Here is a 72,089-nt window from a genome sequence, read left to right on the forward strand (position 1 = left end):
GAATTGCATGAAGGAATGTTTTCTGTTTTTGACAATACACAATACTCTACATAATTCCTTTAAACCTTTATTGTTATTGCTTACGAACACATAGTGGAAACACAAGAAAAGTTGTCCATGATCTTTGGAAGATATCTAATGTTTTCATGTATTAAGGTGCTTTGGTTGCTAACGTCTTTAAGCACCATTCACAATTATTAGTTTTTGTCACTGAAATAAAAAAAAAATCAGTGTAATTGACAATTTAAATGATGATGATATCTATGCTATCAATATAATGTATTAACATGTTTCAGGGCTTATGTTCTCTGGGTGCAGGATCAGAGTCTACGCTAAAACAAAAGTTATAAAACACATGGAAAATATCCTTCCTGACCGACGTGTCATTGTGGTGGTGATGCATTTGTCAGTTTCATCTTCCTTAAGGTCGCGCAACTTGTCAATTCTTATCCTGCACTAGATATGATTTTTATAGATCAAGAGAACTTCATCCCTTTAGTTAAGGTCGTTCAAGGAGTATAATTAGGAAGCCTTAATGAACACCTGAAAATACCAGAACATTGCCCGCCTACTAACCCACCTACCTGCCCGCCCACTAACCCACCCATCTGCCTGTCTGCCCACCCACTAACCCATCTGCCTGTCTGCCCACCCACTAACCCATTTGCCTGCTCATCCACTAACCCACCTACCTGCCCACCCACTAACCCACCCACCTACCTGCCCACCCACTAACCCATCTGCCTGTCTGCCCACCCACTGACCCATCTGCCTGTCTGGCCACCCATTAACCCATCTGCTTCCCCACTTACCCACCTATCTGCTCGCCCACTACCCACCCCTGCCCACCCACTAACCCACCTACCTACCTGCCACTAACCCATCTGCCCTGCCTACACCCATCTGCCTGTCTGCCTACCCATCTGCCTGTCTGCCCACCCACTAACCCATCTGCCTGTCTGCCCACCCACTGACCCATCTGCCTGTCTGCCCACCCACACCCATCTGCCTGTCTGCCCACCCACTGCCCATCTGCCTGTCTGGCCCATCTGCCTGTCTCTGCCTGTCTGCCCACTGACCCATCTGTCTGCCCACCCACTGACCCATCTGCCTGTCTGCCCACCCACTAACCCATCTGCCTGTCTGCCCACCCACTAACCCATCTGCCTGTCTGCCCACCCACTAACCCATCTGCCTGTCTGCCTACCCACTAACCCATCTGCCTGTCTGCCCACCCACTAACCCATCTGCCTGTCTGCCCACCCACCAACCCATCTGCTCCCCCCCACTTACCCACCTATCTGCTCGCCCACTAACCCACCTACCTGTCCGCCCACTAACCCACCTACCTGGCCAAACACTAACCCATCTGCTTGCACACACTCCTGTCTAACCCACACCTGCCTGCCCAATTAACCATCTTCCCGCCCACTTCCCTATTCGTCTGCCCACAAAACTACCCACTCACTGACCTGCCATACACCCACTCATCCATCCATGCATCCATCCAACTTCTTACCTGCCCATACACCCACCTACACATCCATCTATCTACCATACCTAACGACCTGCTCACCCACTAACCAAATAGGAATAGCAATCAATCTAGATTATCTACGCTATTTTAAAAATCATATTGGGATCAAGTAACAATAGTTCTTAGCTTCTCAAGTTGAAAAGTACAAAATATATAATCATTATCATCCAAAAAACACTCAAATTAATTTTGATTACCTATCGGACCTTTAATGGTACAAAGGAATATACTACGGCAATATTTTCTTTACAGTCTGAAATTAGTTCTTGCCTCAGAAAAAAACATTAATCATTACTGTGTATGTCTAGTACCAAACACTGAAACTATTATAGACTGTAACAAGAAACCTTAGATCAATTGATTCAGTTTTAGCGAGCAATACGGATGGGTTTCCCTGAGAAGACAGCGGGGTTGAAGAGCAGGTCAACGACGCAGCCATTCCCGTTACACACTGGAAGGATAATTATAAATTAATATACGCTGCTGTTATGCACATACATAAACATACGTGTATACTGTATTATGGTTGTCCAGTCTCTAACATTTTTTTTTTTTTTTACCGAAAACTTTTTTTAAGATTATCTTGAAAATTAAAAAGTGAACATTCTGAAAGGACACTCGACGTATTGACTTCTTCAACGGGAATCATCTTTCATATGCACGACCAGATTTAAAGCCACACCTGCAGTATATACGTATTCAAATGTAATATTTTGACATCCATAAGTGTTGTCAGGAGAAGTGACAAGGTATTGGAGAACATCTGATATCGCTAATAAGAACTCTAGGAGCAAATACTGAACATCTGAGAAAAATATAAATTCATGTATCTTACGAGTATCTCATTCTCTTGGGCAGTTTTTAATACCCTCAAAATAAAGTTGATTTAATAATGATCATATCAGTCACCCAAGAATAACATTTGTCGAACATTATTTTGAGCTTAACCGAAAATTAAGTTTGTTTCCTTGTGGGATTCCTATCTGTTTTATCTATTGATTTTACCCTTTGTCATTCATTCCAATCATGATATCTAGCGTACAGGTGTTTGCGTGAATTTACAAAAGTCTTTAGTACAGTACTGCCTATATTGTAATCTGTTACCTTGGAACCTGTAATAGTTGACGCAAGTTATCATCAATCTATTAAACTCTTGAAAAAGCAAATATTTTGTTATCTTTAATGTGTATTGTTTTGATCTGAGCAAAACAATGTTATTTAGCAGACATCAAATGCTGAGATCTGACCGAAAGAATTTAAACAATCTGAGTGTAGCTGGTGTTAAATAATGTCTTAACCAGGCAATAGTAAGCTAATGTTTGAGGAAACCAAAGTTCTTCTTTATAATCAGAATACAGAAAGACTCCTGTGAAACATATATGTCTCATTGTTCCAAATATTTATAGAAACTAAAGGTTTAAAAAATGTAATGACGACATTAAATACGCAACATCTTCACCAACGGTACCTGCTACATAGTCTGAGGTCTACGTACCCGACATCGTCATATTATATTGAGAAAATACCTTAATAAACTTAACAAATATTCAGCAATATCTTTCTCCAAAAAAATAACAATATTAGTCATTGGTCCGAATTTTGGTAATGGAGTTTGTATTTTGGGTTAGCGCGGCATAACCTTCCTACGTAAGGAAAATTATGTAGTCACCCAAAAAAGTCCTGTCGCGAAGTATGAACCCCGAGATTCAGACTCTTGAATCCGAAGCATTTATGGACAGAATAATGTATCAGTGTCTACTGCTTCGGGTTCACGAGTCTGAATTTATTTTTTTTTTTATTGGGCACTCCCCTACATCTTTGTGTAAGGTGAAGCGCAGAAGCGTTTACAGTGCCCAACAGGGAAGCATGCTAAGTTCATGCTTGCCTTTTGTCTCATGAGTTAAGGGCATAGAAGCCTGAAGAGTCAAGGGCGTAGAAGCCTGAAGAGTCAGTGGTTTATGTCATCAAGTTATTGGAAGCTCCAACAACTTGTCCCTGAATACGAATTCGCAACTTTCGACTTACAACAGGTACCTACTTTACTGCTAGGTGAACAGGGACTAATGGGGGCTAGGAAGTATGTCCAAACAACTTCCACCGGCCCGGGAATCGAACCCGTGACATCTCGCTTGCGAAGGCAAGAGCGGTGCCACTCTACCACCAGCACCCCCACGAGTCTGAATCGTGGTTCGCGACAGGACTTTTTTGGGTGACTGTACATTATTTTTATACAATACATTATGTTTTCTTTAGCCCTTGAGTCACGGCACCATAACTTAATAAAGTTCTCGTCCTAAAAGGTAGTAAGTTTCACTTCCAATTCCTCATAGAGAGCAAACGAATCTGTAATAGAAAGTGATGTCACAGATGAACCTTAGTTTACAAAATCATTAAAACACCACCTGACAGCTGCACAAGCTCATATGGTAGGTCTTTACTTCTGAGATCTAAACCCTTCGAGACAAGAATGTAACTGACCGTGCCCAGTGTTAACCTGAAAAGGGGTCACATAAAATCACCCACATAAAAGGTCAACCCGGAAGCATTACCTAACACAATTTAACACTCCACGGCTTTGTCAAACTATCTATCTGTCAAGGGCTGTTTATTGTTACAATATCCATTCTGTGAAATCCATATAATGTGCATGAAAATGTGTATGCTAACCATGGTTTAAATAAATACATTATTTTTGTCAAAGATGGTTATAATATATGTATAGCCTACGGCCCTACGCACTCACCAAGACACTTGCAGTTTCAAATGACAGGTTAATCTTGTGTGCGTGCAACTCTTCAGACTGACACCGGTTCACTTGCCCTCATGTCTCGCGAGGTTAAGTTCTCATAAGTAAAAAAAAAAAAAAAGAACTCCTACATGGGGAATATGAAGAAAGACTTACTTTTTTCCAGAACGAGAACTTTATGGAGTTATGGCACTGTGACTCCAGGCATAAAGGAACCGCGTGATGTGTATGGAGTTGTAGGATAATTATTTAAGAAAGGAAAGTTATACCAAGCCAACCGAAAACACAGATTACTGTACATTAAAAAAAATTCTTCGTGACCATAATATTTTTTTTGTTAGATCTATATGCTACTTATTGAGTCATAATTTATAACTGCTACATATCAGAGTAGTGATAAGAAACAATTATTCAATCTATGGACAAAAAAAAAGTTTATCAGCTGATCTGTTCTGGTGTAAGTATAGACAAATGATAAGTACTGTACATTGAGTGAATCCACCCTAAAAGTATTCTCAGCAGCCAAAGAAAATTCACATACTGTACACTGTTAGCCTTAAGATTCGTAAGGTAAGGTTAAGGTTGCAACTACGAATGTACGAGCGGACGGTGCAGGTGATTCAGTTCTGGACTTCCTTGCACAGCTCTTTGTAGCTGCCCTTGCAAGGCCTAGTGAGGAAATCAAAACAGCCGGACTACATTAGGACATTCTCAGTAAATGACGGATTTAGCTGTAGCCTTCCGTTTGCATGAAACATCTTTTCGCGAGCTCTAATTGAAAGAAATTTCCACAGGTATGTTGATTTAGCAATAAAAGAGCAACATATGCCCTATGCCCGCCGTTAAACGCTCCCGTTCGTTGGAGACGGCGGCAAAAGGTGACAGTGATGCTGACGACTTTCATCTTGAAGATAAGTCTCAGAAGCAGAAACCTCAGAAGTCAGGGTCTCCAGCAGGGGCTACGGCTCCCTCCCCCACCCCGTCTGGGGCTGTAGAGTTGTGACTCACCTCCTTCTGTCCCCAAGTGAGCTGACATGTGGCTCAATGACCGACCCTCCGCCGACGATGAACATAGGGGATTATTCTCGTTGTCTCCCTGCCCCGTCGCACCTTCTTCGTCTCGCCGTTCCTCGGGACTTGCCTCTGAGCACACGGACGACCTGGTTCTTCCGTCACTGCTCTCCACTTCAGGACTTATCACTTCGCCTCCGCTGAGGTCCTACAGCCGTAATAGTCACCACACAAATGGACGAGACGGGACGCTTTCTCCCTCAAGTGGGTTTTCCTGCTCCCCAGGGGGAGGTGATGCTGAAGTTCACCACCATCACCCCAGAAACTCGTCGTACCAAAGTAATGGTTCGCCATGTACCCTGGGAGATCCCTATCGACGATCTTCGCCCTCCAGGCTCCGTTGTGGGTCGTTTGACCTGTGCCCGTGTGGGCTAATTCCCGTAAAAAAAAAAACACACAGGTACACCAAGTTGGTTCTATGGAAACAATCACTCTCCGTCTGGATCGCCACTCCAAGCAAATCAACCTTCTCTCTGCCCAACTAGACTCGTTTGTGAAAACAATTGCGACACTGCAGAGGCAACAACAACTCATTCTGGACACCCTGACCCAACAGGGGCGCCCTTTGCAAGCCCTGGTGACCCGCATCCTTCCTTCTCCCGAGATGGAGGATCCATCTCTCGCTCTCCCACTCCTCCCTCTCCACTCAACAGAATTTGGTACCTCCTCTGGAGCCCTGTCTAGCCCCACCGACTCATCTCACACCGGAGGCCGTTCCCTCCTCTTCTTACAATGGAACATCCAGGGACTTAGACCTCGCCGGACAGACCTCGCCCAGTTTGTGCTCTCCCATCAAGTAGATGTTGCTCTACTTCAGGAAACCATCACAGACGATGTTACTCCACTCCGCCTCTCTGTCTATACTGTTTACACCCTGCCTCGGTACCGTGGGCAGGCTCGTGGCCTCCTCACCCTTGTGCGTAACACCATTCCATCTGTTCGTCTCCCTTCACCTGACTCACATGGACCCCCGTCTGAATTACTTTCTGTCTCCCTTACTCTTGGTGACCGGACCCTTCGTGTAGTCAATGTTCATTTCAAGAGTGATTCTCTGGACCCCCAGGTTCTTCACGACCTCCATGATGGGGTTCCCACTATTGTTCTTGGCGACTTTAATGCCCGCCATCCCACTCTTACTCCGGATCATCCCACGCCATGTACCCTTAACGGATCACATCTCTCACAGTTTCTTAATGGGGATGATGACGTTCGCTTTCTTTGTCCTGACGACCCTACTCGCTTCCCCCATAGTTTCCTTGATGTTGGCTTACTATCGAACGGTCATACCTCCTTTCATCCTGCCGTCTACACCGAGCCTGCTCTGTATAGTGACCATCTTGCCGTTACTACCCATCTCAGGCTCTCCTTCTCTGCCCCGACATCAGCTCCTTATCGATCCCCTCGCCTTCGTCTCACACAAGATGCTGTTCCTTCCTTTACCCAATACCTTTCTACCTGGGCGGATTCCTATGTTGTCCCTCAGTCCCTTGACTCTTACAGCTCTGATTTTGTTGATGCCGTGTATGACTCTGTCAATCGCGCTGCCTCTCCACGCCCTCTCCGTCACCCCAGAAGTGCCACCAACTACTGGTATCGTATCCCTGCCATGAGACATTTCCGGCAGGTAACCCGTGATTGCCACTCTGCCATACGGAGGTCTCGCTCTCCAGAGGACTGGGAAGACTTCAAAAACTGGTGCTCCTTTGCAACTCAGGAGCGTCGTCGGATTCGTGAGGCGGACTGGCTATCCTTCACGGGGTCTCTATCGTTCCAGTCGTCACCCTCCTATGTCTGGAATCTGATTAATGCTATACGGGGTACTCGACGGAGGCCTCCTCCCCACCCCTACCCCGCCTTCGTTGCCTGCTCTTTAATGGAGGACTGGGCACGAGCTTCATCCCCTGTGGCAATCTCCAGATCCAATGCAGGAGGCAGTGCAGGCTCGCATCGATGCGTCTGAGCCTGTTGTTCGTGCTGCTCTTACCTCCCCTGCCCCCACTGATCATCCCATCACACAGTTCGAGCTTGACAGTGCTCGTCGCTCTGGAAAAGACACCTCTCCTGGGGATGATCAGGTAAACTACTCTGTCCTCAACGCCTGTACTAATATTCCTAACGGCCCCTTGCTCGCTCTCTGCAATATGTCTTATGAACTTGGGGTTCTCCCGTCCAACTGGAAAAATGCCACTATTATCCCCATCCCTAAGCCGGGAGATCCTGGGAAATATCGACCCATTAGACTTACCTCCTGTGTTTGCAAGATGGTGGAGAGGATACTCCATCGTCGCCTTCTTCACACCATAGGCGGCTTACACAACTCCCTTAATGGTTTCATACAACATCGCGGCACAGCACACCCCATTGCTTCCTTTTATTGCAATCAGACTGCCTACGTCTCCGTCTTCCTTGATATCAAGGGAGCCTTTGATACGGCTCAGTCTGCCCTTATTTTAGCTGAACTTGTTCGGTTAGGGGTTAAAGGGAGACTTCTTCAATGGATCGCCTCTTACGTCACTGGACGTCAGGCCCGGGTTCGCGTTCAAGGCTCTATGTCTCCTGTTCAAGAAATGAACCTCTGCACCCCTCAAGGTGGAGTCCTGAGTCCCACCTTGTTTAACACTCTCATGCACTCCATTGCATCTCTCCCGTGGCCGACAGAAGTTGTCCACTCAGGATATGCCGACGATGTCCTCCTCCAAGCCCCTGACTACCTCAGCATGCAGGAAGCCCTTGATCTGGTCTCCAGAGAGTGTGATTCACTTGGTTTCCTTCTTTCAACTGCGAAAACAAAAGCCATGTGGCACGGTCGTGTTGTACCTCCACCCCTTCTCTTATCAGGAACGCCCTTGGACTGGGTTAATGAGACAAAATACCTGGGTGTGTATGTAACTCGCACACGTTGTCTGATCCCTGAAGTCCGCTATCTTCGAGACATATGCTTTCGGCGTCTCGCTCCCCTCTCTACCATGTGCAGGGGTTCCCTTGGTGTCACCATCCCTGTACTTCTCACCAGGTACAAGTCCTTTGTCCGTTCCTGTGTCGACTACGCCGCCCCTGCCCACGTCAACATTAGTGGGACTGCTGTCAACCGTCTCGAAGTTATCCAGAGGAAAGCTGCTCGTATCATCCTTGGGGCTCCTCAGTGGACACGCTCTACTTCTCTATATACCGAACTTGGTCTTTCCCCCTTACAGGATCGTGTCCAGGAGTTTTACCTAAAACTACCGTTTCCATTCTACGGGATTTTCGTGGCAACTATGTCCAAGCCAACTTGGCTCCTGCTGTCCGAGGCCGACCTCCATCTAGAAGACAGTGGCGAGGGTCACTCATCCGAGCCCTTCAGGAACACGACGTCCTGCCTGATATTGTTGTCACCCCTGCTGTTGGTTCATCTCCTTCTCCCCGGCTGGATTTTCAACCTGAAGTGATTACCCTCGGTGGACCGCTCCCAAACTCCCACGTGAACCCTGTTATTCTCTGCAAATACCACCTCTCCAGGAAGGCCCACTGGTCCCCAGGTACGGTCGTCCTCTACACTGATGGTTCTGTTGACCCCGCTACAGGTTGGGCCGGGGCTGTTGTCTACATCTCCCGTCCTGATGCCCCTGAGCCTATCAAACTTTCTCTCAGAGTTTCTGACGGGGCATCCTCCACTCAGGCTGAACTGATAGCCCTCCTTGCTGCCCTTCTCGCTGAGGAAGAAGCAGATGCCCCTTGCTTGTCTGCTGCGATTCCAGGTCTGCTTTCGACGGGATCGCATTTGGATCAGGGGAAAATCAGGACCTCATCCTCCGAATACGAGGGTTAACATCAACACTTCAGCATACAGGCCGTCCTGTTACATTCCTATGGATACCAAGTCATGTCGGTATCTTGGGGAATGAGGCAGCAGATGGCCTTGCCAAGACTGGCTGTAACAAGGTCACACCTGACTACATTGTTCCTCAAACACTTTTACAGCTTAAGACCCAAATTCGCCGCAAACAGAGAGAAGCTCGGGAAGCAGCCATACCCCTGGACTCCCCGCCCACCTGGTACGATGTCCTCCATAAACTCCCTGACCTCTCGTATGTCTATGGGAAAGGGTGGCGGAAGAGGCACGTGATTGCTGCCCGTGTCATCATTGGGTATGACTTTGCTTGGAAGATTGGTAATCCCGCTTCCTCTGAGCATCGCGCTTGTGCATTATGCAGAAGACCCGACAACCGCACCCTTGTCCACTACCTCCTAAGATGTCCCCACACACAACGCTTCCGTGACGCCTGCTGGACCACCACTCCACGACCCCATGACGGAGACACGATGATCCTCCTCATACTGGCCAGATATTATGTAAATAATATTGATGTGTTGAAGGAATATCCTTCCTTCTTTAGGCTTTAGTAAGCACCTTTATAATATTTATATATATTTGCGACATTTGCCAGATACTCTTGGTGTTATTGTACAGGGGTACCTAGTGACAGCACCAGGATCCCTCTTCCTCTATCATGGAATAAGATATTGAAAATGAAATTATACAGTATTTTTATGATCTGCATGATAGTTATCGCTAATCGGCATTTATCCCTTTTCAGTGTAATATATACTGTATATATATATATATATATATATATATATATATATATATATATATATATATATATATATATATATATATATATATATATATATATATATATAGATAGATAGATAGATAGATATAAGCACACACCACTAATGTCTTACCTGTATGTGCATGTGCAGGAGGTTTGGGAGGTACACCGATATCACTACACTCCCCCTTAGCATGATCGCACCCTGTCAATGGAAATTCAATCATTCATAGTGAAAATACCCTATACTCCTTTGTTTCATTGACTCTGGGTTTTCTTGTTCCCATGTGCACCACCTTGCCATTGATATATATTATCATTATTAACAGTAGTAGTAGAAGAAGATTAATTAACAGCTCACCTTCAGTCATGGTTTCGACAAATATTCGTTGCTCCGTCATCTCCTGCACTGTATTGAGCCACTTATCCATCTCCGGCTCCGGGTTCTGCTCTCCATTCTTAATCATACACAGGTCGAAGGTACAAGCGTCTGTGGGTGATGATAAGGAAGTTTTAAAGAGTAAGTGGTGCGATAAAGTTGCACCAGAGATGGCGGAGAGCCATCAGTGCAGTTATTAGTGGAGTACCACAAAGAGTTATCCTTGGACCCAACTTGTTCCTGATCTATATTAAGGACATCGATGGAAATATATCAAGCCACACGAGTATATTTATGAAGGTGGCAAGGCAAGACGATGTCGCAATCATGCAAAATATCTGCACAAGCTGTTCAAGTGGTTGCAATAGTGGCAAAAACTGTTTAAAGACGATGTCGCAATCATGCAAAATATCTGCACAAGCTGTTCAAGTGGTTGCAATAGTGGCAAAAACTGTTTAACTTTACAAAAATTTAAGACTGCACGTGGGATACAACAACCCTAAAGAAAGCTATTCTCTGAAAAGCACTTTTCTGATAATGTTAATAAAGAAAAAGATATCGGTATCGTGATAAACCATTCACTGAAGGCTACGCAACAAGCAGTAAAAACAGTTAACGAAAATCTAGGAATTATAGGACAAATACAAGAAATTTCTCCTCCAAATTTATAAGCATCTCGTACGTCCTTGTATGGATGACTGTATACAGGCATGAAAACCTTACTTCCTGAAAGACTTAATACTACAAGTTTTACTACTACTACTACTTTGCTGTCACCTCTCTGAGGTGACTAGTGAGGCCGATACAGGACCGGCAGGATCGTTCATAGATGTTACACATGTGGAGAGCTACATCTAGTGCGAGAGGGGCGGCGGCAGTGTACACTAAAGTCACCACAGCCATGGAAAACAACACCCCCAAAACACACACGGCTGGAACCAAGAAACAATAACTCTTTTCAGAAACCTAAAGGAAGAGCTGAACGAAATATGTAAACAATCACACAACGACAAATGGAACCAGCTAATCACAAACACAGAGGCCGACTATCACAATCCAAAACTCTTCTGGAGTAAAATAAAAAACCTAATGGGCACTAACTCCATAGGTAACAGCCATCTTATAGATGACAACGGGGTAAAAGCTACAGAACCTGTAGACAAAGAAATGATTTTCAGAAGTTTCTGGAGTAACATATATAAAATCACAGAAGACGAAACAGAAACTATTATAGAGTAACAGAACAGATGGTAACAACACACCTTATAGTAAACACACAGAAATGGCAACCACCAAGAACAATAGACCTCAACATACTAAACAGGGCAGACACATTAATCACGCCACAAAAGACTTAACAAACCTAATAACCAGTTTTAAAAATAAAGCACCTGGACTAAGTCAGATAAACAAAACCGTCCTTCAAAACTTACCCACAACATTGATAAAACAACTATCACAGATCTTTAACGCCTCACTAGCAACAGGACACTTCCCCACGAGATTCAAAACAGCCAAAATCAGATTCGTATCCAAACCCTATTAGAAACACCAGGCAAAATACTAGAAAAAATAGTCATCAACAAACTCAGAAACTATCGAGAACAGGAAAACAAATATAACTCCAGACAACATGGAATCCCAAAGAACAGAGGCACAAACACGGCTATTGCACTAATTTACGAAACAATAGCTAACGCCCTCAGCAATAAAAACCAGTGCAATGTCGTTCTCAGAGATGTATCAAAAGCTTTCGATAAAGTGTGCCACGAAGGCCTCAAATATAAAATAATTCAACTTGACATGCCAAAAAACATGACTACCCTTCTCTGCAACTTCTTAGACAACAGACAAGCCAAACTCATTATAGACAACTACACTGGATAAACCTTCAACATACACAGTGGAGTACCACAGGGCAGCAACATTTCACCCACACTGTAAACAATATACACAGCAGACATACCAGACCCAAGACAGTCGGACTACATAGCACACGCAGACGATATCACGCAAATAATACAATATCCGGGAAGCTCTAAACAAATGATGGCTATAAGAACAGGAAGAGAAACTGAAGCAATTAACAACTATAAGAGAAAATGGAAAATCCAAACCAACATCCAAAAACTAAATATTATATACATTGCAAAAATAATTCCATACCCAATCATAATCAGCAATCAACAGATACCATATGCAGAAAGTGGAAAACACTGGGACTCAAAATTACACATAAACGGTATACACCAACACATCAGGGAAAGATTGACAAAGCCCAAGTCACAACTAACAAAACTCCGTCGCTTCAGAAAACAAAACACCAAAACACAACTACATCTATACGAATCACTCGTCAGACCACACCTTGACTACCCACCAATTCCACTTAACACAATAACTAAAACAAGCAAACATAAGCTGCAAGCAGTCCAAAATACAGCACTAAGAAGAGCAGCAAGACATAGGCCGCCATACAGACAAAAAAATACCAGACATACACATCGAACATAACATAGACACAATTAACATAAGAACACACAAACAAGCAAAAGCGGCATGGGACACACTACACCGAACACAAGACCCTATTTTACAGGAACAAGTACAGACAAACAACAATATATCACACAGCTGGTGGCCAAGAAGCATCAACATTAACACAATCAGCCCGGAACCATTATACGCGAGAGAATAACACGACTCATATAACCGAAAAGATGGGGACTATCCTGCCAGCTCACACAAGGACCTGGTGGGACCCCCTAATCACAAAAGATGAGGAACATCCCTTCAGTAACACAAGAACCTGAAAGGACCCTCCAACAAACACTAAAACAGCACATTCACTTGGGATCACACTTTACACTAGCTTAGCTTAGCTTATCTACCCTCCCTTGCCCCTGGTGGAATGCTGGACGTCCGCCACTGGTTCAGCCACAAACCAGCCTCCGCAAGGTGGAAAGCCCACCTGCTATCATTCTTCTTCTGTACTTCCCGCTTCTTAACTTTGCCTTGCCTTTAATCTTCTTCTCCTCAGAGCCACGGCTCTCTTATCTCGGTGTTCTGACTGACTGACTGACTGACTGGCAGTGTCTTTCCGACGTTGGCGCTTGTCTACCTTGGATTGCAGTCAGGCTAACTCGAAAATATTGACACCTTTTCATACGGTGCTCCTCCAAGCGTTACGGTGTGCAGTAATCGTTTCCAAGGTGAAGGGATCGATTTGGCACTTTTTCAGGTAGGTCTCAAGACAATCCTTATATCTTTGCATTGCCCGCCAGTGTTACGTTTACTGTTCATTAGGTGATTGTAAAGTAGCTCCTTTGGTAGTCTTCTGTCGTCCATGTGGGCAACATGACCAGTCAAAAGTAGTTGTTCATGGATAATGGTAATCTCGATGCTCCTACAGTTGGTACCAGCGAGAATACTGTTATTTGTTCTCTTGTCTTCCCAGCGAAATCGGAGGATGGAATGTAGACTACGTAGGTGAAAGTTTTCAAGTGCCTTGGGGTGCCTCCTGTATGTGACCCAGGTCTCGCTGCCATATATAGCACGGTAGGGAAGACCACTGCTTGATATACATGCAACTTTGTAGATAATTTCATCTCCCTACAGCTTTAGACACGGGTACGAAGTCTGCCAAAGGCTTGAGAGACGCATCTGATCCGAAGCTGAATCTCCTCATCGATGTCCGCGGTAGTGGACAGGTGGGAGCCGAGATACGGAAAGTGGGTAACATTAGGGAGGATAGTACTGTTAAGCTGGATGGATGGTGGAGGTGTATCTGAACCAGGGGCAGGATGAAAGAGAATCTGAGTCTTACGTACATTTACCTCAAGGCCGAAGTGTGCATACACATCTGCTTAGGTGTTCAGGATCTTCTGTAGGTTCGCGTTCAGTGTGAGCAACAAGGTCGTCTGCATGCTGAAGTTCAATAATGGAAGATGCCTACACCTTTGTTCCTGCCTAATGTCGTCTTATGTTGAAAAGACCCTTCATCCTGTAGTCGATGTCTACCCCGCCAGCTGAATTGGCACTGGCACAAATAAGGAAGGCAGCCAAGAAAATGGCAAAGAGAGTTGGTGTCAGCACACATCCTTGTTTTACCCCCATTTGGAAGGGGAAGAACTCAGATTGGGTGCCATTCATGCCATTCATGCCATCGAGGAGTTGCCTCAAAATGGCGATGAATTTTTGTTGGCAGCCAAAATGACTGTGGGTCCGCCAGAGGGCTTCCCTGTTGACCGAGTCGAAGGCCCTGGTTAGATCGATGAAGACCATGTACAGGTCAGGCCGCTGTTCTCTGCACTTTTCCTGTATCTGGCGGGCAGCAAAGATCATGTCAGTGGTGCCACTTGATGTCTGAAGCCACATTGAGATTCTGGGAAGAAGTGTTTCGCCTCGGGCGATAATCTTCCCGGCTACAGACAGCAGCAAGATCCCACGGTATTTACCAGTTTGACCAATCTCCCTTGTTCTTATAAATATTGACACTGGAAATATCTTTAAGAGCTTGGGGATTTCCTCCTTTTCCCACATTTTCTCTTTGGAGAGAGTGGAGAGGGCTGGTAAGCAGAGGTCGTCCTGCTTTATGCACCTCGACTGGGACTCCATCAGACACTGAGGCTTTGATACTTTTCATCTGTTTGATGGCAGTAGTTACCTCATCCAGGGATGGAAGATAGCTGAGACGGATCAGCTCTGGATGCTGAGGGACCTGCTGGGTAGTCAGGACATCAACATCAGTGTTTCTGTTGAACAGCAAATGGTAGTGCTCTTTCCAGCAATGCCTTCTTCGTCTTTAATTAGGGAGATACCGTCAGATGACCGGAGGGGGCCTGCGCCATGGGTGATTGGTCCATAAATTGTTTTAAATTCGTGCATCTTTTGTTGATCTGGAGGTTTTTTGTTTCACATGCCCTATTTTGGTATGACTGAGGGTTGTTCTGCCAGTCAGATAAAGCAGCACGTTTATCATCGATGAGGACATTGATTTCCGGATCATTTTCATCAAACCAGTCCTGGTGCATTCTTTCGATCTGGCCTAGGGCCTTCTGCAGATTTTTATCATGACAGTGTCGAGAATACCCCATTCGGCACTGGGATTTGGGTTGTTTGTTGTCGGGTTGTTTATTAGCCTATGTTCAAACTGCTCTCTGAAAGCATGTGCTACCGCTGGATCTCCAGACGCTTAGTGTTAAAACCTCTTCTGGAGGTTTGTTGCCTTCGCCGTTTTGGGGCGACGTGAAGTGAGAGCTTGGCTCTGACGAGCCGATGATCAGTGTCGCAGTGGTCTGAGGCATGCATGTCTCGGGTGATGAGGACATCTCGGCGATCTCTTTCTCTGACAATGATGTAGTCAATGAGATGCCAGTGTTTGGATCATGGGTGTTGCCACGAACCCTTGAACTGGTCGGCCTTTCCCTAACAAGGTATTGGTGATAGTGAGGTTGTGTGAAGCACACTTGCTGAGGAGGAGTAGACCGTTGGGATTACACTTCCTAGTTCATTTCTCTCTATGATTCCCTGCCAAATGTTAGCACCTCTGCCTACTCTGTCATTGAAGTCACTTAGGAGCACAACCTTTTCTCCTCTGGGGATAGAGGTTAGCACTCTGTAAGTCGGCGTAAAAGGCCTCCTTGATGTCATCCTCTGCATCCAGTGTTGGGGCGTATGCACTGAATAAAAAGGCATGACGTAAGTGTTTCAGTGGAACTCTGGGCGTCATGAGGCGCTCGTTGATCCCAATAGGCATTTCAGTTAGCCTGTGTAGGAGGCGTTGGCGGATAGCAAAGCCAACTCCACAAATGCGAGTTTTCTCCACAGCAGACTTACCCTTCCAGAAGAAGGTATAGCCAGACCTCCGTTCTGTGAGTCGACCCTCGTCTGGGAGCCGGGACTCACTAATGTCTGCTATGCCGATGTTATACCTAGCCAGTTCTTTTCCTACAGGGGCGGATCTTCTTTCAGGATGCTTATTTGTGCCAGTATCTAAAAGGAACCTGACATTCCATGCAGCAAAAATATGAGGTTGATTAATTTGTTTTTGTTTTGATCTGTGATTATGATCGTGTTTTCGACGACAACAGCAAAATGACGCCAACTAAGTGGAATGACACACAACCCACACTACACAAGTGGGTTTCATAGCACTTGGTACATGAATGGGTGCAGCTTGTGGGATTATCTCACCACAGCTCCAAAGTAGCACATAGTCATAAATGTTCGTCTATATAAAAGAACCTCTCTGGCCGGGCTCAAGCAAATACCACATTAATGCTGGTTAGGTACCGTTAGAGCTTTATTGTTGATGTACAATATTTGAATTGCCAACGTGTTTTAACTCATAGGCATTAAAACATTTATTATAGGTACTTTGTGAGGCCACTGTGCATGTAATATTCATTATTTAAGTAACATTCCATATATAGCATTTCTTATCATTTTGATTTTCAGTCATTTGTTGCCTCATGCAACATTTAATAAAGTTGGAAAAATTCTTAGGAGTCATGTTTTGGAATTTTGCTGTTATTTGTTTTTTCTTGTTTTTTTTTACCTTACATAATACTCAAACAGAATTCAAGTATTTGTTTCATGAACTTATATTTTCACATTTAATATTTTTTTTTATATTAACCACTGTACATTTGCAATATTCTTCATGTTCTATTTCATTTTATCGTTTCCAAAATTCTTCTGTGAAAAAAAAGTCTTAGTATCGCTTACATACTGGGCCCAATTATGTCCTAGGCTATTGATGAGTTAACATCGGTGCATTCCATCACACAGGTTGGCAGAACATGCATAAACTTGAAACATTGAAAAGCAACGTTGAATAAGATATAACATAACAGCCACTCACCTCTGAGTATACCGGTTAGTGGTGCAGATGCTGGACGGTTATTGTGTTTCACATTTTCAACAGCTTCATTGCATTTGCCCGATAAAAGATTCCAATCTTCAACATTTCCCCAGCATTTGTCTACAACTTCTCGAGCCTTTTGTGTGAATGATGAAGAAAAATAATATGCAACATATTTAATGTAGATAAGGTAACCTCAGTATAATGAATTAGTCCACTGATAATTTAACACCTTGAGTACGATAAATTAATCCCTGAATACAATGAATTAATCCTTGAGTATAGTGACAGTGTACTAAGGGGATTGAGTCGTCATACTGAGGATTAAAGAATAACTTTTTACCCCTCCATGAGCATACACATGACGAGGTTATCAAGACGAAAACATACTTGTTTTGCTTATATAAACAAACTCCACAACCACTTCAACATTTTCTTTATTATTATTATTATTATTATTATTATTATTATTATTATTATTATTATTATTATTATTATTATTATTATTGGCAGTTGCTCAATATCCTTTGTAACATTGACGAATATAAATATATGATATATAGTGGACACCATTCAGTACCCTGTTTAATTGGGGCAAGCAGATGAAACAACTGGAGAAGCATTGAGCAGTTTCAGAAATAAACTCAATTAAATAATCTAGTGAAAAGAAAGTAATGTCCACACAAAGCGATATATGACCTTTGCTTCAATAGAGTAATGATTATAAGAGGCATTTATCGCCTTACACTGAAGCCTAGATTAAGTTAGTATAACCATTTCTTAAATTATTATCAAAGTTTGCATTCGTGTTCATCATCGTGTTTTTGAATATGAAGCCACTGCCAATATTTTTAACTACTGAACTTAATTGTTAAGGTACAACAGTGTGATACATACCTTAGCGGAGCCCTTTTTTCTACCGGCAGGGCAGCCAGGCGGGGTCTGATGCATTAAAAACAAAAACAAAAGTAATTAAAGACTTATAAAATTATGTGATGTAAATATCTAGTTCAGTTCTTTCTGTGTGTCAGATTTATTTTGTCTACTTTGATATGTTACGAGACTAAAATAAGTATGGAAACTATATTTACATTGACTTCACTATGACCACTAAATTAGGTGTAGATTAACTTGTTCTTTCTTAATAAATACGAAATTGTGATTATCCTCACCAAAAGTATGTTGGGAGATAAGAGTATTGACATCACTCCCAGTTTTGTTATTCATCCAGCATGTAAATCATATATTGGCTTGTTAGTTTTTGCACAATGTCTTCTACTGTCACATCGCACCTTCACCAGACCTAACTAGGGTGTTTCTCTAGGGATACACAGTAGTTTTTGTTTGGTTCCAGCTAGATATGCTTAATTTTACATCAAATACCTTGACTATATTTGGCGGGAAACAAGAGCTTTAGTTTAAATTTTGATATATGTCAAGCTAACACTTACCAACCACGACTCTGCGAATTCCTGTGGTGCAAATCCTTCGACATCGAAGACTTGTTTTCCTCGGCTGGTGAAATCATTGTCTATGTTATCGTCAGGACTTCCACATAACCCATTAACTTTATTCTTCAGGTCAGGATGAGCCCAGATGTCAATACTATTTGTGCATTGTTGAAGCTGAGAGATTAGACGTGAAGGATTAGAGAAAGTCGAGTAATATGTCATTGGACTCATAGTTAACACACTAATCTAAACAGTTATAGTATAGCACAGTAGTTATGATAAGGTTCTGAGAGTTATGATAGCTGTTGTATGACACGTAAGGGAAATGAGGAACATGTTAAAGTACAGTAAGCTATCCACCTTGATGTGAGTTAAAAAAAATCGAAATCTATATTAAATTTTCTGGCCTTCGACGACACATCTATTAAGGCCGGACTACTTTCATTCTTTAATTTTCTTTCGAATTTGTTTCATATTTTTTTCCGCATTCTTCTTTCTTCTTTATTCACTAATTGGTTATAAATAGTGTGGTCTGCAAAGAAGGGCCATCGTGAATAGCATTAGAACAAACCCTAACCTAACCTAATAACCCAGCCATCGCGATTATTATGAAGATCTAGTCAGGTTATTAACATAGTGAAAGGTAAATGTGCATCAAAACAGCAGAGGTAAGTTGGTTATATTGAAACTTAACCGTTAAATATCCCTGAGGAGATGAGAGATAGAGCCATTACTGAGATAACTGGAGCACATTCAGAGAGCATGTGGGGGGGGGGGGGGAAGACTGAATTGCGAAAAGCAAAGCACGTGGTTCAAGTGTTTAAAAATAGTGTCAGTCTATTAACAAGCCATTTTTTTATGATTATTCATGAAATAATGTTCTAAATGGAAGGCAGCAATAACGTATACCAGAATAAACAAATATCATGAAAACAAAAATAATATGGTAGCTAAAAACGTTTCCTGTACTGCCAAAGTGAAAAGGAGTTAGACTGAAGTGACAATGGGCCGTGGTTGTCTTACAGTTTAGCTTGGATATTTATTTAAATCTTCTAATTATGGTTTCTCTGAGACAAGCATTTGTTTGGTAGTTGTTGGGCCTGTATCACTTCTCTTTAGTTTTTTCTGTATGTTGGGGACTACTCTTCGACAAGGGATTAAGAGTATTTTTATATTTATTTGGGTGCAGATAACGAGAAGCCTGAGTGATTGGTCAAGCTAAGTTCAGCCATTTATTTTATACATTTGCCTACTCTGATGTTGCACTGCCTGAACACCCATATAAAGACCATGTGTTTATTGGGCTTATCTAGACTGTCAACAATTCTCTCCTGAATATCGCACAGAACTTTTAGATATATTTTTTTTCTGCAGTTGCTTGCAGTGCAATTTATCTATCAAATGCAGTCTTCTTTAGCATTTCATATCTTATCTTTATAGCATGTGGCGGTCTCGCTAATAATTTCTTGCTTCTTGTCCTGAGGGTCGCTGATTCGATTCCAGGGCATTTTCACTCCATTCAGTTGTAAATGGGCACCTATCTTACGGTTGGAAAATGAAAGTGATCACATGCCTTGCCGGCCACGCTGCTTCCTTGCGTACCGATGGCTTAAAATATAGACCGTCCTTAAGGAGAGCCACATTCACCCTCACCTTTTCACACATCCATTCAACCATTCTGTCACGAAATAATCCTACCCATTTATGAAAATGTGTTTAAAAATGTTGGCACTTGTTTAATGGATCGTTTGGGATATTCAGGTAACTATATGGCTTATTATTTTTCGGTATTTTGATTGGTTAGTGTTTGTTTCTCTGTTTCTGAAGCATGGTAGGTCTTACAGCTAAGGGTTCAGGTAGTTGCGTGCCTCACCTGCTAGTCCGTGGTATACCCTCGTGTAGGAATAGGATCTTAATTTGATATCATCTGTATTCATCTGTGACTTAGTGTTGTATATTAGATTATTCCTAGATAATTATTCAAATTTACATAAACATTAAGTCAAAAGAACTAGAGGTTTTATGCTACACTTTGCTCAAGTCGTTGTCATTATACACTCGTAACTCTGCAATGTGTTTATTTGCCCTAAAAAAATGGCCTGGAATAGAATGCAGTATACTGTAGTATTATAATTATCTGCGTAAGAAACTGGTAAGACTGATGCCACTTTTCAGGGGAGAAGTTCCTAGACACAAGTTCTTACGACTCGTAACACCCACTCGCAGTCTTAGAGCCACCCGTATATGAACAAATATAGTTTGGAAGGTCGAGTTCTAAGAATTACTTCTGGGTCTCTGTTACTTAGCGGGAGACCAGAAAGCTGACCTCAGGAGCTGGTTAAACTTTTATGACAGGTCATCAGTATGCGCTGGTTGTATGATTCTGTACCAAGTCGTATTATCCCAACACCTAGGTGTAAAGTATCGGCCATAGAAGGCCTCCACCTGCCCCTTTGATAAGTATGAAAACATAAAGATATTCAGATTCTGCAATGTGGTCACGGCTGCGGACCCTGAGGCCTGAGGTGTCAGCAGCTTTTCTCCTAACTTTGTTTCTACATTTTTTTTACTGATGCTACCGATGTCATCTTTCTAACTAATTTATTATCAAAATAAAAGCAAAGGCATTTCAGTGAAGTTTTTAATTAAACAGGAGTACTGCCTCAAATTAATAACAGCCTTTTAAATAAAGAAAATATTGTAAAAAAATATATCTACATTTTTACGACTGCAACATTTAATGCTGAGTGGGTCCATAATAATCTTGGGTTCGCTCAGCTGACTTCTAGAGAATAGTACAGTACAAAGTAGTGCAGTCGTCTTTGAGCAACTGATTTAACCCCTCTTTTACTGAGAGCTGATGGTAGAAAATACTGCTGGAATATACCCTTTTCTCTCTCAGAAAAATGAGTCCAAAAATATAATAATAAATAATGGTTGCCCCTCGTGTAACGAGGATGGCCGGCCAAAGAGTCACTTAGGCATGAATTTGTTAAAGAAGCTGAAGCTGTCGCCAACACAACAACCACGCCCTAACTTAACGAGCTGCATGACCCAGTGTCAAGGAATAGTCCGAGAAGACCGAACAACTCGCCAACTGCACTGGCTAACCATTACCCCGGAACACAGTCCGCAAATCGATTAACATCCAGGTTCCCAATTACTGCTGTGTAGACAGAGGCAAATGGCGTAAAGAATCTTTCCTATATCTTACTAAAAACAAGTTTTATACAAGTTATTTGTCTGTAGATTTTTTATTAATCACAGAAGGTTAGTTCCTTGAATACCTGAAGCAAGAAAAACTGTTAAGTGATCCATTTTGTTGGGTCACAATTTCAGGGTTTTTTTATTATATGAAATAGACAGATTGTTGTGTGTTTTTGTTTAAATGATTTTGAAATGCCGTCTTTCAGATTCACTAAATTACCTAATGTATTCCTGAGTTTATGAGAGTCAAGTAGTGAATCATATGGAATTTTGTTTGTCTTACGAAAACTGATTAGATACAAATAATCTCTCATTCTATGGCGTTATACACACAATTAATTAGCACAAGAATGATGAACAGGCATCGATTAGTCGAGAATTTGTTCGTACTTAGAACGGTTATAATATGAGCTTAATGACATGAATTCGGGAAAGTTGCTGACACCCTCAGTTCGTGAAACACATCTATCAACTTTCTAACGTATTATTATGTAACACACACAGTCGGGGACAAAAGTTCCCTCATTTGGGGTTGATGCAGCTTCAATTTAGGAGGGAGCAAACTCTTGACCCCGACAGTATATATTGCTCAAACGGAAATCACATACCCAAATCCTGCCACCTATTTAGGGCGTAGTCTCAGAACACGTCACTTCCGATTGTGGATTACTTAAGCGACGGACTGACGGTGTCGAAGGGACTTGAAGGGCGGGTGGCGATTAGCATAAACGTCCTGCTTGTAACTCTGTATAAAACATTCCCAGAGGAGAATCCTCCTATTTGTATACATCAAATGCTTGACTTCCCTTGCACACTTATCAAAAAGAATAGAGATTAAAGAAGGTACAGACAAGGCAAGGTGAGAGAACAACATCTACAGAATTTACCTGATCGCTCGGGGCTACCAGAGAGTTTACACCTTTAAAGTATACAACCAGTCATTACTGTATCACTTATGGTGCCAACATTATCGTAGCTGAGATATTCATCCCTTACGTTATCCTTGAGGGGCTATAGGAGTAATACCCACACAGAACTTCAGAGTTTGGATTGGTGAACCATCGGAGTAGACAAAACTACAATATTATTCAGCTGCAGCAAATCAAATTTGTGCTTGGTTACAGAGATGTTGACAGTAGTTGGCTAAGTTGTTGGCGTCTAGGAATCTCTGGCTAATGTTGTTTGTGATGTTTCACGTGGTTATGGAGGACACTTCTCCGATGCTCACTTTGAGAGATATAGTTCTTCACGAGCTTGTCCCTGATCTTGTTAATTATGAACCAAGCTTAGAGAGAGGGAGGCCTTGGTGGCTGGAGGGACGAATTCTAACAAGGGATTCCTCTTAACCTCCTTGCTAAAACCTTTACTCATTTATGTATAACGATTTTATATTGAGTGAGGAGACGGCAGAATGTCTTCTTTCATATAGTCTTTATTCATTGATAATCATGTTTCCACTTGACAATGGTGATAATCTTGGTTCGTAACGTAATTTTGTTTGTCTATATTTACTCTAGCTGGTGTACTGTGTAGGGTGAGTGTTAAGCAGGTTCCTCCTCTCTGCAAGAGAAAGTTGGTTGGAGTTCATTGGAGTCCTGCTATCTTTTTGGGGGGTGAGAAGTTGGTGAGTTTTGCCTTTTTCACAGCAGGACTGGGGATAGCAAGACACACCCTCTCTCCAGATACTTTAAATATAGTAAAAACATGATATTCCGGGACAGACACGTCTTTTGGGGCAATAAAGCAGACTGGTTTTTTTTGGCTAGGTCAGTACTCGGCAGGTGTCGACCCGTTTAAAGAACCCTCTAGTTCATTTAGGATACCTAAAGTACTATTAAGTACCCTAAACTACCCCCCTTACAGAGAAGGGTATGCAGACCCTTGCAAATAAAGAGGCCCTTAATCACATACACTCTTTGGGTTCGGTTTTCCTAAATTACTGTGTGCAATGACGAGCGATAAGAAATACACTGACTGGTTGTTATTGTAACCCCCACCGCTCTTATATTTTGCTTCCAGGTGCTGTGCAAAACTCAAGCTGGGAAGCACTCAGTTTATTTTTCACTTTTGTTTGTTGGTTGGTCGGTATAACAAGCGGCTTGTGTGTCATCATTATGACCTGACCTCATGTTTTTAGGTCACCCTGTATATTTAAGCCTCTCTCTGTCCATGTAATCCAGTTGCCTCTGAAGATGTCTTGAATAAAGACGAAAGCTAAGGTACTCCGTTGTTTCCATTTTCCCGTGTGATTTTATCAAGATTTATCTTATCCACGTTTTCATTGTGATTATTACATAAATATATATATATATATATATATATATATATATATATATATATATATATATATATATATATATATATATATATATATATATATATATATATATATATATATATATATATATATTAGGGTGGTCCAAAACTATATGGTAAAAAATATAAGTAGTAATATATTGCCTCCACAAGCCTTAAAATTGTCCATTTGGTTCATAGATAAGGTCTGTAAAATTTTATCCATATTCATTAACATTTAGAGGTCAATCCATTTTGCATATTATACTTGTAGTGTAGGACTGAATTTTCTTGTCCGCATGATACAGTCTTAATATACACAACACATTATATTGGGTATATTTCAATGTATATAGCCTAGTTGCCTATTTGGAAAGGGCAAAGAGTCAAGTATTGAGTCATAGGGACTGACAATGACAGGTTGAAACAGGAAACACAGACAAGGGTTACCATTAATCAGATGAAGTTACTTATTTCATTTATATCTCATCAGTTCTACAATTATTTCATTATCAATCTAAATAGTATATTTTGCTGAATAAAGACAATGTGTTTATAATGTGTTTATCTAGCCCCGAAAAATCCTTATTACGTACTAAATGGAAAAAAAGAGGACATTGGATTGACCTCTAAATATGCTTTAAATGATCCAATTTTTTTCTGGGATGCATTTTGTACCTAATGGACAAAAATAAACCTTGTGGAGAAAACGTATACAAATATGTGATATTTTGGACCACCCTATATATATATATATATATATATATATATATATATATATATATATATATATATATATATATATATATATATATATATGAAGATGTTTATTTATTTTGTTTATACTTTTAGGACCTTTTGACAATATAAAAACAATTAAAAGGGCACAGAGACGTTTCTCCTCAGCACAAGACTTACCGTAAGTCCATTGGATCCGAGAATCCTGATGCAAGAACCTTGACGCCAGACCAGCACGTCCTGATCCTCTTCCTTCACTATCAGTCTGTGGGCGTAATTATCACCAGGGATGGTGAACTTCTCTCCATTGATAAGTATCTGCAGGAGGCGGGTGTTGTGGTTAGTAACCATTCTAACACATCAATCAATGTACACCCTACCTGTACCTCAACCCTGCAACTCTGGTGAAAGTGGAACCACAGGAATGCCTGTCCGTTAGTGTGGATACAGAACACCATGTACAATTCCTTCGATGCACAAGGAGACAGTTTGGCCAGTACTGCACTTGATCGAAAAACTGAACCATGAAATAGGAAGCGAGTGCTGTAACCACTCGACCACGCTCGTACACCTCTTGTATACACTACTAAAGAAAACCAAGTCATCATATTCAATCTTTAGAATCAAACCATTGTTTACATGCATCGCAGTAACATAATGCTTTACAGTTACGACATCTCCATGAAACCTCAAAAATAGTAAGTACACAGACCGCTTACAGACAATTGGGTTGACTGTAGCATGTAGTTTAGATGATCGAACAGGAGTCAAACCAAAGTACCCTTCCGGTTTCCCAGTTAGTGCATCAATAAATCAAGTTACTGTATATATGTGTATGAACCAATGAGTATTATAAAACACTTTATTGGTTTATGGTATGAATAAAACGTAAAATAAACACAAAAGGTTTAAAAGCACAGAAGATGGGTGGTTTAAAGCTTCACAAAAGTGTCTGGTTTATGAACAAATATTCCCACATCGGTGAAACTTCGGTCCAATAATGTTTAATATGTTCTATCAAGGTACTATCCCCATGTCTAAGCACTGGTCCTTTTGCATTCCACCCCATACGTTTTCGGACTGTTTCTTTTAATTCTCCTTATTCTTACCTTTTTCCTGGTTCTCGTTTTTTTTACTTCATTCAGCCATCCTATATTCCGCCTTCCCTGGCCCTCCTGCCAATGACTGTATCCATTAAAATCTCTTATTCCATCTTATCCCTGATTTTATGATTCAAGTGTCCCATCCGTGATTTTTCAGCATTTCTCTTCATTTGCTTTTCTATCAGAGTAACAAACTCCTTGAGCATCACATCTAAAAGGCTTCTGGGCTCTTTCTAATGTCTACTGAGAGTGTCAAGCTTCTGACTCCTCCAGTAGTACCGACCTAAAGTTCTTAACGCTGTTTTTGTTTGAGCTTCTAATGATTTTAGAATCTCTTTTAACTCTACCACCACAACTTTTGTTGATTCCCATATAAACTAAATATGCCACTTCTTTAAGCAACCTGTTCTTTATCATAATTTATTAAAGGTTTAATTCTAATTTGGAAACAACTAATACTTCCACCTATAAGGCATTAACACTAAGGCTCTAAAGTCATATACTTAGCTTTTTTCAAAACTAATCTGTTGACCAGTTATTGTAATACTTTCCACGACCTGTAATACGAGCACTAACATTGAAATACCGAATGTTCATACTATTTTACCATTAAATTTTATTTCATTCACTGTTATTTACAAATGCTCTCATTAGAAATTCGAATATTCGAATAAATATGTTAAGAAGTTGGAAATGGAACGCAGCAGCCATCCTAAACTTGCTGTCTGACTCTAAACTAACACTGCAACTTTCTGATGCCACAAATATTGATTTGAAAAATCCAATAACATTCTCGCTGATGCCTTATATCCAAGACACCTAAAAGTTTATTATGTTTTACTGGGATGAAAAAATATCTTCAAAATCCAGTCTTTTTCATATTCATATTATACTGTAATGCACTACTTCCTTCAACAGCATATGGCTTTAAGCGTGTATACCAGAATTATAATTGCACTAGACATTATCAATTAAGAATTTATGGGAGATTCATCTCTTTAATAAAAAGAAAAAATTGTTCGTAACTGAGGACATTAATTTCCCTTGATGATGAAACAGGTGAGTATAACTTACTAACCCTTGCATCATGATCATGGCAGCAGCACATATCCCTGACAAAGTTCTGTAGTCATTATTGATAACATTGGTCTATATTATTCCTAAGCCACCCGAGTTGTTATATATTAGGCTATATTATAATTGTTTTCATTTATATGTTAATTAATTTACTAAATCTACTGATTGATTCCTTATTTACTATTGATATATTTTTAAATTATTAATTCACGATGTAGTATTTCTTATTCTAGTCATCAACTACTTTATTTAGTTATTATATTCATTAATTTTTCCATAATCGGCTGTGAAAAGTCAAAAGTAACAACTTACATCATAAATTTTGGGAGCATTGAGACCTAGATACCCGATGCCGATCAACAACTTGGGATTGTCCTTAAAGATAGTTCTGTGAAGGCACGACGGCACTGCGTAGCATTTCCTGTGGGAGAACTCAGTTATCGTCGTCAGGTATCTTGTAATATTCACCGTTGAGAAAGTCTGGTTCTGATCAGTTTAAAGCATCTATTAAAAAAAGTGTCCATTTACAGCTTAAGCTTAAGGCAAACGTGCTGTGCTCCCTAAGTGATAGCAGCCATAAAAAAATTTAATTAACCTACTGTAGTTATATGAATATAAAACCTAGGTGATTTTTCTTTCGTTTATTCTTATAGTTGAATGATTATGTTGACCGTTTTTTGGCTGGTTTATTACTATGCCAGTGTGAACGATTTGGTCAAAACCCATATCAATTTCATAAAATTTTCTTGGCTAAACGTGACACCATAAAACTCACTTGAATTCTGTGAAAATTCCAAAGTTGGGAGTCCTACTGAATTGCTCCTGAGTGAGGGCGTATGTGCATTCTCCGTGGTAGTCGAACCTGTGCCGGTCAAAACTCATGAAATGGGGATCGTTGAACACTTCACAACGTTTACCTGTAGGAAGAAGTAAACAAAACTTTGTAAACAAAAAAACATGTTTCATATACAGTAATATACACCTTCAGGACACCAGCCCACAGAATATCAATCACATATACACCAAATTACAGGTTGGCATAATAATTAATACAAGTTACACACTTTCTCTACGGGTATCCACATCACTACATGGACTTGGTCAGAACGTTCTCCAGGGCAGTGTATCCAGCACCTCAGACAAAATACGCATCCATTTGATGATCGAACGTCTTGGCCACCCCCACTGATGTAATTCCCAGCAAAACCAACATTGCCAACTAGAGATATACATCATGAAAATTGGTTGGCTCGGACTAGTAGACTTGCTAGGGGAGTGAACACTGCATTTCATATGCAAAGGTCCCACTTGGCATAAGAGTTCCTTGGGGCAAGAGGAAAAAAATATCCAAAGAAACACTTTGTCTCTATGCATAGAACCCACTAATTAGCATAAATTATGCTAATTAACACCCGAAAGAAGGCAATTTCTAACTTTTAAACCATTTCGTTCAGAAACATGTGTGGTTAGTTGAACTGGCTAATTTTAGGGTCAGGAATCCATTTTGGGGGTTATTTTGAAATTTGGCGGCCATTTTAACCCTCAAACATAATTTCAACTTTTGAACCGTTTGAGCTACAAACTTGTGTGATATTTCAATTTCTACTAACTTGGGGGTTGGGAAACTCATTTCTGGTATTACTTTTGTGATAGGGGGTTATTTAATAGGATATTTAAGGTGAATTCCAAGATAACTGTTATTGGCTATATCAGAAAAACATGATGCATCGAACTTATCTTGGAGTACATCTTAACATTTGAATTCATTGAAGACAAACTTTATGATGCAAGACTTTTTTTGTATTTTCAGGTTATAATATTGATTGAAATGAGAGATAAGTGATTCAAAATGACCAGTGTGGATACACGTAACTGAAGCTTATGTTTTATATGTCGGTCAGATACAAATGAAGCAGTTACAGATCCTGCATCATCTATAAAATTACGTGGCCAACCCAAGAAACTAAAGCATGTTACCAAGAACTTCTGGACAATATCTCAAAGCTCTATGAGTTAGGGGAGTTACCCAGCTTCATAGTATTAAATGACAATGGTGGCGGGGGTGGTGGTGCAAGCAGTATAGTAGAACTTATGAAAAGTAACCATGTAGAGTGGCGCAAAAAACTGCAGAGGTGCCGTCAACAAGCAGAAGGTGGAGCGGACCAAGAGTAAGGTATAGAGGAGGAGTAAGCACCAAGGAAGCCCAATGAAAACACGGCGGATGAGATCTGGCTGAGTTTGTGTCACATAGAAGTCCCAGGTTACATCATCTGAAGGCAAGGACTCTTCTGAAACAAAATGCTTCTTTTGTGAAGATTCTGGAGACAAGAAAGACTTGCGAAAAGCTTCCATTCTTGCAAGGAAAATCGGTAAGGTGAAACTTCAGGGTAAACTGTCGAAAGAAGACATTATTGCGATATATGCTGTGTACCACCGTGCTTGCCTGAGTAGACTTTATAGAATGGCAGATGCAGTTGATCTTGATTCAAATAATAAAAGCTCAAGTTTTCAAAGAGCTTCGTGATTACACTAAGGACCTCCGTGAATCTGGTACTGTTCTGAGTATGGCTAAATTGACAGCACTTTATGATAAACATCTCGTATCTCTTGGTTGCCCCCAAGGTCATGGTCATACAACTCGACTTCGCCATGATATTGTCAATATGCTCCCTGACATTAAGACGATAGAAAAGTCATCTGGCTGCTGGGAGCTGGTGTTTGTGAAGATCTCAGTCAAGTAGTTGGGGAGATGAAGAACACCACCTCAATAGACATGAGAATTTTGGCACAGGCAGCCAAGATTCTGCGACGAGATATCCTAGAGAAAAGGCAGGTGTTTTCAGGCTCTTTCTCAACCACCTCAGAAGCTGACTCCGTTGTTCCCACTCTGAGATGTTTCCTACATATATTGTTAGATTGCCCTGGTATTGATGTCGATATTCCTCCTGCTTCCTCAAGGAAGATCGTGTTACCACTGGCCCAGACCATCATGCACAACTCTGTGGGGAAAAGGTTACCGAATCCCCAGAGTGTGTAGTGCCTCGTCAACGGCGTGAGCGAGAGACTCTATTGTCTGGTGCTGGCTATGAAGGTGCATATGAAGACTGGCAAGGAGAGTCTTGTTGACATGCTGGCTGAACGAGGCATCTGTGTGTCGTAACACCGGCTGTGTCAGCTGAGCACTGATATTGCCAACTCGGTCATTGCACATTAAACAGGGATGGTGTAGTTCCTTCACAGGCCACCAAAGGAGTCTTCACGAAAGGGGGGATTGTCATCATTGATTATTATCGTTCATAAGTTCCTGGTACTGGAACAAGGAACTACTTCACTTCTATATAGAATATTGTTCTTTTTTTGTTAAGACCTTTAACTGCCAGGGTTATTAAGTATAACATACTAGTTTTACAGCAAACAACTTCTTCAGATTTAGGAGAGAGAAGAGAGGCCTCTCTGGTCCCCGCTTCTATACACGGCTACCGTTTCCTTTTATTTAAGGAATTCATAATAACTAATATTATTTGTACCATTTCACGTTGAGCTATTCACACTCGAGTCTTAGTTTCTAATGATAAAACCTTTTAAAATGTCGTTAGGGTGAGGCTAAATATTAGCGTGTTGTTAATGTGCTTTATTTACGTGCTTCGGTTATCAGGGTTAATACACATCGTTGACAAGTCATATATCATACAACAGAAAGCTTTATTTGTTACAGCAATGTAAGGTTTTAATGAGCTATTAATATAATTGACTGAGAGGTCAATTTAGCACAACAAGAGACAGAGATGTGATACTTACATCTGAACTCGGTGTTTCCCACAGGCTTCCATTTGCTCTTTTCACAGGTCATCTTGACGCAGCCGTCTAGAAACACTTGTCCAGGGGCATACAGAGTGTTCTTGAATTCGCAACCTAAAATACATTTAGGAAATATTACTCTTTACAACGACAAATATCGTCTCCTATTCCCCGTTGCCCAGATGGGTGTAGTTAGCAAACCCATCACCTACCCAGAGCTTCACGGGTCTACCTCCTGAATATGTAAGAGCGTAAAGAAGAAAACAAAAGAAATTGAGATTTCAGAACGTGTGCAGGTGCAAACAAGATAATAAAAAAGTGAGAATTACGGACTGATGGACAATACTTAGTTGTGTCGATTTTGAGAGAAACGAAGATAAAAGGTTCAGTACATGGGACGTATACAGGGATGCATGAGGTGACGGTTGTCCAAGAGTTAAGGTGTGGCTCTGCTGTTGAGTCGAGTTATGTGACGTAATACAAGGGGTAGTCCCAGAATATTATAGGTCAATCAAAAAGTAGTTATAAAAGTGGAAGATTAAAATACAAGTGTAGATGATAAGCCTTTATCACGTACAGAAATGGATTACTATATTCGGTGACCTATTGAGTAAATATATAGTACTAAGAATGAACCGAAATGGGAAGAAAATTATCCATACTTGTGCAGGAAGAAAGCGATTAAGTATGTATAAGTGGAGAGAAAATTTGAAAAAATAAATTGATGTAAATGTAATGTGAGAAGCTGCTTATGGAGCGTCTGACTGAAAACTTAGGACAAAAATGTATCATAAAATTAAGAGAAGGATTAAGAACATGGTGAGAGAGAATTCCCCGAAACAGGAAGTGGAAGAAATAAAAGTTATGAATGAATACAGCCAAAAAACAAAGTGTTTCAACTATAAGAGAGAAATAATTGATAGCATTTAATTGAGGCGTTGACGAGGGAAATATTGACTGAGCAATAGTGAAGAAATAAACCGTCTAACAGGAGAATAGATTGAGAAGAAATGAAGGACTATTCGTTGATGAGGACAATCGCTTTATAGTTTATTGTTGAGAAATAGAACCTTGGTGTACATCCCTCCATGTTAGAGTATACTCCATATGAGGGTGGTCGTTGTGCAGGGCTTCACCATCCAGAACAAGAAAGCATTTTTACTTTTTGGGGGTAAATTTTTTATTTTGTGGCTGACATAATACTTGTGTTTGTGAATGAAAATGTGGGGCTGAGAATTATCTTGTTTGCGGGAGATAAAGTTTGTGCCTCTATTTGAACAATGAATATAGCAAAGTTGTTTTTGAACTACCGAGCTATGAATTCAGGATTTGTTTGATACAAGTCCAGTGTTCAGGTAATCAACTAGGGATTAGACAGCTTGGAGAAAATTTGGGTTAGTTGGTGTCATTAACAAAAGAGTACGTGCTGTTCTATGGAAAGGAGAGGAAGTTATTGCTAAGGAGTAAAACGTGGGAAGGAGGAAGAACGGAACTGAAGAAGCATTTCAACATTGATGAAAAAGTAGTGTGATTGTGAAACATTGACAATTGCTTGAATGTGCTATTTAAGAAGAACTCCGAACAAAAATAAGAAAATTGGGACATATGCATAGAACTTACAGCCAGAATTTGCATTTTCAAACAACTTGGGCATAGGTAATCCGTTCAAACACAAAATCTGCACGCACTTGTGATCTACTGTCACCAACGGCATTCCATGAAGCACCACGATGCCGTTGTTGTTGCAGGATCTGGTTCCTATATGACATGGAGACAGAGATAACATTAACTTACTGAAGGATCACATTGCACATTGTTTAATTACCAATATTACTATCAAGTGATATCTTGTCTACTGCTGTTTAACAATAAAGATTAATAATATATCCTGCGCCTTCAATAACACCTTCCCTGTTAACACTGGTCAACCTTGAGAGCAACCTATTTAAAGAAAGTTAACTGCATGAATAAAAATTAAAGTAAATTGATCCTGACCTCAACTCTTATAAAGAAAGAATTAGTTTTGACACCATTCGCGATGAATGCAGTCCAACCTTTCTTCATCTGCTCTTCCAGATATCAATAAAATTAGAAGCAAAGGTAAAGACTTCGTTTTTTGACAATTTCATTACTAGTATTGTAAATCAAATAGCAACAGCCTTCCGAGTAACCCTTGGTACCATAACGAGGGAAAGGGCACATTACCAGACCATCATTTGTCAATTAACGCTCTGTGCTGCCCCACCAACCCAGTTCCTCAACTACAAAAAAATATATATATATTACAAATGTATTCAGATTTGGATTGATATCATATATGGATATTTATTTTATTCGTCGTCTTTGAACTAATACAGTAAAGAAATAACAGCTTCCTATGTCTAGCATGAAATTATTATATGCGATATGAAATCTACGTTACGTGCCCATAAGTTGCACTGTGTCCTTCAAGAAAACATTTATTTCTGCTTTATCAAGTTTATTGTTTGTTGTAGAAACCGATCTCTTGTTCACTCCTGAATAAAACTTTTTGATGAAACATTACTATACGACAACACCAACAGCATTTGCGGAAAATTAACTTAGTCAGTGTCCATTAGGCAAACTACAGTCATATAATGATAATAAACTATTTGGGATCTCTCTCTTATCATTGTATTGTTAAAGGGTCAGTTTTTTAAGCAACGTTTACTGCATCTTTGTGTGAAAAGTTAGGTTTACAGCTTTGAAACACCATGTTCAATCAATAAGCATTTCAAGTTTCTTTCTACTGTTGTAATTGATGTAATTTAGGTGTTTTACCTCCTTGGGTAACTGACCAAATCTTGGAATATTACTACTGACAACATTTGAAGACTGGCGGTAGAACATTCGGTGACACTGTCAAATATTTAAACATAAATTTACAATATACTTACCAGCGGTTGCATGGGTCGCTGGTAGACCTCCAAGTAAGAGGGAAACCAGCACAACTGGCAGCCACATCTTCATTAATCAGCGTACTCCAGGCGACTCGATAGCTCTGTGCAATATAAAATTATGATCATTTTTTTTTTCGGAGATCAACCCAGCCGAGAAAATGGAGGTGGGGTGATATTCTGTGACTCTCAAAGTGCTTTGAAATCAATGAACAGCCCGTCAGGCTCTATGTCTAAAGTTGTATGTGATATTAAAAGAAAAATGTGATAACTGCCAATGAGAACAACTCTCGTATCGAATTTGTGTGGATTCCGTCCCATGTTGGAATTAGGTATCATGACCGTGCTGATAGACTGGCCAATGAGGCATGTAAGAAAGAAAATGTTGACCGTGACCTTGGCCTGTCCAATGCTGTACTTAAAAATATTCAAGTCAGAATCATGTAATCTGATCTAGAAGAACTGAGAAATGCAAAAAGACCTGGCAGTTTTAGCATTAGTAAATATGACAAATTTTGTGACGAGAGGTACCGGTATGGCCAGCATAAGGACAGAACCAGACAATGTGATGTAGTCGTGGCCAGAATTAGGCTAGGATACAGACACATCTGGCAGGTTAGTAACGCTGTACCCATACCGGAACACTCAGCATGTAAACTTTGTGATAAACCTTTAAAGCATACACTTGAACACTATATTATTGAATGTGACACTGTCAAAGATTTCAGGCCACCTGGCTTATTGTATCATGAACTTTGTAATTACTTCATTGAATCAGGTGTGCTTGAGGACATTCTTGCTGTTTATCCCAAATTTGCTAGCCCACACTGATTAGTCTTCAATTAGAATATGACGTCCAATGTATATGAACCACTGTCTTGCATGGCAGTGAACAGTGACATTACCCACATGACTCTGACCTATATATACTGTTAATGAATATGATGTATTTCTTTGTGTATGAACCTCTGTCCTGCGTGGCAGTGAGAAGTGATACCACCCTCAGTGTCAAGACCTGACTGAATTACTCAGAATAGGCAAACTGTACTCCAAGCTTTGTCAATATTTTTTTTAAACTAAACCCGAGAACATGTCACCGACCTACATAGCCGAATTCTTCTTGTCCGTATTACCAAATTAGAAATATTTATAATTCAACCATAAATTCTTATCCTTACAACCGGAAATACCACATTGTCCAGGCAGCTTCCTGGTTGAATAATATGAGCTCCTGAAGCTGTTCCACCATCACTTGTGGCCGGTTAGGCAACCATGGAGTTAGCTGACATCTCAAGAGATGGGAATGGTAGGAACTTTTCTTACTCTTTACTACAATGTAAATAACATTTTGTGTGTGATCATTAAACTAATATATATATATATATATATATATATATATATATATATATATATATATATATATATATATATATATATATATATATATATATATATATATATATATATATATATATATTGCACTAAATAAAAACAACCGAAGTTTTTACCAAATAGATTTATTCTTTTTATTGCTATAACAATAAAATTTAATTCGTAAAATTCGTTATTTTCATTAATACGTCGTTTACCACCATAGGCGAGCCAAATTATACTTAAAGTAGGTTAAGTTAGGTTCGTTATTTTTTAATATTCACCTTTCTCCATCATGATGATCTACATGACCATCTGCGCTGTTATCATGATGCTACTTTGACAACAAGAGGCTCCTACTATACAGTACGTTGTTAGTTATTACGTGTGTAACTACGATAGTTTGATGCGTCTTAAAATGATGATACTTATTATATAAAAAAATATTTATATATATATATATATATATATATATATATATATATATATATATATATATATATATATATATATATATATATATATATATATATATATATATATATATATAAAGATCCCAATTATTACCGAAAAATTAAATGCCAAAAAGCAGAACCAAAATTGTTTATAAGGACGTGTTCCAAAATATTTGGCATGACCCTCTTAAACCTTCTAAAAAATGTGTAATGTAATTTTCAAAACTGTATTCAAACAAAAGAAAATATTTCTTTTAAAACCCGGACATACCATCTTTGGTGCTTCATGATAGCAAAGTAGTGTACGAGGATTTTTGCGAGACAGTTCAAACGTTTTCTCAATCTGGTTTGTTATGACTTAGTAAACGGCAGACGGACCAGAGAGCCAGCTGAAGTAGCAGACATTAAAACAACACTGGGAACATATCTTCCACCCACACACCCAACCCAACACAGACCCATCCTAAACACCATAAATAACATCACCGCACAAAGACTACACGACAGAATTACACCAGAAAACACTATAGACACCATCACTCTCACACAAGAACACATCCTCACTGCACCATTCACCCCGACGGTAGTCAAACAACCACTCGATAGAACAAAGAAGAAAAGAGCAGGTGACAGGAATATAGGACACCAAATCCCAAAACATTTACTCCTGGAAGCAACCACAGCCATCACCTACCACATACCTCTACAACACTCAACTTGCTACAGGATACTTCCCCAAACTCTTCAGAACAACCACAGCCAGGCAAAAATCACAGACCCACAGAGCTAGACATTTAAAAACTGTACAACCAACGCCTCTGGTACCACCTTGAAGATGAGGAATTGCTTTTACACAAACCATTTAGATTTGGGGCTCAATACTCCACACAGGATTCAATGAACGTAAACACAAACTTCCTCCGCAGGAACAAGAGACCATACAAGACAGCACTCATCACCAAAACATTTAACATAGTCTGGCACGATGGACTAAAATACAAGATATGCACAAACTTCAACCTTCCCCAGAAAATCACAACTCCTATGCAACTTCCTGACAGACAGACAAATGAGAATTAAATTAAAACATGAAAAAACACTACTTCCCACTAACGCAGGAGTTCCACAAGGCTCAGTACTCTCACCAACACTATACATACTTCACACTAATGACCTGCCTGACCCCATACATACTGACTCAGTGACCATACAATACTCTGACGACATAACACAACTAGTCAGACACGGAACAGTACTAGACTACATTACAGCAAAAACACATAGGGAACTCGAACAGGTCACAAAGTGGGAACTCAAATGGCGTATACAAACAAATTCTATCAAATCATAAGTCATCTACTGTGGCACACACAAAAAAAGACACCAACCTCGCCAGGTATACCTAAACCCATGCGCCAACAGCCCAACACCCATATCTATAAAACAGCAATAGCATAAAAAACAATCACAGTCATACAAAGATTCAAAAGTGCAACAACAAAACTAAAACACACATATACAAAGCACTAATACACCACCCCCCACCCCCCTGTTATCATACGCATCCAACGCACTCCAGTTAGCAGCACCAACCAATATCAAGAAACTAAAAGTCATTCAGAATAAAGCACTGAAGTTCATACACATAATGCACCAGACATAATTTATCACAAACGAACACCTACATGAACACAGAAACATTCCACCTCTCAACATCTACTGAAGACATTAAGTGAGAAACAGGTGGAAAACTCTTAACCACAGAACCCACAAAGGCAGCAATACTTTGACGACATCATACTTCACCGCAGATACAGAAACAGGAGCTCTTCCATACTAAACAGACCTAAAACACCATGCCCACCCCGCTATACTAAAACACGCAATCAACAACAATAACAATCATATATCTATACCTAGGTGGCCTGAGAACAATCCAGGTACACCCTATCAGGCCGCTCTGAGTTCAGATATTCTCCTTTCACCACTCCACTCAAACTCTCACTGTGTAATAGCAATATCGTAACCAATGAGGATTATCCGAGGTTCTTAAAAAAAAAAAAAACTCTATGTCGATACCCCGATTCTTCCATGCAACGAATACTCTGACATTTTAAGATCAGAGATTCAAAACTCTTCCTCTCCAACTAGCTCCATTCCATCTTTGGCATAAGCTCATAGACTGTACCTTCACCTGTCACCAACAACTCTACTACTAACCTACTTCTTCCTTTTCCACTGGGCGGGGCCTATCGGGGTTCTGGGTTCTAGGTTCGAGCTGCGGCAGTGTGAGTCTTGTACGGCGGTCATGATGCTGGTAGTCTATACTACAATCCTATAACAAACAGGCATGTTGTGTTAAGCCGCGGCACCTATTTCTACTCCTGCAACTCACTTCCAGCCACTGGTTGTATTTCCACTGAACTTTCTTCACCCTTGTCACTTGGGATCTATATACAGTATATGCACCCTCACCACTTGCCCCGACAACATGACAAGGGTCACAGCAGAGTCGTTCCTCACCTACCGAGTACAGCCAGTACTGGTAGCTCACGATTCCTCCACTCCATTACTTTGTTTTTAACGGGAATGTTTTGTTATTGTTGGTTGCAATATGTTTGTTATTCTTTGTGTATTCATCTTTAGAATCTAGGCTAGTGTTACTTCAGCGATTCTTACTAAATATAGTTAAAGTGGAGTAAAGAATAATAAACAACTCTGTGTCTTGAATAAAGACGAAAGCTAAGGTGCTCCGTTGTTTCCATTTTCCCGTGTGATTTTATCAAGATATACATATATATATATATATATATATATATATATATATATATATATATATATATATATATATATATATATATATATATATATATATATATATATATATATATATATATATTGGTTTTAATCATAATTTATGACACTAAAGACTGTATCGAAACTAAAATAAATAAAAAATATGTGAACCCACCTAATGTTGATTATGGTCCACGGGATGTAAGCTCCAAGGCGGCCGGACTAACAGTGGTGACAGGATGCGTTTCTCTGGCCTTTATATTCCATTAACCAAGGTAAGGTTTGGCAACATTGTGGACACTCCTCGTTCCTTCACTTGTAAAATTAACATAATTGGAATTTTCGGTGAATGTGATGGAGTCGCGATAAAAACAGAGTATCAAGAAGGAATTAGAATGGTGAGAGACTTATGAGTACTTGGGCACGTACACTACTATTCAGATCTGAAGTCAACTGGAAAGGTAATTATCAGCATAACATGAAGTATAATGTTAACATTATACTTTTCTCTATCTTCGCTCTCCCAGTCAAGTAGTTCAGACTAGCTGCATTTTCTTATCAATCAGTTACGACAACTCTCCGAAGATCAGTCCAGATCAACTACCAATCACATTACCTTGTAGCTCATGGTGTTGGAGGGACAACAGTATCGTGTCTCTCTTACCATTGTCGCTTAGGTTTGATTTCGTGGTCCTGAATATCTGTGAAAAATATGTTATCCAGTGTGACCCTCCCAAATGTTGCAGATTTGTTCTGGGTACACTACTTCTCTCAGTAAGAAGAATTGGGGGTTAAACAATCCACTAAATAATCGTGTCTCGTCACAGAGGTGGTGTTGAATTTTGTGCAATAATACGTACAATAACTAGTTTTGGGATAATCAGAGTTTAAACTTTTCAAGAGTGTTCTGGACTGAAATACATAATGACAGGATATATCAGAGGAAATAGTCATCATGTAATTATAAGAATCTTCTTGATAACCTCAATTAACAAATCCCCAACGTAAACTCTGAGAAACAGTTTGTTACATGACAGGAGATTTCAATCTTAACTTCGTAAAATCAGAGACAGACAAGCCCGTGCTATACCTCGTTGCTACCTATCATTCTTAATGTGGTTTTATATTTAACACAATGATTAAAGCTTATCTCTCATCACTTCATATTTGTGATGTATTGAACAAGTTAGTGTGACAAAGATAAGGTAAATTTTATTGCGGTATCAACTTCAAAGATAACTTCCAGGACGTCGGCTGGTATGTTATTATACGGGTGTATGCCTTAGTTGTTCACGTGGAATTTTGTTGCAATTCCTGTATTGTTAGTGATGTTTTCTAATATATTTTCCTCTCTTGAGTCTAACACGTAATTAATTATTCTCTAGGCCCGCTATAATGACTGGAATTGACACACTGATACCCAAAAAAATTCCAACGACTATATGAAAACAGCCTAATTTAATGTAAATACTCTCATCAACAGACAAGAAAACTTGGGACGATAATAATTCTCTCTTGGGAAACGTCACTTCAAGGCGTTGGACATCTCTTTCGTGGAATGTGATCAAAAAAAGACTACCGGGCAGCAAACGGCTCTCCTCTCTAGGTGACACTTCCTGGGTGATGCAAGCTTAAGGGGAAGTAACACTTTCTGGGTGAGACAAGCTTAAGGGGAAGTAACACTTCCTGGGTGATGCAAGCTTAAGGGGAAGTAACACTTTCTGGGTGAGACAAACTTAAGGGGAAGTAACACTTTCTGGGTGATGCAAGCTTAAGGGGAAGTAACACTTTCTACAAGTTTAAGGGGAAGTAACACTTTCTGGGTGATGCAAGCTTAAGGGGAAGTAACACTTTCTGGGTGAGACAAGCTTAAGGGGAAGTAACACTTTCTGGGTGATGCGAGCTTAAGGGGAACTAACACTCTCTGGGTGATGCAAGCTTAAGGGGAAGTAACACTTTCTGGGTGATGCGAGCTTAAGGGGAACTAACACTCTCTGGGTGATGCAAGCTTAAGGGGAAGTAACACTTTCTGGGTTAGACAAATAGCTTATAACCACTGAACAGGGAAGTGTACCACTGAACAAAGGGTGGACTCCAAGTCTTACTCAGATTCTTCCCTTAGTAGGGCGGCTTAGCTTCATTTTTTAGGTTGATCGTCACTTGGCGGATAAAAGCACCAAATTTGGTACGAAGTTTCCTCTAGACATCCCATTAACTTTTAGTCTCGAAGCCATCCTGAACATTTCCCAGAATCCCCTAAAATAGCAAAATTCTAAGATGGCTGCTAGAAATTCATGATATGACGTATGATAATAAAAGACTGTATTTTTTTATAACTTTCTTCGTGATTTACTCACATTTATTATGAAAAATGATATTCTGAATAAATAATGGCGTTTCATCACATAATAGGCATTTAAAAACTCCTGAATGCCTCTTAATATTGCTAAATTATAGACTGTTCAGTATAATACACACAGATGTCAGAAATTTTTTTGTTGTACAGAAGTTCCAAGTAAACATGTCTTGGCATTCATTTCAATGTAAATATAAGAAGACACCAAGCAAAACACCGTTATCACTCGCTTTGAATTTGACATTAAGTCTAGATAGCTTTATTGCACTTGAAATTGCAAAGAGGTGATCATTGAAGATTCGCTTTGCCACATTTGCAACGTGAACAGTCACCTCTACAAGAACATTTGACCAACTCTCTGCAGGTTTTCGACACTTCAGGAATTGTTCACCAGACAGGATTCCACAACCCAGAAATTTTGGTCCAACCAAATCTTTCTGGTGATGGTACATTTTGTTGATTTGAGTGCTGGTTGTCCAAACTCCATCTTGGTAGACCGCTCGAGGCGCATGCTGAAGGTAGGCAAAATAGCTCCATTCGTAGTTCATTGACAGAACTGAAAGGGCTTGTTCCGCCATAAAGGACGATAGGGAAGCGCTCCAAACGCATGAAGTGGATGGAATCCAAATCGAGGTCTTCAAAAGGGTGAGTGGCCAGGTATGCAAATGTCTTTGTAATCTCACTGTATGCCTGCCATGTTTGCCAAGCCGAAAGCTTTCACTTTCCCTTGAATGCTGATGTAACATCTCATCCACTGAATGCATGAAAGACTGTCAGTGATAATAATTTCTGGCATCCAAGATTGGAGCAAATGGCATTAATACTTAAATAACTGTAGTTTTCCCTTTCCAAAGGCCACCCAGATGTCTGCCAATGGTTAAGTGGTTATATGCTCACTGAACACGCCAACAAGAATGACCACGACATCAGTGTCCACTATTCTGACTTGGATAGATTTTCCTCCATGCTACCAAGGCATGTAAGACAATTCCGATGTCGCCTTCCTCGTGATTTGGACACTACTGATTCCTTTTATGTGATGTAGACAGCCTTGGATGGTGTGAAGGCGAAATTCTCAGCTTTCGATGTAAGAAGTCAAAAAGTTATTTCTTATTTTCTTCAGCACGAAGGAAATCCCTCCAGTTGCCCGGAATTTTTGCCTGAGCCGACACCTTTCTGGGAATACCTTTCCCCCTTTTTTTCTCTTGTCGATTCCTTTAGACTATTTGGTATGTAATTATTCCACACAACTTCAAGCTGTGAGGCAGTCTCCAGTTGGTTTTGGAGATATGGAATAAATAATGTATCAGCATATTCTTCAAATGTGCTTACACTTGCTGTCGGAAGGGAATGGACAATAACAGCTCCATCCATGGTTTTGCCGTCGTAAGATGAAGGCACCTCAGGTTGTTCACTCTTCTCAAGAGAACGAAGTAGCTGGGACTTAGGGGCAGGCAAATGAAGTTTGCCGAAGTCTGAAAGTGAAGGTGAATATGCGTGTACTTCCTTGGAGAAAAATTTGTTATGATTCCCAGCTTGATTCTGCATAGAGATATAGAGCTGCCCAAATAGTCCAACATTATCCTGCATTTCTCTTATCTTCCTACCTTGGGTTGAAGTCCTTTTTGGTTGAGCATGCTTGAACAATCGCAGCAAATTTTCTTTGCTCGTTCATATATGGAAGTGTTGCGGCCCTCAAGGACATTCCTGACGTACTTGTCAGTATTTTCGAGATTCCGATTTGATTCCGCCACTGATTCTTTTATACAATTTCGACTGCCAAGAGTCATCAGCTCAGGAAAATCTGTTAGGAAATGATTTCTCATATTCCTCATGGTGTTGGAAAAGCTGTTCACTTGCATTTTAAATATCATCTGACTTGACAATCCCTGTTTGTGATATTTACAGTTTGGGGATCATCACCAAGTAAGCATTCACTCTCAAACTGCTCAATCAACGTAGAAAGCTATGGCCCTGAGACTATCCAGCGTTTGAAAGCATTAGGATTATCCATGAGCTTAATACATCCACCCTACTACGGAGAGGAGTCACGTTCGTCCTCTCAGATCTTATCAGGTGTGCATAATGTCTAAGTTAAATAAAGCACAGAAAAAAAGCAATGTTTACCTCAAGAACCTGTAACCTAAAGAGTTCCAAAACTTAACTACAATTTATTAGTGTTATAAATAGACACTATAACATAATCCGAATGTAACGTAATTTTACCAACTTAGATTTGAACTCATGTGCTCGTATCTTTATCTTTGTCTAAAATATATAATTTTTTTCTTTTCTTTTTGTAATAAAAATAAACCGTCTACTCTATCATGATTCATAATATGACAACTCATAAAACTGTTCCAGTTGTAATCTAAATAATTTTCTTCAAGCACATCTTCCTTGTGTTGTTTCTCCATGAATCCAAGTCCCTGGCTCGTCTATCAGATTATCGTGCAGTTTTGTTCTTTCACAGCAAGAACCTCAGCCTCTATGTCTGTTCTTCGCTTTTCCTTTTGTTTAAATAATTATTGCTGTATACTTCCAATGAGAAGGAAATTCTGCTTGTGTACTAGTTACTTCATGAAATAGTAAAGGTTGTGCTTTCTCTCTTCTCGTATATGCTGTAGTCATATATTGTACAGTACAGACCGTTCCAGCTGGCTACCATTCATACTTACTGCCTTCTGGTGTCTCTTTTTATCTGTCTCTCCACTTTACGCTTCTTTTCTGAATTCACGTGTATAATGAATTTGTTTATCTGCCACTTGAAGATTCTCCGATATGAATGTAGTGTAAAGAAGCCCTTGTTAGTGGAAGGAAGGTGTTCAGTACACATGCTGTCATCGGGCAATATAGACTACCAAATTAGTTATTATTAGAGGCTAAAATTTATAATATTATTAACATTTATATCAATGTACAGGTATATATTCAATCATAAGACCATAAAACATTTTTTTAAACAAAAGTAAAAATAGATGTTACCCTAAACACGGTAGCACGTAGTTAGGAGTCGGCTGGTGTCTGGGCATAACGTCAAAATAGCCGTGATATTTACCCATAAACGCGCTGGACCACACGTCTAGTGTCTTCCTAATACAAGTGTTTCACCACCAGCCCTCTTATAATGAAAAAAAATTCCAGTGTTAACAAACATGACTAACTAAACAAGACTCCCCTAGACTAACCTTAATCATTACATAATAGAAAGGTTATTAAGGAGGTATTAGCCTTTCAACACCACTATAGCCGCGCGTGACACTGCTGTAGTATTAGCCTTTCAACACCACTATAGCCGCGCGTGGCACTGCTGTAGTATTAGCCTTTCAACACCACTATAGCCGCGCGTGGCACTGCTGTAGTATTAGCCTTTCAACACCACTATAGCCGCACGTGGCACTACTGTAGTATCAGCCTTTCAACTCCACTATAGCCGCGCTTGGCACTACTGTAGTATTAGCCTTTCAACACCACTATAGCCGCGAGTGGCACTGCTGTAGTATTAGCCTTTCAACTCCACTATAGCCGTGCGTGGCACTGCTGTAGTATTAGCCTTTCAACACCACTATAGCCGCGAGTGGCACTGCTGTAGTATTAGCCTTTCAACTCCACTATAGCCGCGCGTGGCACTGCTGTAGTATTAGCCTTTCAACACCACTATAGCCGAGCGTGGCACTGCTGTAGTATTAGCCTTTCAACACCACTATAGCCGCGCGTGGCACTGCTGTAGTATCAGCCTTTCAACTCCACTATAGCCGCGCGTGGCACTGCTGTAGTATTAGCCTTTCAACACCACTATAGCCGCGCGTGGCACTGCTGTAGTATTAGCCTTTCAACACCACTATAGCCGCGCGTGGCACTACTGTAGTATCAGTTGCGTTTGCCTTTTTTCTACACTTCTGCTGAGAAAGTCACCCTTTCATAAACTGAACTTTTATTACATTTTCTTTATTTTGTATTTTGTTTCTTCATATCCTAAGATCTTATATACCAACATCCTCTCTCCTTTGCTTCTCCTCGCTCTAAGGTCGAGTCTTTTTTAAGTAACTTGAGTTTTTGCTGCATCACTGCCCCAATGCTACAGCTGTCCCAGGAGAGATAAGTGTGGAGAATTGTGGTTAATTTCTTTATTCACAAATAACATTGTCCTCAAAAACAAAACAAAATTACCTCATGATAACCCTGCAACTTGTCTGGCTCTAAGAAACACTTACCAGACATTAACCGAGGATAAGGATTACGTGACATATTGATAATTTCTGATATTATTTTTTACAATAATTATTTGGAGTCTTCACATTTGATAGTTATTTTTGTGTTACGCTGTGATTTAGGTGATATCTGTGATATATCTCTAGGAATCACTATGACGAAAATGACAAGAACATAGAGTAGCCAAAAAACTGAAACAAGATGACCTAGCTAAGGAGACAAGTTGAACATCTTACCGGAGCCTTGACGACCCAACTGTATGACCCACTATAACACTGAAGGTCATGTCATTATTATCTACTTCTATCAGACACAGTTCATTCGTTCTTCATTGATAAAGACCAGTTTGTATAAAAAAAAACCCGGACAGTAATACCGCATCAGGCAAGCTAATCAAGGAGGTGAAGTATCGGGCTAGTAAAAGTAATATTATTTCAGAATCTCAGTTTGGTTTCACAGCAATACGTTCAACTGAAATTACTCTATTGTCTTTCACCAGTGACATGCTAAGATCATTTGATATAATTAGAAGACTATGGTTTTAGGAGCGTACAATCGGAAACAGAACAACGCCAAACTCCCATACGATACCAAGAGCCATATATGTTGGCTACGGCTAGATTATTGCTGATAATAGCTAACTGGGTATTTTGGGGGTGATAAATGCCCTCCTTTCCTATATATTTATTTAATTGTACTGCTTAGTATTCCATAAGTGATTTAGTTTGCAGTAATGAGAGAGTGTGTGGAGTTTTCTTTTTCTCTATCCAGATATGTTACCCTTCTCGAAATCCATATTCCTAAAATAAAGTTATTGTAGATATCAAGAGTTTATGTGTGTAGAGTACTTTCAATACGTTTCTTTGCACCATATCATAAATCTTCACTGTTTTTACCAAGAACTAATACAATTGTTCTTTAGTGTATGAACTAACTTAGTATATGTGTTTAAAGACTTTAGTTACTGAAACAAAGAAATTCATAATAAAAACAGAGTTGTAAGCTAACGAAGTAAATATATTTGAATACTGTACTCAAATAACATTTTTGGGTATTCACTTTTTAAAAGTTGCTGAAAATTTTCAGTATTTTTACCTTAATTTAAGCATGGTTTCTAATACTTATACTCCAATACTATTGAGAAAAAAAGTTACTCGTTTTATGCCCCAAAACAGTTTTACATATCTAATCACAGGACATGCGACAAAGTTGAAAGCTAACCAATCACAAGCGTTTCTTCACATCTGGACCACTCACATGCGTTCTTTATATCGTTTCATATTTGTACCCAAGCGACGAAAACGGTGTTTAAGCAACCAACATTATGTGACGCTTGTGAACGTCTGTTTAGTTATTCTGGATTTATATTTAGGCCTGAAAGATCCTGATTGGAGAGCCATAATTTTAAGGATCAGTTATTGATTAATCTCAATAGACAGATTGCAATTAAACCTGTGTAATGTTATGTGTCTTATATTTAGCTTTAATTAACTTTTTTTATTTCCTACGACTTTTTTTAATATTTGTGACGATTAATAATTTTTTGTTACTTTTTACTTTCAATTCTTGAGTACATTGAACTTTGGATACTTTTACTTCTACTTGAGTAACATTTTGCCAAAGTAACAATACTTTTACTTAAGTAACAAAGTTCGGTCATTTCCAATTTTAAATAATGCTGAGAACGAAGACTCCCAGCCAAGCATTTTTCTTTAAATTCCTAAACCAAGCAAGCTGACTGGAACTGTTAAAGCGTAGTCATTACACCGTATTGAAATAAAAGTAACAAAACACAAGTTTAATTTGGTGAAAACGAAATGTTTACTAATAAAACAAGTCTAATTAAAATCTATCTTAAAAAGATAATCCTCTAGCTACCTTGCTCATTAAAAATATAATAGGCTTTCTAATTTAACTACAGATATAATTGTTTGAGCAGTCAACACCCCGTATATGACCAAACGGAAGCCTTATTAAGAAGATAAATTTCTCCATAAAAAAATACCAATTAAAATAATAAAGACAATGATTCTCCAGCTAATTAACTCACTAAAAATATAATATTTATATAATTCAACGTTATACCTTAACGACCTGAGGGGTATTTCATTAAAACCAGCGCTGTAGTTCCTGGATTATTATTATTACTTAACCTATAATGCCTCAACATAGCTCCAAAAAAGGCACAGATGTTTGCAGTAGGTTAAGTTTCATCCCACCTCTGGGGGCACGCCAGGCCACCGCATACTGGCTGTCTCCGGCCCCGTGTTTTAGGGGTGGGTGGTGATGGTGTATTGGGGTTGTTTAGTATGGAGGGGTTCCTGTTTCTGTATCTGTATGAGATTATAATATTGTCAAAGTATTCCTGCCAGTGTGGGTGTATGGTTAGGAGGTTTACTGTCTGTTGGTCACCTAATTGTTTCCAGTAGATGTTGAGTGGTAGAATGGAGCTGTGATCATGTATAGGTGTTTTTTTGTGGTGAAGGATGTCCAGTGTGTGTTGTGTATGTACCGTAGTGATTTATTCTGTGTGATCTGTAGTTTCTTGGTGTTGGTTGATGATGCTAACTGGAGTGTGTTGGGTACGCTATATCAGGAGTGTTGGTTGATGATGCTAACTGGAGTGTGTTGGGTACGCTATGTCAGGAGTGTTGGTTGATGATGCTAACTGGAGTGTGTTGGGTACGCTATGTCAGGAGTGTTGGTTGATGATGCTAACTGGAGTGTGTTGGGTACGTATGTCAGGAGTGTTGGTTGATGATGCTAACTGGAGTGTGTTGGGTACGCTATGTCAGGAGTGTTGGTTGATGATGCTAACTGGAGTGTGTTGGTACGCTATATCAGGAGTGTTGGTTGATGATGCTAACTGGAGTGTGTTGGGTACGCTATGTCAGGAGTGTTGGTTGATGATGCTAACTGGAGTGTGTTGGGTACGCTATGTCAGGAGTGTTGGTTGATGATGCTAACTGGAGTGTGTTGGGTACGCTATGTCAGGAGTGTTGGTGTGATGATGCTAACTGGAGTGTGTTGGGTACGCTATGTCAGGAGTGTTGGTTGATGATGCTAACTGGAGTGTGTTGGGTACGCTATGTCAGGAGTGTTGGTTGATGATGCTAACTGGAGTGTGTTGGGTACGCTATGTCAGGAGTGTTGGTTGATGATGCTAACTGGAGTGTGTTGGGTACGCTATGTCAGGAGTGTGCCGTACGAGGGCTATGTATAAGTGTGGTTTTGTTTTGATTGATGCGGTTATGAATCTGTAGATGCTTGAGAGTGTCTTGTTTGTGATCGTTTGACAGAAATGGGTGTTGGATTATCGAGGTAGGTGATTTGTGATTTGTTGGGGTATATTTGTATTCGCCATTCGAGTTCCCAGGGTTCGAGTTCCCTGTGTATTTGTCTGTGAGATGATCAAGTCCTAGTTTGTATCTGACTAATTGCGTTACGCTGTCGGTGTAGGCCTATTGTATGGTCAATGAGTCGGTGTGTATAGGGTCACGCAGGTCATTTGTGTAAGTACGGTGTTGGAGAGAGGATTAATCCTTGTGTGATTCCTGCGAGCAGCGGGAAGTAGTCCGAGTGTGCTTGTGATTATGTTCAGTGAATCATGTGTGGAGTTCTGTGCCTAAATCTAAATGGTTTGTGTAAAAGCAATTCCTCATCTTCAAGGTGGTACCTGAGGCGTTGGTTGTACTGTTTTTAAATGTCTAGCCCAAGATCTCTAGGGGGCTGATGGGTGTGTAGTTCTGTGGGTCTGTGTGATTTTTGCCTGGCTGTGGTTGTTCTGAAGAGTTTAGGGAAGTATCCTGTAGCAAGTTGAGTGTTGTAGAGGTATGTGGTAGGTGATGGCTGTGATTGCTTCCAGGAGTAAATGTTTTGGGATTTGGTGTCCTATATTCCTGTCACCTGCTCTTTTCTTCTTTGTTCTATCGAGTGGTTGTTTGACTTCTGTTGGGGTGAATGGTGCAGTGAGGATGTGTTCTTGTGTGAGAGTGATGGTGTCTATAGTGTTTTCTGGTGTAATTCTGTCGTGTTGTCTTTGTGCGGTGATGTTATTTATGGTGTTTAGGATGGGTCTGTGTTGGGTTGGGTGTGTGGGTGTGTGATGTCTGCTTGTGCTGGTGTGAGGTTGTTTGTTCTGTTCAAGTCGTCGTCTGCAGTAGTGTAGCAGACGTTGTGCTCATGTAGAGGGTTTGATGGAGTATTTTTTCTTGTATTGGTGTTTTGGTATGTGTGAATTTATTTCGTTAGTCATTGTGTTAAAGAGTTGTGTCCATGGTTCCTCTATGTTCCTTGTGGGTTGGTGTTCGAGGTTGGGTGTGTAGTGTGGTTTGAGTCGAAGATTATGTTAAGAGTGATTCCTTGATCTATTTCAGCTCAATGTCAAGTTGGAAATAGTTGGAACATATATTTAAAGTCCTGTAGATGAGGGTACGAACTAAGTTTTGTTTGAAATCAATTGGGATAAAGGATGAAAATGATTTAGTCAACCCAGAGAAAGAAGCTGACCTAAAGCTAGGGAGAAATATACGTATATTAAATAAAAGGTAAATATACTGTTATGGGAAAAGTCAATTTGAAAGAGGAAAAATATTAAAGTAACATTGAAAACAAACCTCAAAATGGTAAGTCGGATGGAATCAATTGAGAACTGACAGATGTTGAGGATGGTGATATAATGATAAAATGGATGAGAAGAGAATTTAGCTTAAGCAAAACAGGGAAGGGTACCAAAACAATGGTAGAGAATACTTACAGGTTCCACTGTAGAAATGAAAAAAAATAATAAGAATTAAAAAAATATATATATATGTACATGGATGTAGGAGTGTCTGCATCAAGGAGTGTGAACGAGAAGAATCTGGAAAAAAAAAAAATACTTGATAATGGCATTTAAAGATCTCGAATTAGGCGTAGGATAAAAGTCAACCAATATTAATATAGGAAACTTTGAAAATGTATGGAATGGATAGATTATTGGTGATTAATGTCCCTAGTGCCTGAGTGTGTAATGACGTCAAGGATGTGCATATTAACCTGCTGTTCAATGTTTTCATGGATGGGATGATAAGAGAGGTGAAAGCAACGATGGTTAATGAGAGCAGAGGCAAGTTGGTTGAATAGGTAAAAGGCATGGAAGCGAGACACTTTTGATCTGCTATTTACAAGATCGTGCAGAAGAAAACAGTTGATAGTGAATGTAAGAAAAAGAAGTGTGATGGAATAACAGGGACGAATGGGTTTTAGTCATAGCTTAAAGGGAGTAAGAGTGTCAGCAAAAATAAACAAAAGACAAAATTAATTACTGACTATTGAAGGGCAAGAAAATTTTGGTATATTGAAAAATGTATGGAAGACGAGGAGTGTGTCAAGGAGGCAAAAAATAAAACGTACTGGGATATTGTATAATATAATTACTCCGGTATTTCGAATGTGGGCGTGTGTACTGACTACAGGAGGACCGAGTTACTGCCGTTAGGGACGAGAAAAATAACGTGCTTAAAAGTATATTATATCAAATGAATAAGAATAATACCATAGTTAGTTGATACACATAAATGACTGTTACATATAAAGACGGTTATACTACATCAGTAAAGAAAACTTTTTATCGAAAACATAAACCACCTGCAGGATGTTTATGTATTTTAGTGACTGAGACTGCACCTTAAAGAGATAAGCGGTGAGTGGCGCCCTGAGTTAACTAGCTGTTATCATTCCAACTGACCTAACTAGCACACCCTTGAGCAACACCACACGTCCTGTTTATAAAGAGGCTGGACACCTGCAACGGTTACAAACCACCTGCGTTGTAACTCTCGACAAAACTAAAGATATGAAACGTTATATGTCAGAAAATAAAGAGCCTCCATTATCAGACAAACCGGGTCCTAGGGCCGGTGTCCGTAAAAATATGTTTGTGTAACATGAATCATATCTCAGCTGATGGCTGGAAGACTGTCTTATTACATGTCGTTATTGGTGTTTTCTTGATACAAGACTTGCCAATGTTATCTAATACAAATTATAACACACACACAAACAGACACACACACACTCACACACACACACACACACACACACACACACACACACACACACACACACAAACACAAACACACACACACACACACACACTCCAAAACTGGGCCACCAACAACCATGTCACCATCAACCATACCAAGACCATGGTTATGCACATCAACCTCTCCTCCGACATTGTCCCACCTCCTTCCATTACTCTAGGTCCGAACACACTCCAGGTTGTAGATTCCACGAAGCTCCTCGGCGTCACCATAGACAACAAACTAAATTGGAAACCACACGTCAGTGAAGTTGTCAAATCCTCCAGTTTCCGTCTCCACCTCCTCCGCCGACTCAAGTCCCTCGGAGTTCCTGCACACGAGCTCCTCAGTGTTTACACAACATTCATACTTCCCAAGCTCACCTATGCCTCCCCCACCTGGTCTTCCTCCCTAAATGCCACACAACGTAAACGCCTAGAAAAAGTGCAAAAGAGGGCATGCAAGATTATTCTCTCCCCTTCCTACTCCACATATCAAGAAGCGCTCAACACACTGACCCTTTCGACTCTCACTGACCATCACCACGACCTCATCTGCAAATTTGGTAAGAAGCTTCTACACCATCCCCGACACCGGCTCCTACTACCACCTGAGATCCCTTGTCCGAGAATTGCTGTTCGACACCACAACCGCATCCAGCCCATACGTGCACGAACTGATCGCTATAAGAACAGCCCAGTCCCAACCATTGTAAAGATTATCAATAACTTGTAATAAATCAGTGTATTCACTCCCAGTAAACACTGCTCCTTACACTGTCACTATGTTGAAATGAACTGTAGTTTGAGCTTTTCCCCATCTAGTTATTATATGTCTTATTTGTGTCACTTATGTTACTTGTATATTATTTGTAATTCGTAACCCATTCCCCAAATATGTAACTGTATATTTTCAGCCTTCTGGCTGCCAAGCTCTTTCAATAAACCGTTAATTATTATTTATTATTATTACACACACACACACACACACACACACACACACACACACACACACTTCCTTCAGCCTTCATAGGGTAAGGACGTGTGCAATCATAAGAACATAAACATAAGAAAATAAGGAGTCTGCAATAGGCCGGTTGGTCTGATCATGGCAACTCCTGTCTAGAGTTACTACCACTCTCTATCATCCATGAATCTATCTAGCCTCCTTTTAAAACTTTCCAGCGTTCCAGCACTTAATACAAAGTTGCTAAGCTTGTTCCACTCGTCCACCACCCTATTTGTGAACCAGTTCCTTCCTATCTCCCTCCTAAACCTAAACTTATCCAACTTGAATCCGTTGCTCCGAGTCCTATCCTGCTCGGATATTATAAGAACTTTATCTACATCCCCTTTATTGACTCCTTTCACCCACTTAAATACTTCTATCATATCTCCCCGCACTCTTCGTCTTTCTAGGGAATGGAAGTTTAGTTTCTTTAACCTATCCTGATATGGAAGGTTTCTAAGTCCCGGAATCATTTTCGTCATTCTTCCCTGCACCGACTCCAGTGAATTGATATCCATTCTATAATAAGGGCACCACAACTGAACCGCATAATCGAGGTGCGGCCTGACCAGCGCAAGATATAGTTGCAATAAGACCTCTGCACTCTTATTACTTACACTTCTAGATATAAAACCTAATACTCTGTTTGCCTTATGTCGAACATTAACGCACTGTTTTCTAGGCCGTAGGTCCGGGCTTACAAGTACCCCCTAAGTCTCTTTCACAAGTCGACTTCTCTAGGTTGATGTTGTTAAGGCTCTATACATTGACAATACTTGTTCTTCCAATATTAAGTACGCTGCACTTGCTGGTGTTGAATTTCATTTGCCATTTTTCTTACCACTCCTGCATGATGACAAAACTAAATTAGACAGGGAGTTTAAAACTAAACGCGGTAAGGGGAGGACTCAGAACACGACTAACTTAAATGTATACTACACGAACAGTAGAAGTATGAGAAACAAAATGGATGATATTAGGGCCTTGGTATGTACCGAAAAAATCGATATAATTGCATTCACTGAAACATGGATCAACCTAGACATGTGAGTTACCAGTCGAATACCAAATTGCGGGTTACAAACTGTTCCATACCGATAGGCAGACCAGGAAAGGAGGCGGAGTAGCAATCTATGTTATGGATAATCTGAAGTGTGAAATAAATAAGGAAATAAAAACTGAGAGGAATACAGAAACAATTTGGATAGAATTAAGCGACGGTCGGGAAAAATTAATCACAGGAGTAATATATAGACCCCCCAATCTTGATTGCGTCAATGAGCGACTTATCTGGGATGAAATGCGCAGGGCTTCCATACACAACAAAGTCTGTATAGTAGGCTACTTTAACCTTGGCCAAATAGATTGGCCTGACCTTACGGGTAACTCAGAATCACAGGATTTTCTCGAGACGATCCAGGACTGTTTCCTAAGTCAACATATAACCGAACCCACACTGGGTAATAATATACTGGACTTAGTTCTGTCGAACAGAGAAAACCTAATTAGCAATGTCGAGGTAGGGAACGAACTTGCAAACAGCGATCACAAAGAAATTCGATTCCAGTTAGATTTTCATGGCAGACGTAAGGAAAATTCCACTAAAGTACCAGATTTCAGAAGGGCAAACTTTGACAGTTTAAAGAGGCAGCTGAGAGAGGGGGTGTCGCGCTTGGCTGTGAACCTGACAGATGACACCGACCTGATAACGAGATCTGAGATTGCCGAGTTCCACGACAATTTAAATAGTGAGGAAGGCAGAACATACCATACAAAAAACTCAGATCAGACAACAATGACCCTAAATGGATAAATAATTATTTAAAGAAAATCATTGGCCAAAGGAAGGCTATATGTAGAAGGATAAATCGTGGCGAAATTCACCTCCGGGACTATTATAGGGTAGTGGCGAGTAGGGTTAAAACCGAGATAAGGAAAGCAAAGAGGAATAATGAGGTAAGGATAGCAAGGGAGGCGAAGACAAACCCCAAAGGATTCTACCAAATGTATCAAACTAAAACACGAGAAAAGATTGGACCAATACGGTCAGACTTCGGCGAGCTCACTGATAACGACGGAGAAATGAGCAATAATTAAAATAAATATTTTTCAACAGTTTTCACCACCGAAAATTTAAACATGATACCCGAGGCACCGACTCTATTCAGAGATAGTGAAGAAAACAAATTAAGTGAGATAGTAATGACTAGTAACGATGTTAGTAAGCAAATAGACAAACTAAAGCCTAATAAGTCACCTGGTCCCGATGAGATATTTGCCAGAGTATTAAAGGAATGTAAGGAAGAGCTTAGTATGACCTTAGCAAAGTTGTTTAACATGTCATTGAAAACAGGTGTAGTACCAGAATCCTGGAGGATAGCGAATGTAATACCGATTTTCAAGAAAGGGGATAGATCACTATCCTCTAACTACCGCCCAATCAGTCTAACATCAATAGTAGGCAAATTACTGGAAGCAATCATTTCAAACTCTATTCGAAATCACCTGGAGAAGCACAAGTTGATCAATGATTCCCAACATGGCTTCACAAGCGGACGTTCTTGCCTAACTAATCTATTAACATTCTTTTCATCAGTTTTCGAATTGGTGGACGAGGGGCACAATTATGATGTGGTATATCTCGACTTTAGCAAAGCCTTCGACAGAGTCCCCCACGAAAGACTAATTAGAAAGGTAGAAGCTCATGGCATCAAAGGTGACATCCTTAAATGGATTAGGGCGTGGTTACAGGACAGGAAACAGCGAGTGAGCATTAACGGCACTAAGTCCCATTGGAGCAACGTCACAAGTGGAGTTCCCCAAGGCTCAGTACTTGGAACATTATTATTTATTATATACATAAACGACATAGATATCGGCATTGACAGCAACATAAGTAAATTTGCTGATGACACTAAAATAGGACGTGTTATCAAATCTGAAGAGGACTCGGCAAAACTACAGGAAGATCTAAACAAATTTTTCGAATGGTCTGAAAAATGGCAGATGAAATTCAACGTCGACAAATGTAAAGTACTCAGTATAGGAGATGTAAACAGGGAACCAGATACCAGATGAACAACGATGCCATAGAGAAATCCGACTGCGAGAGAGATTTAGGAGTAATGATAAGTAGGAACCTTAAGCCAAGGAAACACTGTGTTTTTGCTCGTAACAAGGCTAATAAAGTACTTGGGTTCATACAAAGGAGTGTTAGTTACAAGACTTGCTAGGTCATCCTAAAACTGTATCTTGCTCTTGTGAGACCACACCTGGAATACGCAGTTCAGTTCTGGTCACCGTATTACAGAATGGATATAGAATCCTTGGAAAGAATTCAGAGGAGAATGACAAGACTAATCCCGGGCATTAGGAACCTTGAGTATAGAGACAGGTTAAAGCATCTTAATTTGCACTCCCTTGAGAGAAGTAGAGCTAGGGGCGACCTGATAGAAGTGTATAAGTGGAAGGCAGGGCTAAACAAAGGGGACATTACAAAGGTACTCAAACTATCCAACCAGGAGCGAACTCGTAACAATGGTTTTAAATTAGACAAATTTAGATTTAGGCGTGAAATAGGTAAACACTGGTTTGGAAACAGAGTAGTGGATGAATGGAACAAGTTACCAAATATCATCATTAACTCGAATACGCTGAATTGCTTCAAACATAGGTTGGATGCTCATATGAGCAATAGGGGTTGGGTGTAAACGGGACTGCCCAGTATGAGCCAATAGGCCCGCTGCAGTTTCCTCCATTCTTATGTTCTTATGTTCTTAAATCCTCCTGTAGTGCATTTGCATCCTGCCCTGAATCAATCTGCCGCCCTATTTCGGTGTCTTCCACAAACTTGCTTATGTCACTGCTGATCCCAGTATCTAGATCGTTTATGTAGATTATGAACAAGAGTGGGCCCAGTACTGACTCCCGGGAAACCCCACTGGTTACACAGCCCCACTCAGATTTAACACCATTTACACTGACCCTCTGTGTTGTGTCGGTGAGCCATGATTTTATCCAATTTAAAACTTTCCCCTCGATACCATGAGCCTTAACTTTTCTCAGAAGCCTCTGATGCGGTACTCTGTCAAACGCTTTGCTAAAGTCTAAGTAAATAACATCGTAATATTCGTCATTATCTACTACCTCGAAGACTTTCCTAAAAAAATCAGCAGATTTGTTAGACAAGATTTTCCCTTTGTAAACTCATGTTGAGAGTCGTAGATTAATTTGCTTTTCTCTAAATGCGATCGGATGCTGTTTGTTATAATTGATTTAAGAAATTTCCCCACTACGGACGTCAAACTAATCGGCCAGTAATTTTATGCTGATGCTCTGTCTCCCTTTTTGAATATGGGTACTACATTTGCCTGTTTCCACAAGCCTGGCACAACTCCGGTGTCTAATAATTTTGTAAATAAATTTACTAGGGGTCCTCTAATCTGTTCCTTACACTCTTTCAAAACTCGAGGGATAATTTCATCCGGCCCTGGGGATTTTGTCTTCTTTAATTTATTTATCTTCTTAAGAATATCCTCTTTTCTGATAGTGATATTCTTTAATTTATCTTCTTCATTTCCCCTAAATATCAGTTCCACCTCTGGAATTTCCTCGTGAATTTCTTCTATGAAAACTGATAAGAAGTAGCTGTTTAATGCTTTGCTCATTTCCTCACTGTCATCGATCACTTCCCCTTTCCCTGACTTTAAAGGCCCCACTTTGTCCTTGACCTTTGTCCTATATATCTGGAAAAATCCCCTGGGATTCGCCTTGGATTCTCTTGCTATGCTGATTTTATATCCCTCTTTGCCTTCCTTACATTTTTCTTAACATTCCTAGATAGTGCATGATACCTATTTCTGAGCTGCTCCTCCCCTCCCTTTAATTTCTTATAAATTCCTTTCTTTATTCCTATGTCATGCTTAAGTTTTCTGGTCATCCACCTTGGCTCATTCTTATTTTACCAAATTTTTCTGTATGGTATATTTTGTTCTTGTGCTTTACGTAGTATACTAGTGAATATATTATAGTCATGATCAATTGTTGCGTCACCTGTGACCTCACCCGTTCCTACTAGGGACTGACCTGACTGTTCCCAGGTGACCTCACCTAGGTACCTTCTTAACCCCTGATAATCCGCCAATCGAAAGTTTGGGACTCTGACCATATAGTCATTGTTTTTCGTTTCCCAATTTAGGGTGAACCTGATTTCTCTGTGATCACTGTTCCCTAGTTCTTCCCCTATTTTGATATCTCTGATAATATTTTCTTAATTTGTTAATAATAGGTCTAATATATTGTCACCTCTAGTAGGTTCTGTATTTAGTTGTTTCAAAAAATTTTCCTGTACTGCGTCTAGGAAGTCTTCAGATTCATAGTCACCTACAATGTTGTCCCAGTCAATATTTCTGAAGTTGAAACCCCCCATAATGCACAGGTTGTTGTATTTCGCTGCCCGACTCATTTCCTGCCATATGGGCTGAGCTGCTTCTTTCCCAAGACTTGGTGGCCTGTAAATCACTCCCATAATTAGTTTTTCTCTTCCTCCGCAATTTCTACTCATACAGACTCGGTTCCAATTTTACCCTTCATTGAATTATTAATACAACATTTTAATGTATCCCTGACGAAGAGTGCGACCCCTCCCCACTTCGTACCTTCCCTGTCCTTGTGAAAAAGGTTGTACCCTTCTATGTGGTACTCTGATAAAAGTTCTTGCTCGCCAGATTCATCCAAGTTTCGGTGATTGCTATGACGTCTACATTCCCGGTACATACAGCCGGTCTCAGCAAGTCTATTTTATTTCTAACGCTCCTACTGTTTGTATAGTGTAAGTTTAAACCTACCCTTCCCTGGTCCTGTTTTACCCCTTGTCCTGAGTAACCAATTTTACTCCCCAGGACCTGCTTGTTTTCTTACTCCCACTTTCCCCAACCACTCTCTACTGGCGAACCCCCTTTGGAGTGACAATTTCATGCTCCAGGGATGCAGACAACGTCTTTAACCCTGTCACGACTGTACAGATAGCTGTTGCCATAGAATGGTTGCCAGTTATCAATGAATACCCAGTAGGGTGTGTCATACGGAGGCGAATTTATTTTTTTTTTAGTTTGAAAAATCGGCCCATGGTATTAATGATGTAGTTCTATGTGCAGAATCATGTGATATCTTCAGATTTGAAAAGTTTTCATTTTTTGCTAGGTAAATTTTAACTTGAAATCTTATGAAAATTCAGTATTCCCACCCTTTTACCAACACCACTAAATAGCTTATTTAAAGTAAAGTAAATGTATCAGGTTAATTTATTAGGATGAAAATGATCCAGAATAGTGAAACGAATGATCTTGACACATTTATTAAATTTAATATTCCTTTAGAAAACAAAATCATCAAATACAAAAACCGGTTTTACTACTACGACCCGGTGTTGCTGCACACCATAGAGAACATGTCTTTCTTGCTTCTGTTTCTACTCATCACCTCCCTGCTGACCACCTGAGCTCGGATGTAGCCTTCCCTCCCCTCCTGGCTGTACACGTGACTGCTGGCCTCGCTCACTTGCTGTACACAACGCTCTATACTCTGGGTGTGCGAGGGCCAGGCAGGGACATGCATGGGGTTGTCCAGGAAAGCTCTGACTTGAACATTGGTGAGGCTGCAGGTAAGAGGGGGCTCACTGCCAGCCTGGATGTTATCCAGATCTATGAGATCAGTGAGGGTCTTGGCACCTAGATTGACTTCAGGAGTCTTCCTGACCCTGAAGGAATCGTCACCAACTGATTCGTCATGCCCAGATCCTCTCATAAGTCTCATATCCAAGATCTTTTTGACTGCCACTCTTCTCTCCTCCTCATCCTTACTGCAGAGCATTGTCTGCAGAACTGCCTCGGGATGAGCATACCAGGAAGATCTCCTCACAGTCTGCTCCACAATCTGAACAACCTTCCTTGGCTGACTCCTCAGGAGCTCAAGCTGGAAGAGAACATGCCTCGGACCTTCGGAGAACGATGACTTGACCTTGGTGTTGAACCAATTTGGCAAGTAGACACTCACGATGAATTGGACAATAAGTCTCAGGTTGTGAAGCTGGTTCCCTTTCAGTTTATGATGAGCGACCCAAATTCTGCAGAACCTGAGAGCCGTTGTGAGCCACCTAGAATGTGAGACTGGACCTATCTGCAGGTAAGCAAGTCTATCAGGCATGACCCCAGTTTTGATGGCACTGCAAATCATGTAACCATAGTACTGGTCAGTACTCAGGTCGTCAATGACAGTATGTGCAAGCTCAACGAGTGGAGGGCCAACTGTGATTTTTTCAAAGCTCGGATTTATTTCTAACTCAGTGGCAGAGTCCAGCATCTTGCCAAGAGGACCAGACCATCTGTTGTTTGAAAGAGTCTTGCCATCCAGCTCCTGGATCAGATGTCTGAGTGGCAACTCGTTGGTGTGGAGGTCACAAACAATCCAGACCAGCTTCCTCCCAATCTTCCGCTCTATCCACTGTATGACCCCCTCTTGCCACCCTGTGTTCGTGTTGGTGCTGTCCCCTCCAATGGCCTGCAGGGTCTGGTCTACGTTCCTCTCTCTGAGCCAGTTCACAATGTTATCTGCCACTATCTCAGCTGCTTTCCTGATGTCATCTTTCTCTGGAGTGAAATGCCACAAATACTTCCCTCCTGGTTCACTGCAGCAGGAGTAGTGTTCCTCCTTCACCATGGCAGGGAACAACTTGTCAGAATCTCCAACTTTCATGAACACTTTAGTGTCATCCCTTCTCCCATCAAAGAACAAATAATTGATTCCATTTTCTCTTATCCCCTTATCAAACTCCTCTTCTAGGTTACTGACAAGTTTCTCCTGAGCTCTCCTTACTTTGTTATGATCTATCACCAGGTGAACATCATCAGGTGTTATCAAACCACCGTCAACCCAGGCAGCTGTTGCTATCTCTGCAGTTTCTCTGAGACCAGTGTGGTGTCGCATGCTGGCCAGAGCTATGCTCGGGATATCTTTCCTATTTCGAATCTTATGCCTGGAAGGTTTGGGATCATTATTTTCTGGGTTAGGGACAAAGTCACCATTCTCCTGGTCAGCACTCGGATCAGCCATGGGAAGTCATTAAACTCTGAATCAGCTTGACTCCAATCATCGGCCTTTTTTACCTCACCCTGGGCCTTCTCAAGTCTCTTTTCCTCGGCAACTCTTCTCCTCTTCTGTCTCTCTGTGGCAGCCTCCTGTCTCTTGGACTCCGGAATATCTTGGCTAGAAATCATGAGAGCCCCTATACTGCCAGTCTTCTCTCTCTGTGCTTTGACAAATGCCAGTTCGATCACAGGAATCTTCAGTTCACGCGCTTGCAAATACAGGAGATGTGGGCCTCGGATTTACAGTCACGATCGCATCCAAACTCAGGACAGAGAACAATTGGGCACTTGCAAGTAATTATGTCAAATAACTGGTCCAGTTGCTTGGCAAAGCTGTCCTTAACTGCAAGTTTTCCTCTCCCAAGAGAGATATCTCTTGCCTTTTCCCAACTGGCTAGCAGTCTCTCACTAATCTTCTTCTGACTTGTTATGACTGGAGGCTTGAACTGAGCGTTAGCCAGAGTGTACTGTGCCAAGACAGCTTTGGTCATATCACTGGCAATGTCTTTGTTTGTGTAAGTTCTTTGGTTCTTTTCACTGATTTGCCTGATTAAAACACCGTATCTCAAAGCATCTCTCAATGTAGGCAACTCCGACTTCAGGAGCTCTCTCCCAGACCCAAGATAGTGACTGAGATGGCTGGATTTTTGGTTCCTCGTCCTGACACAAGCAGCCATCGCAAATATTATCAACTTATAAATGCATCAGAATCTGAAACAGAAAAAAATATTGTTAGTTGGGTTGTTAAAGAATGAAGTCAGAAAGTAATGTTCACTATTTAATTGTAATGCACTAATGCAGCTGTACGTTAGATTTTCGATAAATTTCACGCTAAAATTTACCTAGCAAAAGGTTGCAAAATGTTGAAACTGAAATTATTTTCTGTTTATATACACTAAAATCTACCAAAAAAGTGATGGGCCATTAGTTTTAGCTGATCTTCCCTCCTATGACACACCCTAATACCCAGCCTTTGCTTGCACAATGTTTTTCTAGTCGGCAATTTATAGCAATTGCTCTGGACAGCCATTCACGACCAACTCCTCTTCTAGGCAAGACACCACATACTATCGGGATCCCTTCCCTATCTCTAATCTTCCCTAGCGCCTCCCTATACCTCTTGAAAAGTTCCTCACTCCTAACCTTTCCTATGTCGTTACCTCCCACACTAAGACTCACTACTGGTTTGGTACCCTCCCCTAATAAAACCCTATCTATCCTCTCAGCTACATGCCCTATCCCAGCCCCAGGAAAACACACCCTAGTCCTGCGTTTCCTATCTCTTGCACAAAAAGTCCTATCGGCGCTGCCCGTGGTCTCTTGACCATGGAGACAGCTAGCAGCCCAGTTTGTCGGGCCCTTCCCCATCTCCTCCTCCCCATCTGGGTTTATCAACATCCTCCCACCAACAGTACAGTATAAAGATTGACGATCAACCCACAACTGATATACAAAAGTGACAATTTCAACCTGAAAGGAAGAAACAACTGTTTGAGCGACAATCAGTACTTAGCGGCCAAGGATGGATGGATAAAGGCTAGCGACAGGGGGAAGGAGGTTCAGTGGAAGTTTAGAGAGAGGATGGAAGGGGACAGATGCCGTGGCTTAACACAGCTTGCGTGGTGTGGGGTTGTAGGTTTGAGGCAGCAGCAACTTGCCTGGACTCTGCGGGGAGGGGGCAGGACCATGAGTCAGGTGAACGTCAGGTGCATATCAGGTTCAGGTTGGACAATGGTTTCTCTGTTCTTGGTCGGCTTGATTGGGTGTGGTGTTTTCTTGGTGTTGTTTGCTTGTTACCGTCCTGTTCTTTTTTGTGCCCTGGTTGCTCATAGATGTGGAAGAAGTCGGAGGAGGTGACCGTGATGAGGTGTCCTGCCCCTGGGGTCTCGCCGTCTTCTTGTCTCTTGGTAACGTGTGTCTTTTCTTGGGTCTTCTTTTCAGGATTTTTCTTTTCTTCTTGTTTTTTCTTGTCTTGGGCCACCTTGTAACTCAGTTTCTTGTCGAGTCGAACCTTGGCTATCCTGCATTCCTCCTTCCATTTGAGGCAGGTCCGGTCGGCAGAGTAGTGTGGGCCACCGCAGGCAGCGCACTTTTTCTAGGCGTTGGGACAGGAGGTACAGCGGTGCCCGGAGGTACCACAAAGGGAGCATACATTCTCCTGCGCCTTGCACTTGTTGACGGTGTGTCTGTAGTTCTGGCATTTGAAGCAACGCTTGGGTCGGCAGTAGGGCGTGACTTGGACGGTTTCCCAGGCCAGTTGGACTTCCTGGGGCAGAGTTTCGTGGTGTCCAACCAGAGCCGTCGTTTCTTACAGCATCTTGACACAGTGGAGCTGATCCAGGAGTAGTTTGTCAATCTCGTCTCGGCTCAGGTGTTCAATTTCGGCGTGGGAGATCACTCCCAGCTTCAGGTTGTCGTACTGGTGGAATGTCGGTCTAACTGGGATGCCGTTGATGCCGATGTACTCCGACAGTTGTGCGGGTTGGCCATAGTCGGCGAAAGTGGTCTTTAGGTCTCTATACAGCTTCAGGCGTTCTACTTTTGTCACCCCCTTGATCCCTTCAGAGTTAAAAAACTCTTTGAGAACTAGGAAGTTGAGTTTTTTCGGGCAGGTTTTCTCAGCCGGGCGCATCCGGATCACCTTGGAGTCATCCATGCACATGACCATGGTCTTGTGAGGGCCTGTTGTTGTTGTTGTTGTTGTATGGAAAAGTGAAAGCGGCCAATGTTGACCTGACACCTAGCCCTGACGCACCCAGCCCGCGGTACACTCGCCACCCCCAACACTGGATGAGAAGCCAAGAAACACTCCAAACTACACCAGGAGAGAAATGAGGACTCCCTACTCCACCCAGGTGAGGAACTATGAATTCCTAAGTACATCATATGAGGAACAAGAACCATCTCTAACACCCTGTGTGAGCTGGAGGACCTAACCGGACCACATGGTGCATCTGCAGCTGTAGTGAGGTAGAGGCTTAGCAGTCAGGTACAACGGCCATCAAGACAGTGGGAAGGACTTTGTTGGCGCCGACATCAGGTCACAAGAATGTCTACAGACCAGCTCCCACAGTACCAGATCTAAAGTTAATCTATATGTTGACTCTATGTTTCTTATGTTTCTGTATTGAAAGCTTTTGTCAATCAAGTGACCCACTCCCCGATTTCACCATATGTAACTTATCACCTCTGTTCATTGTATATTTTCAGCCTTCGGCCTGCCATGTTATCTAAATAAACCGTTAATTATTATTAGTAGTAGTAGTAGTATTACACACACACACACACACACACACACACACACACACACACGCACACACACACACACACGCACACACACACACACACATACAAGCAGCGAACCCACAAATCCACAGTGAATAAAAAAAATCTACAATATTTGACGGTATCTAGCGTGAATTTTGTACGGATACATAATACAAAATATAACTAAAATACATCAGTGTTGAGAGTGCGGTGAGGCAACACTATAGTTGAATCAAACAACTCATCACTGTTTAATACCGTGTTGGTCAGCTGGGGTTATGTTCTCGTGAGGCTTAATAAGAAAATTATCCTACTCAAAATTTATTAACAGACTTTTAAAAGACAAGCAAGTTCTGTATAAGTCATTGAAAAATAATTGAGTGAAAAAAATAAATAAACGCCAAGACCAAGTGACAGTAAACACGCTAGCTGGTGCCAGAGTTAACTTGATGCTGCAAATGAGAAATATATAAAAGGCCACAAATTTCACAAAATCTCAAGGTATCCGATAATCGTCCCCAAACTATAGTATATAATACAACCCTCCATGGCTCACTGGTTGAGAACCCAAGATCTGGTGCGTCTTAAATAACCTAACCTAACCAAACCTTGCCTAATCTGACCTAGATAAGGTTTAGTTGGGTTAGTCTAACATAAGATGCATTAAACTAAAAAATAAAAATAAAAACAATTGACCAGTGTTGTAACTGTATCCACCTAGTGTGATTATGAGTCAAGACTGTTTCATGATTAATGACATAAGAACATAAGAAAATAAGGAGTCTGCAATAGGCCAGTTGGCCTGTGCATGGCAGCTCCTGTCGAGCGTTACTACCACTCTCTATCATCCATGAATCTATCTAGCCTCCTTTTGAAACTTTCCAGAGTTCCCGCATTCACTACAAAGTTGCTAAGCTTGTTCCACTCGTCCACCACCCTATTTGTGAACCAGTTTCTTCCTATCTCCCTCCTAAACCTAAACTTATCCAACTTGAATCCGTTGCTCCGAGTCCTATCCTGCTCGGATATTATAAGAACTTTATCTATATCCCCTTTATTGATTCCTTTCACCCACTTAAATACTTCTATCATTCTCCCCGCACTCTTCGTCTTTCTAGGGAATGCAAGTTAAGTTTCTTTAACCTATCCTGATATGGAAGGTTTCTAAGTCCCGGAATCATTTTTGTCATTCTTCGCTGCACCGACTCTAGTGAATATATATCCATTCTATAATAGGGCACCCGGTGCTAAGATATAGTTGCAATAAGACCTCTGCACTCTTGTTACTTACACTTCTAGATATAAAACCCAATACTCTGTTTGCCTTATTTCGAACATTAACGCACTGTTTTCTAGGCCGTAGGTCCGGGCTTACAAGTACCCTTGGTCTCTTTCACAAGTCGACTTCTCTAGGTTGATGTTGTTAAGGCTGTATACATTATAAGTATTTGTTCTTCCAATATTAAGTACGCTGCACTTGCTGGTGTTGAATTTCATTTGCCATTTTTCAGACCACCCCTGCAGTTTATTTAGATCCTCCTGTAATGCATTTGCATCCTGCCCTGAATTAATCTGCCGCCCTATTTTGGTGTCATCCGCAAACTTGCTTATGTCACTGCTGATCCCAGTATCTAGATAGTTTATGTAGATTATGAACAAGAGTGGGCCTAGTACTGACCCCTGGAGAACCCCACTGGTTACACGGCCCCACTCAGATTTAACACCATCTACGCTGACCCTCTGCGTTCTATCGGTGAGCCATGATTTTATCCAATTTAAAACTTTCCCCTCGATACCATGAGCCTTAATTTTTCTCAGAAGCCTCTGATGACGAATTATTTGCTAAAATTAATCTATTGTTCTCTAAGACGAAGTGTTGGTTCCTGGGCCAGCGGAGACAAAGGTATAAACTAACTTTTTTATCTTTAGTAAGGTTTAATCATTTATTCATCCATGATATATATATATATATATATATATATATATATATATATATATATATATATATATATATATATATATATATTCACAGACATCTTCAGCTGCTCTGAAGATGTCTTGACTAAAACAAAGCTGAGGTACCTGTTGTCGCATTTTTGTGATTTTATCAAGATTTACATCCTTATATATTTTATATATATATATATATATATATATATATATATATATATATATATATATATATACTTCAGGGTGAGTACAGTCTGTACTCACCCCTGAAGATGTGAATTACACAAAGCGCTTGGGAACTTGTGTTCCTTCCTTGTGGTTGTATTGATCAGCGCATATACGATTTACTTGTATATATATATTATATATATATATATATATATATATATATATATATATATATATATATATATATATATATATATAACTTCAGCAATGGACTTGTTACATGGAGAGCGTAGCTTTCCCTGGTTCTCCTGTTCATTGTATATATATACAGTATATACCTACAGTAGGTTAGGTAAAGTTACGCTAGGTTATGTTAAATTACGCTAGGTTAGGTTAGCTTATGTTAGGTTACGTTACATTAGGTTACGTTACGTTAGGTTACGTTAGGTTTTATATGAAATTTTTCATTTACTGTACATGTATTTTTATGGCCAGTCAAATATTTCATAAAAGAGAGAAATACTGTACACAGAACTTATCGCTAATCTGTAATTTCCGGGTATCCCTATTTAGTGTAACATATACTAACTCTAAAACTAAATCACATGAAACTTACAGTAAGCTCGGGGTGGCTCTTCGTTCATATGAATAATATCGATGGAAACAAAATGAATATTCAGTACCGTCTATTTAGTAGAGTCATTTTCATTAAATCCGTGTTCCTACCTTTTTGTTTTTATTTATTTGTGTACCAGGAACTATTCAAACAAGATTTAGCTCTTATTCACCTCTCAAAAGTGTCAGTGAACTCCGCGGGAACGCAAATTCCAAAATGGCGACCGGTGGTCATTTTCGCGATATGGCTGGTGATAACTTTTGAACTAGATACACTAGAATAATAAATAAGGTGTCATTCTCCACTAATTTTGAGGTGATAAATCTGATGGAATGGTAAATTTTTAGTTTGGGCTCCATCTTCACCTCCAAATCCAAGATAGTGGCCGTCACCAAGGTTAAAAATGGGAAAACGATATAACTAAGGAACCAACCGAGCTATACTGTTTGCATGAATGAGGCTTCTTCTGCCACTAGTTCCATCGTGGCAGAATGGATCTGATAGTCATTTTACTTTTGAGGTCACCTCGATCATTTCTACAAAATAGTTTCACTCTGAAATCTTATAAAAACGGGTGGGAACATAATGGTCACTGTTTTCTTAAAAGCCACGCCACCACGTGAGAATAATTTGTGATCTCAGTATTTGGGGGTATATTCTGAATAAAATTAAACAAAGTTCCTTTTTTATGCTTTACTACAATAATATCATACATTTTAAGCATCATTGTCGCTGTCACTGCTTGAGCCACTGCTGCCACTAGAATTACCGCCACTATTAGCAGCTTCTCCATTGTCACTTTCACTGTCTGTGTCCATGTTTACGTCGTCCGGATTCAGGGGTATTGGTGTGGGAAGTGGGGGATGGGTGCAGCGGACAGGCAGACACAGGCCATCTAACAAATGCCATCCATGTCTGATGGGTGAGGGGTGGAATTAGAGGTTTGGATGCTTCAGCAGAAAACTGAGATAGTTTGTCCGCTTAAGTGGAGGTGAAGACTGTCTGATATGAAGCATGCCGATTCCGCTGCGAGTGAAATCAAGATAGATGAAAAAGCCGTTGCAGATCTGAGTGCATGTCTCACTGAATGTAAATGCGATCCATTTGACCATATCAATCAGACAGTTCGTTCTCTGCAGTCAGGAATTCCGGCTCCTGAAATGCTCGCTGCGGACTTGAAATCTGCAAAGGTAGATGGCATGGAAAAATTGGGGGTGGTGGGGGAGGGAATTTCTTGGAGATAGAGTTTATTCCAAGGTGAAGTCACTGAACAACCGAGTTCCGAAAAGCAGACGCCAAAGCTTTACTACCAACGAAGTCAAAAAGGCCAACAACAATATTATGGAAGGAAAGACAGAGGAAATGGAAACAAAAGCGATGGCTTCCGTTCTTGGCCTAACTGAAGAGAGTGGTTCCATCAAACTCGAACAGGTGTTGCAGCTTCGTGTCACAGAAAAAGAGTCAGTCGATCTGCTAATTATGCTCTTGAATTGTTTGTCAACAAGCTGATGTCCACTGAAACACTCCTCGCTTATCACTGGTAGTAGAGATCTTCGGAACAGCTCATGTTGTCACAGAATGTATGAAGTCTTCAGTTTTTAACTTTAGTGTGTGTTTATTTCAATGTTGTCAGTACTGTACTAACGGTTTTTTAATGGAACTTACAGTCGGCTATGTTAAATCATAATCGTGCCTTTGGAGTGATTTCCGGTGCATGTCATTTAAGAAATGCATATTTGTAAATAGACGCTATTAAGGGAGTCTTCATAAACTTCACGCGTGATGTTAAGAATTATTAGGTTCTCAGCTATTAAAAAGAATAGGCCCAGTGTGTAGGTTATGTATCTAAGCTACTGTGCCGAGTAGCAACCTTGTATATAAGCTACTGTGCCGAGTAGCACCTATGTATATAATTACGTGGCAACACTGTACGTGTTATGTGGCAAAATTGCCCCGAGGTTGCCATATGGCAACCTCGGGGCAATTTTGCCACATAACACGTACAGTGTTGCCACGTAATTATATACATAGGTGCTACTCGGCACAGTAGCTTATATACAAGGTTGCTACTCGGCACAGTAGCTTAGATACATAACCTACACAGTGTATAAAGTTTGTTAAAGATGAATTGTCACTTTATTCGGCTTAAGCATGTTACAGAGATGAGAAGAAAGTATGGTAGGAATTGTTTTTAAACTTGTGGTAGTAAACGATGAAATCCAAGATGGCTGCTGTTGCAAAAATGTACATAATTTCATGTGTACAACCACATGAGAAAGAATCATGAATGGGGTGTCTTTCTATAGCTTATTTTATTCAAAGAACCATATTATGGTATTGATATTTCAATATAACACAAACAATCTAGATGGTGACCATTAAAATACACTAAAATACCAAAATGCGAGCCAACGGTCAACAGGAGATTGCATAAATGTAAGAAACTGAAAAGCAGCACCCAGACATCTGGACAAAATTCATGACAACAAACTTCTGTGTGATAAAAGGTATGACAAGCTTCACATCAGTAACTCCAGATCATAGAATTAGTCAATAAAACCACACACTAAAGGTAGTCGGAGAAATTGCAGGAATAATCCAAAATGAAAAGGCACTCTTTAAGATCTTACTAGTTGCACCTCCTGATATAACAGGAGGAAAGCTCTCCAGAATGATAAATAATGCTGCCAAACTTACTAGTATATTGGTGAACATGAAAGCCATTTCCTGGTGAATGAGGACGAGGACGAGATTTACAACCTCCAAACCCAGGAAGTTATGGACTACAAATGTTTGAGGAACTAGTCATGGTACGCCTAACACAGGGACAACTTTCTGTGTGAGACAAAATGAAGAAAGGGGAGCTTGGGACATTTAAGAGCGCAAATGCCACCATAGAAGTCCGGGCAAGGGAAAAGTAAATCAAAATCAATGAAGAGCGTGGTCTGTTGCAATGGTTTATTGTTATCTCAAGAATCCGGCCAAAGCTCAATCTGAAGGAGTGGATTGGAACTTAGGAATTTGGGATAGTTCCGCTCTCACTGTTTTCATCAAATAGTTCACTCCTGCTGGCTTATGATAAGGCTAAAATCCTCCAGCACTTTGAGGTACTTGTTATCACCGAACAGAAGACTGCACCAGATCTATCCTAAGAACCTGCTACAAATGATGCCTCTGACAATCAGAAGACGGAAATACAGGGTGTCCATAAATGATTACCCTGATTAAAACATGAGAGCATACTGTTTTAGGGTAATCATTTATGGACACCCTGTATTATATAGCTAACAAGACGTGACATGCAATTTCGGAGGTCATGGTAAAAGAAAGTTGAGAGTTTAACCAGTGAACTGCTTATGACCGACGTCACTGACAACCAAGTGGTGGGTGTAGAATCGCAGATCACATATCCCAGATGCAGAACCTGAGAACATGATTTTCCTAGCTGTAGATGAAACCACAAATCCAAGATGTTGAGTATAATTATTGGTGGCATGGCTCTCGTTAACTCAATTACCAAAACTGATTAAATGAAGAGATGCAGTAATTTTGCACACTCATTTCTTGACAAAGTCAGCAATATGGCAGGAAGTTACTACGAAGTTCGATTGGTATTCCATAGATATCTCAACACTTCCCTCAAAGAAAAATGAGAAGAAAGAGGACACAGGGGAAATCAACATATTAAGTCAGAGATAGTACGTTAATTCAGAAAATATCACTGAAAGACTTCCTCTCCAATATCAAGACTTAAGCGAAGTTACAGAGTATTTGGCTGCCAAGAGTCTAGATCACAGCAACAGTCCATCCACATGTTGTTCTTGATTCTCCAGACATTGATGTCTCCCTTCTGATGACTCAAATGTACCCAAGCTTATCAGTTGCTACGATTTTCCGTACAGGGAAGAGAAACCCGAAGAGAAACACTGTAGTCCAACCTATTTACAACAAATTAGGACAACAACGTGCATTAGTAAGATTAGTTATCCCATCTGACATGTTTGGTATATTTGCTGGGAGAACCAAGGACTGATGCTTCAAAGTGTTCATGGCTTGTAATGATGCGACACTGAAAGCACTTGGATATTTAGGATCAAATGACCTTTCTCCTGATGTAAGTGTCCAGTTGTAACCGTTTGTCTGCCTACTATATAGATCCAAAGCATATTCCAAAGTGAACGAGCTTCGTTGGTTCCTGTACTCAAACCGTGCTGCTGAAGGCTCGAGTCTTCCTCCTACTACCGATTCACTAACATTATATATTCGTCGAGAACATTACTTTACATTGCAACGGTTTGGAGAAATGCTGGAGAAAGTCAACCATGTCTCCCATCTCTGAATATGGTTGGAAATTTGATATAGCTAGGCATCAGTATGCTTCGATTTGATGTTTGAATCATCCAGCTCTTGAATCAATAATGAATTAATATAATGCGGTTGCATTGTAGCTGTGTGAGGCAGAGCTTTAGTAACAGACAGTAGCAGTATAGAAGTGGGGGCACCAATCCGTTATCGACCCGAGTCGTGCTCCCGTCATTAAGGATGTGTAACACCTTTATTATCTTCTCTTAATGAGCTGATTACTGGGGTAAGCTCGTTACTGTGGTTACAGATATATAATAACATAAAAAACATAAGAAAATAAGGGGTCTGCAATAGGCCGGTTGGCCTGTGCATGGCAGCTCCTGTCGAGTTACTACCACTCTCTATCATCCATGAATCCATCTAGCCTTCTTTTAAAACTTTCCAGCGTCCCAGCACTTACTACAAAGTTGCTAAGCTTGTTCCACTCGTCCAATACCCTATTTATGAACCAGTTCCTTCCTCTCTCCCTCCTAAACCTAAACTTATCCAACTTAAATCCGTTGCTACGAGTCCTATCCTGCTCGGATATTATAAGAACTTTATCTAAATCTCCTTTATTGATTCCTTTCACCCACTTAAATACTTCTATCATATCTCCCCGCACTCCTCGTCTTTCAAGGAAATGCAAGTTAAGTTTCATTAATCTATCTTGATAGGGAATGTTTCTAAGTCCCGGAATCATTTTCGTTATTTTTCGCTGCACCGACTCCAAGATATAGTTGCAATAAGACCTCCGCACTCTTATTACTTACACTTCTAGATATAAAACCCAATACTCTGTTTGCCTTATTTCGAACATTAACGCACTGTTTTCTAGGCCATAGGTCCGGGCTTACGAGTACCCCTCAGTCTCTTTCACAAGTCGACCTCTCTAGGTTGATGTTGTTAAGGCTGTATACATTGACAGTATTTGTTCTTCCAATATTAAGTACGCTACACTTGCTGGTGTTGACTTTCATTTGCCATTTTCTGACCACTCCTGCAGTTTATTTAAATCCTCCTGTAGTGCATTTGCATCTTACCCTGAATTAATATGCCGCCTTATTTTGGTGTCACCCGCAAACTTGCTTATGTCAATGCTGATCCCAGTCTCTAGATCGTTTATGATATATTGCCATCTGGGGAATTACCATCAGAGGGACAAGTATCTCTTTGCCTTAATTAAATTTCCTCTTGGTCACTCTGTTTTGGACAAAATCTTCACAACTTTTTAATCAGTCACATCAAATTAATTAAATGTTCATTATTGCTATTTTATTACGTGGTGTTGCTTCCTGGTGCTGATTTAGGGAACTGATTTGCCATGGTAGAGGGCCTTTTTCCGGACAATTTCAACAGTTGCTCGACCACTTCGCCTCAGATCTTCGTCGACTATATCAAGGTGTTCTCTTTATATTTTGTATTGCATTTGTTTGGTGTAGCTTTCATGATATTGGTTTAAGAGCGAGAACTAAACCTCAAGCATATGTGATATTGTGTTAGCTTGGTGTTGCCGCTAGTGATAGTTGCAAAGATTATTTCTTTATAGAATCGTGG

The 72,089-nt window shown here is 40.5% G+C and overlaps 1 protein-coding gene across 1 annotated transcript; it reads right to left on the reverse strand.

Moving 5' to 3' along the window:
• Positions 1-1,720: 1,720 nt before the first annotated feature.
• On the reverse strand, positions 1,721-38,701 carry LOC121868108 (mucin-5B-like). The gene is made up of 13 exons (XM_042368378.1): positions 38,578-38,701; positions 33,781-33,884; positions 32,483-32,620; positions 30,863-30,976; positions 27,840-27,981; positions 27,377-27,485; positions 25,065-25,202; positions 18,645-18,818; positions 18,091-18,135; positions 17,194-17,329; positions 10,311-10,439; positions 10,083-10,154; positions 1,721-1,988 (listed from the first exon to the last, which is right to left on the reverse strand). Exons 2-13 carry the CDS (start codon positions 33,851-33,853, stop codon positions 1,906-1,908), a joined length of 1,353 nt encoding a protein of 450 aa, XP_042224312.1. The 5' UTR covers positions 33,854-33,884; positions 38,578-38,701; the 3' UTR covers positions 1,721-1,905.
• Between the last annotated feature and the right edge of the window lie 33,388 nt (positions 38,702-72,089).

This window comes from Homarus americanus, unplaced genomic scaffold (assembly GCF_018991925.1).
Source record: "Homarus americanus isolate GMGI-L3 unplaced genomic scaffold, GMGI_Hamer_2.0 scaffold47967, whole genome shotgun sequence".
NCBI classification, from domain to species: Eukaryota; Metazoa; Arthropoda; class Malacostraca; order Decapoda; family Nephropidae; genus Homarus; species Homarus americanus.

What these genes read in the sequence shown, in the direction of transcription:
- LOC121868108 (XM_042368378.1), bottom strand. Translation starts at nt 33,853, where the DNA reads ATGAAGATGTGGCTGCCAGTTGTGCTGGTTTCCCTCTTACTTGGAGGT. An exon ending in AGCGACCCATGCAACCGCTG is followed by an intron (nt 32,621 to 33,780) that starts GTAAGTATATTG and finishes CATGTCATATAG; the next exon opens with GAACCAGATCCTGCAACAAC. An exon ending in ACTAACCGGTATACTCAGAG is followed by an intron (nt 10,440 to 17,193) that starts GTGAGTGGCTGT and finishes CATCACCCACAG; the next exon opens with ACGCTTGTACCTTCGACCTG.